Raw genomic sequence first — 72,089 nt, forward strand, 5'->3', positions numbered from 1 at the left:
CTAAAAGACTTTATTTCAGTTCTATATTACATGTCCGACCCTATTCCTTGTTTTAATTCGTCTGATAGATACTTGAATAAATTTGATCTTATGGACATTTCAGATTTCAAGACAAGAAAAATGCAAACAGAATTATTCCATGTTCTATTAATTAAAAATAAACATCCTCCATAAAGTAAAGAAGGTAGTTACAGAACCTGTGATATACTTTTGCCAATAGTATCAGTGACTAGGTGGTAACTTCCCATGCCAATCACAAGCGATCTCAAGGAAAGATCTGAGACTTGTGATGCACATGATGTTCTTTCCAATAAAGTACAATCTGCATCATATTGATCACCCAGAATTCTTCTTAATTCTTGAGTTAGTTGAACCTCTGAGCGGAATTGCACCCAAACACCTCGAGGTTTTGAAGGGCTGTTGACCACTGGTGCCAGATCACTAAAGTTATTAGATGATGACATGCTCCATAATGGATGAATATGAGATAGGGGATTCATTGTTGGTGACATCCATGACCAAATGATAGAAGGAAATACATCACGTGCCAATCCTTCATATCCACATAGGGATATATATACAATGCTTTTTAATCTTACTATTGAACGAGGCATCTCTTTTACAGCTGTATCTTTTGCAATAAGTGTAGTTAAGGATTCCATCTGCACTATATCTTCTTCCAACTTGTCAATCATTGAACAACCAGAAAAGATGAGTGTTTTCAAGGATTTCAACTGATAGATCTGCCTTGGGAGATTGCTAAGGCTAGTGCAGTCCATCAAATTTACCACAATAATATTACTTAAATCTCCAATGGAGTTGTGTACCTCGGACAAGCGTGGACAATCTTTGAGAATGAGCTTTTCAAGATTTGGTAGTTTTGAAAAATCAGGGGTTTGTGTCAAGTACCTTGAATGACTAAGATTGAGAATTTTTAGCTTTTCCAACAACTGCAAGAGAAATTTTTTTCAAAAGAAAAATTAAAGAAGTAAATGGTGGAAACAACTACTATCATATTACTAAAGAAAATTTCATGTGATATTTACCTGAGGCTCCTTCCATACTAGATTAATATTGCTGTATTTTAAGTCAATAGCAACTACATTTTGCAGATTAAATTTGTCAGGCATGGATTCTAAGGGAAATCCTTGCCAACAGACCCATCTCAAGTGTTCGGGAAGATGCTTATAATCCCCATGAAGTTGTACATAATTAAGTTTCAACAGTCTCAGTCTCTCCATTTTCTCAAATGCTTTGGCATCAAAGAAAACAGCTCTTTCCAACACCAAACCCAAGCCCTCAATAGCATTTGTTCCCTATGAGAAAAGCAAGATTGTAGAAAAAGTTAAGAGACTAAAAAAGAGCCTTTATCTTTTTCTCACTTGAAAGCATTTAAGCAATGCAGGAAGCTGTAGAGACAAATATTTTCTAAACAATGAATCCTCTGATTTTTAGAAAAAGTTACAGAGAACAAAATTATTCAACATAAAATTAGTTTTGTGATCATAATAACATCATGAGGTATGATCAAATGTTCTGAAATAGTATGTAAAGAAAGTTCTTACACTATGTTTTGACAAGACATCAAGTACTTCCTTGTGAACCCACAACCGACTACGCTTCTGAGGTTCCTCTGGTGAACTTTGACGAATAATTTCTCTTCCCATGTCACGTAGCAAATCATGCATTCCGAGCTTATTATTCCTTTCAATTTTTATGAGGCTCCTTTCTTCGAGGACTGTTATTCCAATTTTAGGATAAAATTCACAGTCATTTAATATCTCCGTAACATAGGCTCTATCCTTGCCGATGAAGAAACAACATATGTCAAGAAATATATTTTTTTCATCATCATTTAAACCATCATAGCTTATTCTGAGTTTCTCATGCACTTGTTCATTGGGAATTCTCTCTAGTTTTAGCAATACACTTTCCCATTGATCTGTTGTCCTCTCATATAAGTAAGATCCAAGAACTTCAACAGCCAATGGTAGTCCTCCACAGTAATCAACAACTTTTCTTGAGAGTTCTCTGAAATGTTCCTTTGGACTTGCTTCTCTAAAAGCATGCCAACTGAAAAGCTCAAGGGACTCATTTGGGTCCATTTCCTTCATTTTGTAGATATGCTGAACTCCAAGTAAATTAAGTAGGCGAATATCTCTGGTTGTCACAATTAATACACTTCCTGAACCCATCCATTTACGGTTTCCACAAAGCGCTTTTATTTGTTCAAACTTGCTGACATCATCAAGTACAATGAGTACCTTTTTACCAGAAAGATTTTTCTCGATCTTATATGTCCCCATTGCAATGCTATGTATCTTCTCCTTTGTTTTGATGACATCTGAAAGAAGTTGTTTTTGCAAATCTTGACACCCTCTACAATCCTTTTCACAAACTTCTCTAATATCTTCAATGAAACTTCTATTCTCAAAATTGCGATGAATATGATTGTAGATGGCTTTGGCTGCAGTTGTTTTACCCAACCCTCCCATTCCCCAGATACCGACTATACAAACTTTGCTTGATTGATTATTAATAAACCCAATCACGTCTTGCACGCGTGATTCTAATCCCACTGGAAATTCGGTAATGGACAATAACGTGTCGTCCAGTTTTCTCAAAATGTCCTCAACAATTTTCATCACTAGTTCAGCTTCATTCCTTCAATCATAATTGCAAAAGCGAGCATAAATTACCAGAGTTATAGTAACCTTAAGTCAAGTGAACTTGATTTAATTATTAAACAAAAGAAACAAGAATAGTACTCCCTCTGCTTTTTTTTCTTTGGCAGTGGCACTTTACCATTTTTATCTGACAAATGTTAATTAGTGTCTTGAGAACACCGGTTAAGAATCAAAAATGGAAAATTTTCGTCAGAAAATATTATTAATGCATCTCGCATAATTTCCAGTGCAATATACAGTATTTTTCAATAAAAGCTTTCCACTTTTGAATACTTAACCAACGCGAGCACTGGTGAGCAAGACCGTCGTTATTTTTATTCACTTTTCATTATCATTTTATAAATTAATGAACGATTACTTTTCTACAATTTTACCTTTAATAATTAATGCGTGTTTGGTAGAAGATAATAAATAAATAAATAAATAAAATATTAATTAATATAATAGTTCAAGGGTGTAAGAAATTAAAGAGTAAATATCAATGTTTTTTAGTTTCTGTACAAAAATTTAAATAATAAATATCTATTTTAATCCTTAAATTCAAATATCCACCACTTTAGTTCTTGATTTTAAAAAAATCTTCTTTAATTTCAAACTTTACAAATTCACATTCATTTTAATCTTTTTCATACAAAATGACAATTAAAAATAAGTGAGAAAAGAGTAAAATAATTATTTTTGAAAAAAATTAAGGTCTGAAAAATATTTTTATAAATTCGAAAACTAAAATAATCTCCCCTAAAAAAGATTACTTTACTCAATTTATTTTGGTATATTATTTACTCAAACTTCAAAGCCACATGGAGTGAAAAAACGGAGCGATTATTAGACTTACTTGTAATTCTTGACATCCCAACCAGACAAATTTGCTGCCTCGGAGAGTGCAGTTTTCCACTTTGACAACACAGATCTCTTCAACCCTTTCCCAGAGTGTATTTTTGATACGAGTCCAATCAAAGTTTTTCCTAATTCACCACTCTGATGACGTATGTCCGATGGATCAACATCATAAAATATGGGCACAGCAACTTGTCCATAAGCTTTGCGACATTCCATGATTTCTACAAGCTCATTAAGACACCACTTAGATGAAGTGTAGGATTTGGAGAATACGATGATGCATATCTGAGAGCCTTCTATGGCTCGCAACAGTGATGCTCCCAACTCTTCTCCCTTTTGGAGACCCTCATCGTCGAGGAAAGTTTTGACGCCAGCATTGGAGAGTGCAACGTTGAGATGGGAAACGAAACCCTCGCGTGTGTCTGATCCTCTGAAATTGATGAACGCATCGTACATCCATTTTGATGAAGAAGACATCGATTCGAGCCAAAGACTTGGAGTCAACGGTGAGTACAAGTGATGGGATCCAACCTTAAGCAACTACGGATACGTCAGGAGGAGTGACGGCAATTAGCAACAAGTTTTACGACACCGTTTCTAATTCTGTTAGTACCTTATTATCGTGCAGCCAGCCTCCCCCCAAAATTTTGTTTTTTTAACGCTTCACCTACACTATCTTATGCTTTTTTATTTAAATATTACAAAATTAAAAACAAATTTTTAATTTATTATTTTTCTGAAACTATTTTTCATGTATGCATGTTAGTTCACATAATTTTGTCAAAATAAATAGTAAAAATATTTATTTTTATTTTTAAATAAATTTTGTTATTAAAAAAGCAAAATAATTATGTTGTGACATGTGTCAACATCAACGTAATTTTAAAATATAATTACTAAAATTAAATGTCAGTTTTGCCACACAGTATAAAACTCTCAGATGATATGTTATAATATGAGTGAGTTTTATTATAAAAATTCTATAACTTGCAGGAATTTGACACGTGACACAATTTTAGCCTATTACGTAAATTTACTTTTATTAATTTTTATAACATAATCAAACAAAATTTAATTTAGATTTACATACAAATTATTACCACATTTAAAATAAAAATTAAATTACTAACATAATACTAGAAAATATTTTTTTATTTACATACAAATTCAAATTACATCTTAATTAAATAAATTTAAATTACTAACATAATTAAAATTTTTATAATTAGATATCAATTATGATTACATTAAAATTAAAAAAATTAATCCTAATTTCAATCCAACGAAGAACTGATTAGATTGTTAATTAGTGGAAGGATCATTCATTTACATTTAAATTTAATTCATTTTGATTTCTAATTCTACCAACTCAATCTGAAAACTCTTCCCAGTTTTTGAACACAATACCGACCATGTGTTTGATATTTAATCAATTACCCAATGATTTCTAAGGAACACAATCTAAGTTGGCTTTGACCTAGTATTATATTTTAATTTCTTATATTTTGATCAATTACAACAGCCAATCAAATTGGTATTACTGCTGGGGAAATTATTGGTGCTTAATTAGATATTGAACTTGTTCTATGTACTGAATTCTCTGTTCTATATATTTGTAGATTTGTTTTGTTTGTCAATTTTGTATTAGGATGAATAATATAGTTTGAATTCTGTAAGTGTTACTTCTCATTCAATTTTTCATAATTCATTTTATTAGTTTCAATTCTGTATAGTGCATTATGGTAGCTGAATTCAAATTGGAAACCTAAAACTCTATTACCATTTGAAAGTTAGTTAATTCGGTTGTTCTTAATTCTGCTATTTTGTATAATTTTAACTTCTGCATAATTTTTAGCATGGTATCCGTACATTCCAGGGTAAGATGAAATTAAAAAAATAAAAATATTAAGTTACACATTTTTAAATGTAATAGAAAAATGTATTTTTATAAAAAATTCACAAAATAAATAATAACAATATGAGTTTTTATAATCATATTAGTGTAATAAATAATAACAATGAGTTTTTCCATCATGTCCATAAATAGGATAGTCCCTCCTACTTTTAAAAACATTGCAAGAAACAAAATAAATAAGGGAATCCTATATTATGTCTGGCTGAAGCCATTATTGTGGTTCAATCTTACACATTATCATTTTCCCTACAAATCTAATAGACGCATTTTCTTTAGCTTAGGGGAAGGCCGACTTATCATGTCAATTGATTCATCATATATTAGATAGGCACTTGTCTTCTTGACAGTGAATCCATTCCCAAAAGCTACAAAAATTCCAACTTTGTCACCAGGTCCAAGGTTAGATATTATCCCCTGCCAATCCTCATTATTAAAGGAAATTGATGTGTCTCGCTTGTATATATGGTAGATGCACTTTGTGTAATTAACGATCAAGACACTAACAATACATTGAGCTGTCACACTTTCATGGGTAGATGAATAAACAACTCTCAAAACCATTCCCTTCATACCGCAATAACTAACTTCAGGTACCTTGAAATATACTGAATGTCCTTCACCTGTACAGGTTAACCAATAAGGATAATTGTCCCCCGGGAGTGAAAAATCAGCAGACTCGCCAATAGTTAATCCCTGTATCACAACAGAAGCTTAGTGATTTATGTAATTGTACTATTGAAATTAACAATTTTGTCCCGTTACTTTATCATTTCAAATTTGAAAGAGGAATAGTTTACTGTATAAAGGAAAAGGAAAATATAGACATGACAGCTAATTGAAACATTCAGTCAATTAGAAGTACCAGCAATAAATTTCAACCAATGAAGTATGTTTGAAAAAATGTTTTCATAGCATTTCTTTTTAGTCAATAGTTGTAATGTACCCATCAACAAGATGAAGTTAAAGCACATTTATATTTTGATAATAGTTGTTTTTTAATAATTGGATTTGCCTTCTCTGTCTTTCAACTTTTATTTTGGTAATCGTCCTCACTAATACACTTCATGAGAACTTCTTGGTATGTAATAGGGTGCCAAAATGTGAACGTATTTTGTTAATATAATTAGTACTAATCAATTCTTTTAAACTAGTCTCAAATGTACAATCTCATACCTATACAAGTTTTGGATTTTTTTATTCTGGTATATATTCAATTTATTTACGTAACCCTCCCGATAGAAGCTTGCGAGGAGCTACTTCTTGTCCATGCCTCGTCTCTTTTTTCACTAGCAATCACTCCCCAACCTCGTCAGTGCCCGAAACATCACACATTAATTCCAAATCTGCCTCATTATTTATTTTGTTATCATATAATATTTCTCCCATAAAAAAAAAGGAGACAACTATCGTTTATATTTAGCTAATAGTTTTAATTAAGAACAAACACAATATGTAGGGAAAATCTCAAGTTTACATTCATGTAGATGCAACAAGTGTGAAAATAACTTGTTGGTAGTTTCCTTCATGGTGGTAGAGGAGGAGACCCTCCTCATTATTTCCATATGTGGATGACCATCTCCCATGGGTATGCACCATTGTCTTGTGCTCTTTTTCTATTCTTTTACAGATTTTCCTGTTTCAAATGCTGAGATTGTAGGTGTCTCACCAGCAATGCAATATCTCCTTTTAGCTTTATTATGAGCCAGGAACAACATCAAACAATGTCCTTTAGGTGACCCTATTGCTAGTAGCATTTCATCTATGGATTGCCCATTCTTCCCATTTTCTGCTCTCCCTTACTGACTCTTTTGATCCTCCTCAATAATTACATACCAGTGCATCATCACATGCACCCTCCAGGTCCCAGCTAAGGTAATCCATATTTCTTATACGTCCCTTTTACTGAATTTTGGTTGTAAGTGGCCAATTTTCTTTGTCCCAATATCTTGCGTCGGTTCACATACTATAATCACTCATTGTGCTTTTCATTTTTCATATAGTTTCTTTCCTACACAAGCCGTAGTTTCCCCAATAACAACTGAGGCTACATATTTGTCTACAAGTCCTCCCGCAATTCTATGATCTTATTGCTCTATGTGAATGCGACGGTTTAAAAACCTACCTCTACTGACATTAGTTGTGAATTTGTTTTTTATAGATAGAGTTTGATACTATTAAAGGCCGAACATCAGCATCTTAAAAAATCCAATCACTTTCTACCTTTTATTTTCTCTTCAAAACTTTAAGGGCCCATTTGGTGGTCAGGATAAGAAGACATAATATGATAGCTTATTCTATTCTAGTTTATTTCAAGTGTTTGTTGAACAATATGATAAGAAGACATAATATGATAGCTTATCCTATCCTCAGTACAAATTCCTATCCTGAAAAAGGTGAGTATAACCTTTTTCTACAACCATTTTATTCATACTTTGTCCATTTTAATATTTTACCAAAAAATATCTTACTTATTTTAATAAATATAATTATAAATTTTTACATTTTTTTGTTTTATTTATAATGTTTTGCCAAAACACAATTTTTTTTGTAAAAAGTTGAAAAAAATTTATATTTAATGTCAAAATTTTAATATTTTATGTACACAAAATATTTTAATTTTAATATATATTTTTATTAAAAAATCAAAAATTTAAAAAACAAATATGTTTTAAAAATTACATTAATTTTAATAAATGAATAACTTTATCATTTAAGTATAATTTATATATTGTTTTATTATTTTTTATTTATCTCAAAAATTTAAAAGGATGACATATATTATTCGTTATTCTATCCTAAATTACATTAAACATAAGATAGGATAAAAGTTTGTCCTTCCTTTATCATATATATCTTTATCCAACTCTTTATTCTATCATGTTCATCAAGCGAACCATAAGAGTGGAATCATCATGAATTATATACAATATTTTGTTTATATTATGCACATAGTCATTTCTTTCAATTAAATCCCTTCTTTCTGAATATACAAGAGCCGCAACCAAAGCATAATTCAACAACTTCTTGAAGTTATATTTTCCTATGAAGGGTAATGCTACAGTAACATTTAGCTTATGATTCTAGATTCCTACTAATATAGAGAGGAAAGGAACAACATAAATTGACAGTTTAAAATTTCAAATAGTTATAAAGAATCTCTCTAGCTACCTAGTTTGGTGTGATTTAAGTTATAAAGTACCAATTATTCCAAAAGAAAAACGTGTAAACCCGTAAGAAAGAAGAGAAAAACAAAGATAATAAATATAGAAATTACACAAAAGAAAATTTTATTTATAATTAAAACTTTATTTCACTTCATTATTACACTCTAGCTCTTTATATTAGTTTATCCAATAGATACCTGAATAAATTCAATTTTCTAGAAATTATAACTATCAAGACTAAAAATGCGAATGGAAAGTTATTCCATAATGAGAAGCAAACAAAGATGGAACCTGTGATATACTCTTGACAAAAGTGTTGGTAACTATGTGGTAACTTCCCAATCCAATCAAAAGTGATCTCAAGGAAAGATCAGAAACTTGTTGTCCCCATGATGTTTCCAATTTAGTAAAATTGACACCATATAGGTCATATAGAATTCTTAATTCATGACTCAGTTGAGCCTCAGAGCTGCATTGCACCCGAACACTTCGAAGTTTTGAAAGGCTGTTAAGCAATGGTGCTATATGAGCCACATTAATATACTGCAAATCCATGGAAACTAGAGATAATGACAAGCCCTGTGATAGATAAAATAAGGGATTCGTTGTGGATCTCATTCGAGACCAAATGATCCAAGGAAATACATCGCGTGCTAAACCTTCATATCCACACAAGGATAAATATCCAATGCTTTTTGATCTTACTATTGAACCAGGCATTTCTGTCACAGCTGTTCTATCTGCAATCAGTGCAGTCAAAGATTCCATCTGTGCTGTATCCTCCAACTTGTCAATGTTTGAACAACCAGAAAGGATTAGTGTTTTCAATGATGTCAACTGATAGATCCTCCTTGGGAGATTCCTAAGCCTTGTACAGTCCTTGAAATTTATCACGAGAATATTACTTAGAGCTCCAATGGATTCATGTACCAAGGACAATCTTGGACAATCTTTAAGAATGAGCTTTTCAAGATTTGGCATGATTGAAAAATCAGGGGTGCGTGTCAAGTACAACGAATGACTAAGATTGAGAATTTTTAGCCTCTCCAACAACTGCAAGAGAAATTTTTCCAAATGAAAAATTAAAGCAAAATGGTGGAAACAACTACTATTTCTATAAAGAATGTTTTATGTAATATTTACCTTAGGCCTTTTCCATACTAGCTTGATACTGCTATATTTTAAGTCAAGAGCAACTACATTTCGCTGATCAAAACTGTTAGGTATGTATTCTAAGGGAAATCCATGCCAATGGACCCATCTCAGGTGTTGGGGAAGATACTTATAATCTCCATCAACTTGCACCTGATTTAGTTTCAAAAGTCTTAGTCTCACCATTTTCTCAAATGCTTTGGTATTGAAGCAAACTTGACTACTTTCCAATTGCAAAGCCAAGCCCTCAATAGAATCGGTTCCCTGTGAAGAAAAAAATAAAAAAATTGTAGAAAAAATTATAAAATGAATTGGATCCTTTGTCATTTTCTCACTAAAAGTAAGCAATGCTTGAATCTCACTAGAAAGCAAACGAGCAATAAATGAAGTTTCACTCTAAGCATTAATATACTGCACATCACAAGACAAATAGTCGGAGTCATTTATCATATGACTTTTAGGAAAAAGTTAAAAAGAACAAGATGATACTGCATAAAAATAGTTTTGTGATTATGATAAGATCTAGGACGATCAAAAGTTTCGAAAGTGTGTACAAAAAGTTCTTACACTATGTTTTGTCATGACATCAAGTGCATCCTCATGAAACCACAATCGACTACACTTCTCAGCTTCCTCATGTGAACATTCAGAAATAATTTCTCTTCCCAAGTCACGTAGTAAATCATGCATGCCCAGCTTGTTATTCTTCTTAACTTTAATGAGGTTCCGTTCTACCAGAACTGCTATTCGAATTTTAGGATAAAATTCACTGTCATTTAGTATCTCAGTGACATAGGCTCTGTCATAGCCGATAAAGAAACAACATATGTCAAGATATATACTTTTTTCCTCATCATCTAAACCATCATAGCTTATTCTCAATTTCTCTTGCACTTGATCATTGGGAATTCTCTCTAGTTTTAGCAATACACTTTCCCATTCTTCTTTTGTCCTCCGATATAAGTAAGATCCAAGGACTTCAAGAACCAGTGGTATTCCTCCACAGTAAGCAGCAACTTTTCTCGAGAATTCACTGAAGTCTTCTATTGGATTTGCTTTTCTAAAAGAATGCCAACTGAAAAGCTCAAGGGACTCATTTTCATCCATTTCCTTTATTTTGAAGACATGGTCAACTTTAAGTAAATCAAGTAGGTGTTGATCTCTGCTTGTAACAATTAATACACTTCCTAAACCTAACCTTTCAGGGCTTCCACATAGGACTTCTAATTGCTTATACTCGGTCACATTATCAAGTACAATGAGTACCCTTTTCTCAGGAATTTCATACCTAAAAAAATTTGCCCACATTTCAATGATGTTAGTCTTTTTTTTTCTTTTAAAGTCATCTGAAAGAAGTTGGCTTGCTAAACGAACAAGCCCCACTCCATTATTATTGCTTCCACAAACTTCTTTAATATTTTCCACGAAACTCTTATTCTCAAATTCGTGGGAAATCTTATTGTAAATGGCTTTGGCTAAGGTAGTTTTACCCAACCCATCCATTCCCAAGATCCCTACCTTACAAACTTTGCTTGACTGATTGTTTATAAACCCAATCACTTCTTGCACACGGGATTCCAATCCAACTGGAAATTTGGCAGGAGACAAGAATGTGTTGTCTAATTTTTGCAACACGTCATCAACGATTTTCTTTACTTGATCAGCTTCATCCCTTTAACAACAACAATCATTATTACTTTAAAAAATGAACAAAATGATCACGAATTACCAAAGCTTATAAAATAAAATAGGACAAATTATATTCATTTCTGACATTAGAAATCAGGGATAATATATGTAATTGAAAATGGTTTGTAGTGTTATATTATGACATAAATTAAAAAAGTTTGTTTAAGGTAAAAAATAAGAGGAATATTAGATGAAATTTCCTTAAATCTGAGTTGTAACGTAGAAAATATTGATGAAAAATACTAATACCACACTCTTAAATTTATTCAGAAATCCAAAAATTACGTGATTTTCATTCTAAATACAGTGACATAGTTATATAGTTTTTAATAAATTTAAACACAATTCATAATGCATTAAAAAAAATGTGTTATTAGGTTCCCCTAGTATTGATTTACCTGCAATCCCTCATATCCCAACCAATCAAACGCGCAGCATGGGTGAGTGCGCTTCCCCACTTCAACAAAAGGTCAACCATCCCTCTCCCAGGGAATCTGTTTCCAGCAAGTTTTTCAAAGGCTACTCCAAAAGCACCACTTTGTTCAAATACATCCAATGGATCAACATCATAAAAAATGGGCACAACCTTTTGCCCATAATCATGGTGGCAATCCATGATCTTCACCAACTCATCAAGACACCGAGCAGATTCAATGTAGGTTTTGGAGAAAACAACCAAAGCTATTTGAGACCCTTCTATTGCTTGCGTTAGTTCTTTTCCCACCTCCCTTCGCTTGCGAAGCCCTTCATCTTCATCCATGAAAGTGTTGACTCGCGCATTTGAGAGGGTACTGTAGAGTTGAGAAACGAACCTGCCCAAGCCATCGCCATGGCCCTCTCTGAAGTTGATGAACACATCGTAGACCCATTGAGGATTCGAAATTGAAGAAGAATTCATTGATTGATGAATGTATTTAATCCATGGAGGATCCGAAGATGAAGATGAAGAAAACGTTGTTTGAGTATTGATTTGATGAAAGAAATTAAGGTCAACGCTATGGAGAACACACAGAAATGTGAATATCGCTCTCACTCTTCCTTTAATCGCTGGTGCTGCTTGCAAGCAAAGTGCGTGACAAGTAGGAACCCACTCAGCATATTTGCTCGCTGTCATCATTTTTTTTAGAGTTTTCACAAAAATTAAAAACAAATTATCATATCACGATAGTTGCTAAACAATTTATTATAGTATCAAAATAAACGGTGTAAGTAAAAACAGTAAAATTCACATTTAACACGTGTCACTCGAGGAAGATTTGATATGATAAAGAGGGTGACTCTGGTATGACAGGGATGGCCTATTTTTTCTCCTGAAAAGGTTTCACTCATTCAAGTATTAACACGTGTCACTTTAAAATACGTTGCTCCTTGGTGAGCGTCGCTATTTTGAGAGATTTTGTCACACGTCTTTATTTTAGTCATGCCTCTTCACTATGGATAAGTGTCACAAGACTTGGATAAGTGTCACAAGACTTGGATAAGTCTTGCTCAGTTTAGAGCGGTTGTTAAAGTTTATATATATACCCCTTTCTTTTACCTTTTTTTTTCTGCAATTTTAAGTTGTTTTTTTTTTTTGTTACTAAAATTTATTTGAGCTATTTTTGTAACTGATTTTTGGTTAAATTTATTTTGGTTGTAATTGTTATTATAATTATTTTAATCATAGGTTTTTTTTTTTTTTTTAGTTTTAGTTAACGTGATAAAATATTATTGTGCTAGTTTGTTATTTGTTTTCATTTAGTTAAATTATTTTATTTGAATAACCGAATTGTTAATGTATTTCAATTGTTTGATGTTACAAAATTTTGTTAATTATATTTTCAGGTTTCTCTATTAAAGATGTTAATTTATTAAATGATAATAATCTTGATTATAATTTATTAGATATATTAGAAAGAAAGGATGATAATTTGATCAGGGTGAAATTTATGACAATAATGAAAATGATATTGATATTGAAGGTGACTTTGACTCAATATTTTAATCAAGGAGAATTAGTACTCTAATTTTCTCTATGGTTTGCAACAACAAGATTAATTAATATGTACATAAGTGATATATATTTAACTTTAATGAATTAAATATATTATTTAATAGACTAAGCCCTTATTTTAGTTTTTGAGAAAGTTTGCATTTGTCATTTTAGTCTTATTAAAATTTGAAAATGTCACTTTAGTTCTGACTTTTATTTCCGTTGTTCATTATAGTCTCTAAACTCATAATTTGTTAACAAATAGTAACAAAGAGCTGACATGTCACGTTAAATGTCATATTAGAAGTAGTTGTCAGCAACGGCGTTTCCATTGTTAGGGCTTCTTCCTTTCTTCTACTATTGGGATTTTTTCCTTCCATTGTTAGGATTTTTTCCTTTCTTCTATTGAGTAATACACCAACTAAAATAAAAGCACAAACACGCATTAGCCACTCACAACTACTCTCATTTGGTTCAATCCTTTGTTCCAAGAGACCATAAAGTACCCATTGTTCTTATAAGCTCTTGACAAACATTGAAGGAGTAAAATAACTAAAAATTGGTAACCAATAAAGTCGTTTGAAAACAAAAATAGAAAGAACAAAGTACTAACTCTTAGAAGATAAAAGAGGTAGACGAAGAGAAAGTAACTCAATATCCATTACTCTAAGAGCAAATTCATGAGAAAAACAAGAAGGTCAACATTTTAATACTCTAGAACCCCATATGTTACCCAAAGTTGTTAATTGAATGATGCAAGTCCACAGTAATACCGATGTGGTTGCCATGATCATCCCCAACTTTATTCTAGACCTTGATAACCCAAACCCTGACACAGATCCTAATCCACTCATGCCCACCTTTTGAACCTTACTCTTCCACATATTCGAACCCATATACTCAAAATCTTGTAACTCTGACTTGCAAATTTATCCTCACGCCAATGCCTACTTCATACCCACCAAACCCTAAACGTAGATTCCACCCAAGAAACTCCCCTTTCTCCAAAGGGTATCTCTAAGATTTGAGCTTGTCCAAATAAGTGCTAGATCAAACCTATCAGTGACCGAGGAAACCACCATATGTCAATATTGACAACGTAAAACACCCAATGCAATTTGCCAATACTGATTCAGAAACGGAATTGGATGATTAAATCGGAAAGGGTCTGCTGCTGGTGGTGAGTGATGCAAAATTATATGTTGGGCACTTTCAAATTTTCTTAGAACGATGCCATTTTTTATAATTGGGACTAATTTGCCACGTTCACTTTCCCAATCCTTCAAAATAACATCGTTTCTACTAACTGGACTTTTAACATGACATTTAACATGATATATTAATTTTTTGTTACTGTTTGTTAACGGAACATGAATTATTAGTAAATATAGTGGTTGACATATCTTAATTGAACTTTATTATTTTTAATATCTTTAATATATAATTTAATTGAACTTTGATTATTTTAATTGTACTTAAATAATTTAATATATTTGCAAATTAGGGTACAATAAATCAAGAACTATTGGGCACACAGAAAAGGCATGAAAGACAAAAACAAAATATAATTATTCTTGTGTTTAGTAATTGAGATTAGTCTTATAATGTTATCTTGATAGCTGCATCATATGTAGTAGTTTGCACTTAAATCAATATATAAAATTGAGACTACTGATTATGTCATTCACAGTGTATTAATGCCTTTAATTTCTGCAAACTAATTAAATATATCGATAGAACTTTTCTACGTGAAATCATTAAGGAACACTTCTAATTGCAATCCCTAAACCTAGTAATCCTCAAACCTCAAACGCTCTGCGGTAGAGGATTACCCCCAAGACCAGAGGATTCCGTTGATGAAATCTCAACGGCGTCGGCGAGGCGACACGTGTGTGGTGACGGTGATCGTAATAATTCACATTGGTGTTTTCATAGCAACGATGCTCGTCAACGATTGTTGGAGTAATTCTCACGGCAATTGCGTTCTCCAATTCCTCGGAAGCTTTGAGAAATAATCACTTCTTTGCCACGACAGGGATGAATGAGGGATAGAGGAGACGAATTTATTTAAATAATATTATTTTAAAAACAAATTCTCAAAATAAGTATTTTTTAAAACAAATTCTCAATCTAGTGCAAATTTTAGTTTAGGTCGCTAGTTGTGTCGTACCTACATATTCAATAGTGTATTTTTTTATTTTTTTTAATACACTATTGTTTGCTACCAATTGAAACTGGTTTGAAAATTGACACATGTCGAAAGCAGTTAATCTTAAAGGTCAAATAGTGTCAACTTTATCAGTTGGTAGACAACAATACACGTGAATGATTGACACGTGTCAATTGCAGAGGTGTATCAGCTGATCTTGAACAATAACTGATGATTATTAATTGAATGCATTCAAAAATTCATGAAACTTCACTACTATATATACATATAAGTACTTTGCGCTATCGAAGAAAAAATAATTTTGGGAAACTGATGTTAAGGTTAGTTAGATTTTTTATTTTATGTTATTTATTTATTATGAGTTTTAATTATTTTTGGTTTAGATAAAATTTTATATTTGTTATTTTATGGGATTAATTTTTTTTAACCTAGAAGTTAATTATTAATTATTTTATGTCCCTACGCTAAGTAATTGTAACTGCACTGCACAATGTAGTTAGAATGTTGTTATGTGGTAGCTTCAGACAAATTCTCTTGGAAATGGACAAAATTTATTTGTTAGATAAAAAGGAGATGTTATTGGGACAAGTCTCGTCCATTTCTAGGGGAACTTGTCTCAAGTTACCACATAACAACATTCTAACCACACTGTGCAGTGCAGTTACAGTTACTTAGCGTAGGGACAATGTGTATTTTTCTACGGTACATAAATTTAGAATATGTTTGCTTTTTATTTTAAAAATAATTTTCTGTTTTTAAAAATAAAATGTAATATAATTTTGTATTATATTTTATTTTTAAAAATTAAAAACTGTTTTTAAAACATACTTTAATATATCTATTTTTTTTTAAATAAGTATCACCCTTAAGAAAATCGACACTATTTGTTGAAGCGGTAAAAATTATTCTAAACATATAAATATGGTCTTAAGAATAAGTAAAAGATCGTTTATAGAGACTATACGATAAGAATAATGGTTAAACAGTCATAATATAGCTGTTAGTTGTATTGTATCAGTTGGTTTGATGGCTATGTGCACTGATGCATAAGAGTATATAAATAGTGCAACTGTTTTTGGATTGAATATAGAAAATAACAGAGTTCATATTCTCGTCTTATCAGTGTATTTATCAACTTTGTTTGAAAGAACTTATTTTAAGAAATAAAATAAAAATATACAATCATTTATTTTTTAAAATAAAAAAGATAAATATCAAAATAAAGAAAAACAAATGCACACAACATTTTAAAAATAAGTGATTATTTAAAATATAATTTTTTTTAAGCAAGTACTTATAATCAAATTCGAGAAAAGAAACCTTTGCATGCAAAATTCAAAATAATTATATATTATTCATACAATATTACTTACAACAATATTTTCTTTTCATTTATATCTTTAATTATTTTATCTCTCTTTTATTGTATAACTTTTTGACAAAATTTAAATGCAAAAAATACAATTTCTGAATTCAAAAATACAGGAGGGAAGAAAGAAGCCCGTAAATATAAAAAGCCATTCAATAGCCTCTTTCCCCATTTTGAAAGATCCTCTGTTCTTCTCCCTTCCTTTTAAACATTTCACACTCTTTACTCTCTTCTTCACACCTTTTCTTTCTCGATCTGCGCTCAGTTTTCAAGATGAACCAAACCAACGCGGGTTTTGATAAACCAATTGGTTGTTACGCTCCCGCAGTTCAAGTCTCTCTCTCCCTCTCTATGCGCTGTTTAATTGCTCTAATTCTCTTATTTGTTTTGATATTCGTTACTAAGCGACTCCAATTGACTGTTTAAGAAGGAAGCATTGTTCGATCCACTAATAAAACCTTTTAATTTGTTCTCATTTTCTGTGCTTCGTTGCTTTGAATTATGGCATTAGGTTTTGTTCCTCGGAATGTGCTAGTTGCGTGAGTTCGTTTGGTTGGGTGTTTCTGGTTGTTGAGTAGGGTAATTGCCTTTTGCTGGGAACAATTTTGACCTAAGATTTATGGGAGGGAAATAATTATAAGAAGAAAACTAACTTCTACTGGAAATGTATGCGTACTTATTTGTTTTTAAAGAAATGTATCTGTAGTGCTGGGAATTCAGAAAATGTGTTATTTGTTGTGCTAAGGGATGGAATTTATTCAATTGTTCTTTTTTTTTTCGTGTTGGTATCTAAGACTGCTAGATAAGCTATTGAGAATGAATTGTCAAAGGACTTCATGTGCACTTGTTCGTTATGTAATGCGTGTTTTGGATTCGTTTATTTTGTGTTTGTAAAAGCTTCTAATCAAAATGTACCGTTGAGTGAAGTTTCGACTGAAAAACTGAAAAGCTGTTTGTCTGTACAAGTTAAGTAAGCCAAACTTGACATGCCATGCGTCTTGCTTTTTTTTTTTTTTGTGTGTGTGTGTGTATTATATGTGAATTATTGTATACATATTCCCCTTTGTGGAAGTTTTTGCTTTTAAGTACTGTTGATATCTACTACATAAGCTTTAAAGGTTCATCTATTAATTTGTTCTCCTGAAATGTAGGAGCTTATTGTTATTGACGATGTGATCTCAGCCATGGTTGGCATTGAAGGACGTTACATCATCAAAAAAGTTCGTGGAAAGAATGATGATATTACTTTCCTGGTTGACCCATCTATGGATTTGGCCCTGCAGGTGTGATTTATAATGTTTGTTACTTTGTTACAGTATTCTGAGCTGCAATTATTACATTAGAGGTGTTAAACCTCCACATTTTGCTTTATGGTGATATTTATGATAGAATATTAAGTTGGCAATCTGCAAACCAACCGAAGTCAGAAATAGAAATGCTTTTAACACAAATTTTCTTGGGTGTGATATGACAATATATGCAGTATCATAATCTAACTCTCCACATCAAGGTGAAAGATTTATTTCTCCTCTCTAGGTTTTTCTGTCAATATTCATAAAAGTTATTATGGAGCATGAAGCGTCTATCTTAGATTCAAATAATGCAATGCATTCTCACTGAAATCTGTCATCTATCTTGTAATTCAAATAATCCAATGCATTTTCACTGAAATCTGTCATCTATCTTGTGTTTCAAATAATGCAATGCTTTTTCACTGAAATTTGTCATTTATCTTACAATTCAAATAATGCAATGCTTTTTTTACTGAAAATTGAACCTTAGCAAGTTCAATTTTTTTTATGCAATAATGTTTTATATAGGCCATTGTTTAATGGCAACAAAGACACAAAGCAGTAAGTTGATGGAGAATGTATGATTGACTTATTCTATAACAGCATACTTTCAGATTGTGGACAATATAATGGCATATAATGCAATGCTAGTCTATGTAATTGGCCGAGTCAATTAATATGTTGCAGGAGTTGTCAAAACGGATATTCCCTCTTTGTAAGAGCTTTCTGTTGATCAACCAGTTTGTGGAGTCAAGGTCTCAGTTCCAGAATGGTCTGGTTAATCATGCCTTTTCTGCTGCACTGAGAGCACTTCTTCTCGTAGGTTTTCCTCAACAGTGAGTCAGTTGGTCTATTACATTCTGCATGAAATGTTTGTTTATTCCTATGTATGTATGTACATATGTTTTACACACTTCTTGTGTTGTTCAGTCTATTTCAGTGATTTTAATATGTTATTAGATCTGAATATTTTTCATATGGGGACTATGGAAGGTAGATGCATACAGATTCTTATCCTGGCAAGCAGAGAGGCTGCTTCCTGGATTTGAATCTGTGACTTCCAAGGTACAAGGCACCTTAAGTTTGAGTCATCACACTCTGTACATTTTTGTTCTTCTTTAGTTGGAATTTTATGCAATAGCTTTGCAATGATCTGACTTGCAGATGACTAGAGTGAGCAAACTAAATTGATTGTACTAGACAATAATTAGTGAAATGAAGTAACAATTCATGTTCCCTGCAGTTTCTGTTCTGCATAGATCCATGTCATATCACTTTGATTAAAATATAAAGTTTGAATTAGAACCTACTCTTATCATCATGGGATTATCTTTACTAGGATTACCAAGCCATGGTGGCACAGCTTGAACACCAATTTCGGCTTGGGAGACTTTCTCTTCAAGGATTGTGGTTCTACTGTCAGGTGTGGATTTGTCTTAACTCTTTTGTTAAATGTAAATATTTGATAAATTCTTTCTGATGCTTCTTTCAATGATGTGTTTCAGCCCATGATGAGGTCAATGCAAGCATTATCCACTGTCATACAGAAGGCTTCAGTCAACAATTTTTCTGGTTCTGCTGTTCTTAACTTACTGCAGAGCCAGGTAATGAAATTACCATTGCTACCATTTTCTGTATATGTTAAAATAATTCTTCAAAGTTTCATAAATCAGTTTCTTGAGCATTTAATTATCTCCTATATATCTCCTGTTGTATCTAGGCAAAGGCTATGGCTGGAGATAATGCTGTCAGGTTGTTGCTGGAGAAAATGACACAATGTGCAAGTAGTGCTTACATGAGCATATTAGAAAGGTTCTTTTCTCCTTCCAAAATGCTCTTCATCCTTGACAAGCAAATGCATAGGATGTTCTCTTTAATTACAAAATTTTCAATTCTAATTATGAATTTATAATTATACTTTTATCCATTTTCTCAAATGAATTGTGAACTTGTTTATATTTTTTCCTTTTCTTGATCAAATTAGTCAGGCACCCAGCTTCCATGGAAGCACTTGATTCCAGTTCCATATCCTTTGAGTTTTTGGTATATTTGGATTTTAGGAAAAAAGAACAAAAGAAATTAAAGGAGAAAATGATGAGAGAATGAGGGGTTTAAGTAATTATTCTCCTTCCTTTTGTTTAGATGTTGAAAATATCTCATAATTAGAAAGAACATCAAAATGGCAAGGGCATTAGAGGATCGCTTGAAAGGCCTTCATTTTCTTTCCCTCATTTCTCAAAACCCTCAAATGAAATGAAGCTTCCTTTCTCCTCCCATTCCCTCCATCTAGACATTCTCCTAATCCTCATCAAAGCCTTAACCATGTTCACTTATCCAATCTTTTCCCCATCCTCTCACAACTTCTTTATGGTCCCTTGTGGGGAAAAAAATGAATAGTTAATCCAAGTACCGTGATCTGATCATTAGTTTGTAGAAAAGCCACATAGGTAGTTAAATTAATGTTTATTTATTGTGCTGTTTGGTTGTTGCATGAAGCTCACTGTTAATATTTAAAACCCTTTTCATTGCCTGTTGGGTTCAGATCATCAATAAATGACTATGGGGACATAATATCCAAGTTTCCTTTTTCAAGCGCTTTATGATCTATTGTTTGTTTTGACTAATCATAGAGATAGCTTGGTTAATTCTGATATCTGACGCACCCAAAAAACACCAGAAAATCACACAGAATTTAGTTGGAAATAATTATTGAAACACAGACTGCATGCTACAGCAATGAATCTACTGTCCCAGAGACTCACATCTTCTATTGTGAATATTTATCTGTTCTGAAACTTACAGATTCAACACCATAACTGCCCACTTACACCCTAATCCTAAATTAAATACTACAAAGCATAACTGCTATTCATTATGCATGTTTTCTTCTGAAATAAACATTCCAAATAGGAGGTCTTTGAACATTGTTTCCATCACTCTAATCCCATTCTCCCACTATAAAATCTCCACTTTTGCATTTTTGCAATGGCATTTTCTTCTATCATTCAATTATACTAATTATGTTATGAATATGATGTAGACTTTTCTAGATAAATGAACATCAGTTGGCAAGTGTGTTTTAAACATGGCCTTTGAAGCAATTTAAAAAATATTAGCTCTTTTACCAAGAATTTATCATTGTCTTGTGTTGGCTCATTATTAAGCTTTAGTTGACCTGTTTAGCATTTCACTTTCTTGTCCATTTGGGAATTGAATACTGAAGATGGGTTTATGAAGGCGTAATAGATGATCCTTATGGTGAATTTTTCATTGCAGAGGACAAAACTCTTCAAAAGGTAGATCAAAATATTTTATCACTTATAACAGTCCAAAATTAATATCAAAATGTGTTTTCATACGATCTTAGTTTTGAATTCTCTATAGGAGAGTCTTACTCAAGATTATGATGCTAAGTATTGGCGACAACGTTATAGTCTCAAAGATGGAATTCCTAGTTTCCTTGCAAATATTGCAGGGACAATTTTGACAACAGGAAAATATCTAAATGTTATGAGAGAATGTGGGCACAATGTTCAGGTTTGTCACTGCCTCTAGAATAAATCTTATCCTTAACCCTTCACATTGGAGGTTGCTTATAAAATATTCTATTGTTTTAAATGTGGTTGCTTCACTGAATGTAATTACTTGTTACTTTAGGTCCCTCCATTAGAAAATTCAAAACTAATGAGCTTTGGCTCAAATCATCAGTATCTTGAATGTATTAAGGCTGCTTATAACTTTGCAAGTGGTGAACTTTTGAACCTCATTAAGGAAAAGGTGGGTTGTAAATCAGGTGATAAGAATCTTGGCTTACATTCTAATGCTTCTGCAATGGTTATCGTCAACAATCCAACTTCTAATGGTGAATTATGTTTGTTTAGTATGATCTAACAGGAAGGCTGCGTTCTATAAAACACTACCTTCTTCTTGATCAGGTACGATCATGATCATCTTACACTGTTCAATTTTGGAGTCACTGACTAGCAATGATGGCAAAACTAAAACTGGACAGAGACCAAAATTTAATTGTGTTTTTAGTTTTATTTTCAATTGATATGTTTCCACTATTAGTTACAAAAATGACACATTTTACTTTTTCTTTGCAAATTCTTGAAAACATGCAATGCAACAAAGTGAAAACAAGGAACTAGGTGGCATTTTTTTTGTAATTATTAATTAAAAAATTTATTCAAAATGAAAAAAAAAAAAGGAAAAGCAAATGCCACTGAAGTGCTACTGGAGTATTCACTCTTTCTTCCTCCGTAATCCGTATGGCAAGTTTAGAGATGTTAGATGAGATTATCCTATTTGTAATTTGAATGCATACGATGGTTTGAAGGAAATAAAATGACTAACACAGTTCGAAATGCAAATGTAATGTCTGTTGCCTGTGCTTGAGTATTCTGAACAAATTAAGTCTGCTATTCTGATCATGAAATTATGTAATAAGATGGATTTAAACTTTTGATGGGGACGCTGCTATGATATAAGAATTTTTGTTGACTAGAAAAAAAAAAAAGGAGAGAATTAAGATGGAAAAGGAAGAACAAACTAAGCTGGGATAATCAAGAATCAAGTATTCTGTTTTATTGCCATGGACAGATCCTAAGATTATCCAATTGACTCTCATATTCGTAGATAAAGTAAAGATGGCCTTATGATAATGATAGTGATGATATGATGATTACTGTAAGCACTCGTGAGTCTTGACCATAGACACTGTTCCGGCAAGAATTGCTCTTGATCATAAATTCATAACGTAATAATCATTTGCTTCTGTTATGTTTGTGATTTTTGCTCATGTTAGAAGCTTAATTAATTCATTAAAGAAAAAACTTATTGAACTGACCAAAGAAAACTCATGATACAAATTGATGGAATACTGACTTTCGTAGCCATTGATCACATGAAAGGGAGCCCACAAGAAAATGTTCAGCTGGTTTGACTATTTGACATGTATAGGTCATTTGATTGTATAGACTATAGATGCATATCAAAGAGTGATTTTCTTCTTCCTCACAGAAATCAATTTGCAATGATAATGTGTACTTCCGATATACCCTTTTTCTTTGCTTATAGTGTTATAATATTCACGATCACACAGGGTGATTTCTTGGTGCATTTTATGGATATTGCTCGAGATGAGCTGACCAAAAAGCCTGATGAAGTCTCTGTTGAGAAGCTGCAGGTATAGTAGTGAAATATCCTTGAGTTTCCCATTTAATTTTTCCCCCTAGCATCTGCCTATTTTTAATTTTGAGAGGGACCTAGATTCTTATCATGTACTTATCCTTTCTATTCCTGCCCCCTCTTTCGTCTGTCTAGTCTCTTCTAGACCTTGCATTGCGTACTACAGCAGCTGCAGCAGATCCTTTTCATGAAGGCTTAACCTGTGTTGTGGCAAGTATCTAATTCAGTTTGTAAGAAACTCTATTGGGGCCATAAATTTCAGTATTCTCACATGATACAGACGTTTTTGCTTTCAGGAAAGATCTTCTCTGCTTAAAAGGTTGGGCACATTTAATAATCTTGACGTTAGTCAGAGAAATTCTGCTAACAACAATCTGGAGGAGCCTGTTAGCATCACCAGCCTTGAAACATTTTCACTAAGTTATAAGGTCTTTTCTCCTTTATAAAGTTTCTTAGAGAGTCTGCCTTGTGTTAATTGTTGCATCATTTAAATGGTTCTCTTTTTGTTTCAGGTGCACTGGCCACTGTCTATAGTACTATCACGGAAAGCCCTTACAAAGTACCAGTTAATTTTTCAATTTCTTTTCCACTGTAAACATGTTGACCGTCAGCTATGTGGAGCATGGCAAATACATCAAGTATGGCTGAGTTCCTCTACTTTTCTTTCTGTTGTGTTCTACTCCTTTCACTCCATTTTGGTTCCATATTGCAGGGAGTTCGTGCTCTTAATACACGAGGAACTGCTATCTCCAGATCATCTCTTCTTTGCCGTAGTATGCTAAAATATATCAATAGCCTTCTGCACTATCTGACATTTGAGGCAAGTTTTATTTTCCTTTTGACTTTTATGGTACCCTTTTGAGGACCTTTCAATTTGACAGGAACTAGCTTTCTTCTATTCTATTTTATATAAGTCTGCCTACTTTTAAATTGAAATTATTGAATCCATATTTTGTATGTTTTGAAATTTTTTATTTGACAATTTTAAATTGCAAAAGGACAATTTTAATCATGGTTTTTGAAGTTTATAGTGTTTGATTACAAGTGTTTCACATTTGTTTCTTTTCATAAATTTGATTCCTGAACTGAGCAGTTAGGTGTGTCCTTGGTTTATGACTATTTACCTTCTTTTTAGGTTATTGAACACAATTGGCATCTGATGTATAACAGACTTCAGTCAGCAAATAGCATAGATGAGGTAAGTTATTGTGGTCTTGCATTTTCAAAACTGATGCATACCCTATGTTGCCTACATAAGTGTATGTCTTTGTCTGTTTTGTATCAGGGTAATATTTTTTCTTTTCCAGGAGGGTGGGGTGGTGGATGCTTGATACTAAAGTTTGACATTTTCTGTCTGAAACAGGTTATACAACATCATGATTTTTTTCTTGATAAATGTTTGAGAGAATGTTTACTTCAGTTACCTGAGATACTGAAGGTTAGCTTCTCATTGCTTTGTTTCACCGTTTTCATAAAATTTTCTGTTTTCACTCTGATGGTTATGCAATTATTTTGGGCACTGATAGAACACCAATTGATAAACCAATAAAATTTAATGCTGTACACAGAAATCACATACAATACAGCAATACATTTAAAAGTCTCCTACAGAGAGTATTCTCTGTCCACAAACTGCAATCAACAAATGTTAAATTCTACGGTGCTCTGTAAAATAAGAGAGTATTCTATGCTTTCTTACACGTGGAACAAGTATGCCATTAATTTTATATCAATAGAGAGTAAGGTTAGTGGTTTATTTGAAAAGAAAAAAAAAACGTAAATATCCTTTAATATCTTGGTATAATTTAGAGAGAATATTCAATGTCTCCTCAAGTTTAGGAGTACTGTAGCAAGCATCTCAACAAATTCTGCCTAATTACACACCCTACTATCAAATATACCATAATAAATAACTGCCATCAGTTATTTCTATGAATAACTGTCATCAAGGCAGTTTCTAATTCTTATACAGAACTGCTAATGCAGGATAAGTTATTTTCTATCATGTATTCTAATAATACATTACTGCTTCTAACTTCTATCCATAACTGTCGGCAAGACACTTGTGTCTTATATTACATGTGTTCATGACTGTTATTATTGATTCCCATAAGGTACTAAAGTATCACTTTCTACAATAAGATTTAGGAGTGAAAGAAATATCTTCTTAACATAAGGTATCTTGATAGAAACTGGATCTGGTCACATAGTAAACACTGAAAATGACATGCATAAAGGAAAAACATATATGTTAGAACATATGAAAATATCATATCTAGAGTATCTCAGATTACCCTTTAGAATTAGTTTCCCTATTTCGCTTAATGTCTTAGGATTGGTTATCATATTTCCTTATCTCATGACTTTTTCCCCAAATTATTTAGGATTATGATTATTATAAATAAGGGCTAGTGCTCTAGGTTTCATTCACGCATCAATGCATTTCATTACACTTCAACATAAGAGATGAAACCCACTTATGCATATGCCAAACTCCCCTATATCGTAAGACATTCGTTTCTCGAGCTTGAAATTGTTAATACAATAAAAATGTATTTATAAAAATTAATAGTATCCTTGGTTAGAACATAGGTTGGAGAGACATATAAAATTTTTGTCTGGGTTGGAAAAAAATATCACCTAGTGGTTCAACGTAACTGACCTCACCTAGTGGGATAAGGCTTTTGTTGTTTGCTGGAGAAAGATATCAATATGATGTCATCTAGTTCAATGAATGAACTAACTGGTTTGATTAAAAAATTGGTGACTGAACACAAGTTATTGAATGGATCGAACTATGAAACCTTATTCTAATGATTCTTGAATTAAACATGTCATACAAGAACCAGGAATTTGAGATACAATTTCAGTTCTAATTTAAAAAAAAAAAATAGAAATGAAAGAGGTTTGTCTTAATAGCTTAGTAATCTAACTAAGCTACAACTTTGAAATTCTAGGAAAGTGTTTACCAAAATGCTTAGGCTTCAAGTCGATCCATATTGATTGTGTACACAAGCTATATCTAGAGCTCCATGTACTTCCAAGTATATCTGGGAACTAGATAGTGAATCAGTGGATGTGTATTCAAGATGAACCTTTTGGTTTGCTATTTACTTGGTGATACATGTATAATACACACCAATATATAATAAATTTACTATTTTTACATATGTAACTGGACTTAAGTTTGATAAATTCAATCAGTGACATGTTTTCTTGATTATTTTATTTGAGGCGACTCTTCATTTTATGGTCAAAGGAAATCCAGGTTGAAATATTATATGATAATCGGAAAGGTTTATGATTTCTCATGAGTGATGTTTATTGAGTTCTCAATTGCAGAAGGTGGAGAGGCTTAAATCCATGTGCCTTCAATATGCAGCAGCAACTCAGTGGCTTATATCATCTTCTATCGTATTACATAGTCCAGCGGAACCTATTGATGGTTCAATTGGCTTGAATAAAGCCAAACAACGGAAATCAGGACAGGTACTGAAGGCAACTACCAGAAATGTGGCAGTCACCGATTCTGTTCTGTAAGTCCAAATACAATACATTTGCCAAACTTACTATTTATTGTATTTTATACTGATGTTAGCAATCTGACCAAAATAATCAATTTCAGCAAATTTGAGAAAGAATTTAATGCTGAGCTTCAGAGTCTTGGATCAATGTTGAGTAGTAGCTCCCAGACAGAGCCATATCTGGCTCATCTTGCACAATGGATTCTTGGTGTTAAAAATGAACAGAATGGTTTGTGATGGGACTGTTTTGTGTAAGATGCTTAAGCAACATAAGGTAATGTAATTTTTGTGTATAGGTATTAACATTCTCACTAAGGCTTGTGTCTTTGTACCGATATTTCAGAATCATGTTATTCTTTTTTTTTTTTTCAGTGCTTTCTTATACTTTTTTTTCTCTAAGATTTACGTTGGCAATTCATGCTTTGGCCTTCAAGGTCAATTATTTGATGTAGCTGTCTCTTGTGGTTATCAGCTCAAATGACTTACTGTTACTGGGAAACATTAGTTCTCATTGAATATTCTATATTCGTTGCAAATAATATACTTATACGGGAAACAATAATTGGGTCTTTTAGGCATGCAAACTAATATGTTTTTTAACCATGTTTATGACAAAAAAGAAAAAGGTTTTATTGGGAGAGGTGAAGTTTACTTTTGTGATTTATATCCTTAAAAAGATACTAGTCTTTAAATATTGAGAAACAATTTCGGTACACACAAAATAAACATATTGACTAATTGTTTAGAAATAATTAAAAACTTACAAAATGAAATAGAAATGGTCATTTCTCTTATTAAGTTTTAAGGACTTAATTTGACTTATTAATTTCTTCAATTAAATTAATAAGTCGTATTAAATAAACATTAACACATTTTAAACTAAATAGATATAAATAGACATTAAAGTTATAGAAGATTTAAAAATCTTCATTTTTAGTAGAAAGTTGTGTCCAAATTATAATTTTATATTATTATAATGGTTATTTTTATAGTGTCTTGTAAATTAAGAGAGCATTTTATTTTCTTTCACATGTAGAATAATTATTATTGTTAATTTTAAAGTAAAACTTTAGTTCTTGAAATATGTAGTATTAGTCAACTTAATTTTTTATATTTTAAATTTTAATTTTAATTCTTAAAATTAATAATCGTCAATTATTTTAGTCCTTATTGTTACGAGATGTAAAAATTGAATAATAAAGTTATAATTTGTTATGTTAAATGACAGGGAAATAAAATAATGTCATTTTAGAATCTTTTAGAAATATATTATTTTTATCTTTAAATTTTAACATTTTTGAACAATTAAGTTTTTCTTCATTTATATTTATCTTTTTTCTATGACATCTTCCTTCGTTCACACTACTTGTACAATGATGTTCATTGTAACTATCTATATTTTTACTTTTCAAAATAACAATAGATTTCGCAAAATAGGGAGAATAAACTTTTTCATTTAAATAAAATTCTCATCACAAAATATTTCAAAATAGTAGAAAGGGTTACAAGTTTATATCAATTAACTGCTAAAAGACCATGTCAATACAACATTTTCAAAATAATATCCTAAGTCCTATAGCAATTCCATCTAACCCTTCACTGAGTCTGATGCTGATCGTCTAGATTACCTGAAAAATGAATGTAAGGGTGAGTACTCTACACTACCAAATATACAAACAAGCATAGAGTCTCACCTTGCACATAATTTACATTATTTCTAATACACTTCACACAATATAATCACAGACAACATTACCACTCAATTCACTTTTAATTCAACTCTGATGTACTCACGGCACCAAACAGTTTACACACACGTAATTATTGAACAATAATCCCATGCACTCACTGCATGCCAGCCACGCTCACTGTGGCACTGTGATCATAGATTTTCACTATGAATGGTCGTCGATTACTCCACCTCACGGATACCACGTGGGCAGTCACGGGTGGCTTAGTAAAAGTAGTGGTTAAAGGTCTAGTCAGGAAGAGAGTGTGTGGCCCATGGTGTACTCGCTCCTACTATCGGTATCACCACTACTCTCTCTTCCCCAAGGTATTTCTAACGTCCTTATCTTCCACATCCCCAGTGTATCACTGAACTATTCATAGCACGTTACATCAGCGTTAATCACGCCCCATTCACATACATTACAATATTCGTTCTCAGTATACGGCACAAAGCCCATAGTCATGCATAATACACAGGACTAGGCCTACATTCGTTTTACAATACATGGCACAAAGTCTATATTCATTCATATTACACAGTCCTGGGCTTACACTTTTTCACAATATTCATTCAAATATATGGCACAAGTGTCGATACCCATTCATAATACTCGACATGTATGCCCTCATTCTATTACACAACATTTATTATATAATTCACATTCATCAGTTTCGGGTAAACCACACATTCTTTCATCCATGTACATAATATTCACATCTCACGGCACATGGCCCACATCATATTTTCCAACCATTCCCATTAACACATATTTCCTACCTTCTAACTCAGCCACATTACAATATTCAACGAAATAAACGGCTAATCACACATATTGAGATAGGATAGAGTCCTCCCTTACCTTGGATTGAAGACCCACATTCGAATTCGACCACGGAAGTGCTCTCCACATGGATTTCGGCCTAAACACATGGAAGAACTCCATGAGAATTCAAGGAAACCGAGAAACAGAGAAAGGGGATGAAAAACAAAAACCCTAACCATTAAAACTCACCTCCAAGCGTTCCCAACACGAATCCAACCTTAAATCAAGCTCCCGAACGGCTTTAGAGGCAATTTAATTGGTGGGATAGGGTTTTGGGTCGAGAGAATCGAAGAAATTTCGAAGGGAAGGTGAGAAATAACCTTTCTCGAACCTTAACCCCATTTAAATCCTCTCTGGTCATGACACTCTTGCTACAACAAGATATTCTCGGTGCAGCGAGGTCCCCTTGCTGCAGCAACTGCCTTCCTCGCTACAGTAAAAAAACTCAGACAAAACTGCACTCTGTTTTCTGCAGAATCTCGCTACAGCAAGACTGCACCCAGAAATGCAGTCCACACTGTGACTTTGTCGCTACAGCGACAAGGCGACAATTTCACGCCTTTCTCCCAGGGTCCTCTCACTACAGCGATAACACTCTACATCAGAACACTTAGCCAAAATTTCATCCAATCCCAACATCCAATCATCTACAAATATAAATACACTACACAAAAAAGTTAACGCAAACACTTATATTAATAATCAATTATATTACAAAATTCGGGGCGTTACATTCATAGTGCAAAGCTCCTTTATTTTGAGTTTTCTCACTTGAACAACTAAATTCAAGCCTCAAATATGTGGGTGGACAACCACTTGTTATCAATTTAGTGAAGAGGTCTCATATGTGGGACATTGACGACAATGAGTGCATTTACATTGTGTTCTTATGAAAGTTGTCACATGTAAAACCCTCGTAACCCCTTACAATTATTTTTTACAATTCAAGACCTTTTTGAGACTAACAAAGGATAGTTTTTCTTGAATATGTTGATGAAAATGTTAGTTTTGTTATTTTTACATTTGACAATCTATTGCACCAGTCATTGGAAAAAAGAAAAAGATATCATGGAAGAAGGAAAAGTAAAAGACAAAGAGAGACTTTATTGCCCATAAATATTAAAATTTAAGGATGAAATTAATTTATTTTTGAAAGATTTCAAAACAATATTGTTGTGTCACTGACACATGTCACTTAAGGTGATAAATTATATTTCTTTTACTCAATTTTAATATCTTTTAACTGCAGAAACTAATATGATTGACAATTGTTAGTTATACTGACTAAAATTTAAAGAATTAACTATAGTCAAGTTACATATTTCATATATTAAAGTAGGAATTTACTCATTAATTTCATATTATATATATATATATATAATTAGATTAAAATTTAAGGATGAAATTAATTTATTTTTGAAAGATTTCAAAACAATATTGTTGTGTCACTGACACATGTCACTTAAGGTGATAAATTATATTTCTTTTACTCAATTTTAATATCTTTTAACTGCAGAAACTAATATGATTGACAATTGTTAGTTATACTGACTAAAATTTAAAGAATTAACTATAGTCAAGTTACATATTTCATATATTAAAGTAGGAATTTACTCATTAATTTCATATTATATATATATATATATAATTAGATTAAAATTTAAGGATGAAATTAATTTATTTTTGAAAGATTTCAAAACAATATTGTTGTGTCACTGACACATGTCACTTAAGGTGATAAATTATATTTCTTTTACTCAATTTTAATATCTTTTAACTGCAGAAACTAATATGATTGACAATTGTTAGTTATACTGACTAAAATTTAAAGAATTAACTATAGTCAAGTTACATATTTCATATATTAAAGTAGGAATTTACTCATTAATTTCATATTATATATATATATAATAGATTAAAATTTAGTAGTTTATTTAAAAAATAAATTTTTTATTATTATTTATTTTATGTTCGAATTAATATTATTAATTATATTCAAATTAAAAGAAAAGAGATAATAATTAGAAAATTGGTTAGTTATTAACCAAATTTTTTTTTTTACTTGTTCTTAGAATAAAAGAGTTTTATTTATTCTTAAATAATTTTTTTCAAAAGGACTTATGCTACTTCATTGAATGTCTTAATAGAAGATATTATCTTTTTAAATTGGGGTTTATTTATTTTTAAATAAAATATCTTTTAATTTTTAAAATATTAGATGAATCATAATCATTAATTAAGGAGGATATATAATATATTTATTATCGGGTTGGGAGTCCAGTGGAAATCTACTTGCCTTAAAACTTGTTCTTGCCCCTGATATCGGTATACTGGAACAACTTGATTTTGACCTCCAACTTGGTCAAATTGTGTTTATTGGGTTTTGTTTCTACATTTATACAGAGGCTGCATTCCAATTGCGAACTTAAAAGCAAATGTACCAACAAAACCCAAAATTTGTTATTTTTACATTTTATGTTTTTCAAATTACATATCTTTTTAAAGATAAAGTGTACGAGAGATTTACTCTTTCAATAAACACGTCGTCGATCTGTTCTAAACTAATATTGCACTGGGAATTTTTTTTATTGTGTATATTCACTAGAAATATGTTTAATACATAGAAAAAAATAAGACAGAAATATGCTAAATACTGAATTGGAAATTGAATGGCCAGTAGTAGTTATTATTTTGTTTCTTTCATAAGTGGAACTGGAAAGGCACTCCACATAACTCGATTCCCAAACAGGGGAAAAAACACTATTTACATAGTAGTTGCTTGAACAAAATTTGCTTTGAAATCATTAAATTACCTAGTGCCATAGATTGATCTTTTGATCAACTACAATGAGGGGTTCAAATATTTATATTATATAAAAAAAGGGTTCACTCCAAGCATATTTACATGTTCCCATTCTCATCTACCGATGAATCAGAGGCAGAGTCATCAAGTGTTGAATTTGATGTAGTCTCCAATTGACTCCCACTCTCATTATCTGAAGCTCCCACTGTCCTTTCTTCGTGAGGATGTTTTAGGCACCAAGACATTATACTGGCTGTCAGTGTAAGGATCATTTTTTGATTCACCTGAAATTGTGCCACAGCAATGAGAAGCACAAATTTAAAGATAAAAAAACCCAGTTGGAAATTACATTAATAAATTAATGTTAATTGACCATTTAGAAATGGATCAAATGCATAATGCATCATATTAGAAATGGATCAGACATTACTAAAACTAAGATTGGTCTGTACCAAAGAAAAGCACAACATTATATGGTTAAAAAGCGAGAGGATGGGAGCAAAGAGATAGTATTGATTCCAAACTACCTCAGTGATGTCTTCAGGAAGCAGGAATATGGAACATCCTAGCTTTCTTGCAATGCTGATAATGTAAGTGGCATTCATAGTTTTCTCTTGGTCTGCATGAAGCAAGTTATTTTTACACAAATGTGTTAGGAATGTAAACAGAAGAATCCAGCGCAAACAAAAGAACTCATGCCTGTAAAAGAATCCAAAATTCTACAGCAACATAATCGTTTCAGTCATGGTATGTTTGAAAATAAGAGCAATATTGAAAGAGTAAAAAAACAATAAGAAAGCATACCAGTTACTCCTTTTGTTATAAGACCCCAATTTACAGCTCTTGGCTGCACTGAACTTAGAAGCTCAAGGAAAAATATTCCATCGGATAAACTTTTATCCTGAAATTTGAAATTGTAATAATTTATTGACTTATTATGTAATCGGTTAATCCAATAACACATGCTACTGGTCAAATATATTAAAAAAGACTACATAGATACATAGAAGACTTGCAAGGTTATGATGTGATTTGCAATATACTACTAATTAAACAAAATTATTATAAACTCATTGCAAGGTTATGATGTGATTTCAATAGTAAGCAAGACAAAATTAATCCAAGAGATTAAATTAGTATTGATGAATATTGTCCTGCACTCACCAATCAAAGTCCATAACATGAATGAAGAAAATAAGGCCAAAAATCTAAATTAACAAACAAGATTAAGAGCATGTTTGTTTGCATTTTAAAAAAGAGTTCTCTTTTTAAAATAAAAAAAATAAGTGTATTTTTCAATTTTAAAAAGAGAGAACTCTTTAAAAATACAAACAAACATGCTCTAATGTCCTTTGCAGCATATGCTTAAGTGAATACCTTAAAACTATCCATACGACTTTGACTTCCTGAGCAGCTAACTTTGCTGTTGGCCCATTCCAAAATATCAGCATCAGTTATTTCCTTCCCACGTGAGTGAAATCTCAAATTCTTTAGAAGTTGTAGGATGTTGAATCGCATCAATTGCCACAAATAAGCTAAAAATAAAATCAATAGTTTTTTCAGACACTATATGAGACCATCGAATTGAATGGAAGTATGCTCAATAGATCACTTGATTTACTTCAAGGTAACATCATATAGTTTTGAAGTCAACTTACCTAGTATTAATTTTTTATTTCCCTGCACAATGTCATTTCCAGCAACATTTACCAGGGAAAATTTAAGCTGTTTCCCTATTTTCACAACTTGGTTGCAGTTCTCAACTTTTTTAAATGGCATCTTAATTGGAGGCTTGCTAGCAATCTTCCAATTGACAATCCCTGGTGACACCTTCTCAAGAGTCTCTAAAAGAACCCACCTGTAAAGAAGCAACATCATCTCAACTCAATGAGTAATAAAGATCAAAAGACAAAAAACTTACTATCTTGAAAACAACAAGTGTGTCACTATCTCTTCTAAATGCCAGAATAATTTCAACATAGCAAATGCAATTAAAAGAAAATTGTCAAGCAGTTTTAATATCATACAAAAGGTGTTCTAAAAGCGAGTCAAGCATGATATAAATAAGAGAAACAGTAACAATGCAAGAGATATTCGACCCATTTCTGAGATCCTCAAAGACATTGTTGATATATGTTGAATTTCCAAGGCTATTAATCCAAAGCCGAAATGCCCTTTCCTCTCTAGAGTCTTGGGTGTCATCTGGCAGAGCTTCTAGGAGAGAAATCTGTTTTGTCTGGGCTGAAAGTCCATTCCTACAAGAGGAGAATTGAGTTAGCTAGCACACATTTCAAACAATAAGGTGGACAAAGGATAACATACATACATTGATTGTTCATATTCAAAAGTGGATCTAAAAATAAAAGAACCAAATGAACGGTGATGACAAACAGTTAGTACACCTTGTTGCCGAGCTTATGAGCTGTGGAGTCTTTACTAAAGAGTAAAGACATTTTTGTTTGGGCGAGAGGAAAGAAAATAGAGAAGAAAGAAAATACATATAACAATGCACTTTCTTTTGTTTGGTTGAGGAGAAAATGAAAAGAAAAGGAGAGAAAAGTTGACTTTTAGAAACAAAATTTCAAATTTCTCTCTAATCTTATGTTCTCTACTTCTCTTCAATTCAAAATTTTCTCTCTCCCCTCAGTGGCTTTCCTTTAACGCCAAAAAGTGAATACCATGCATGCTAGCATAGGAGTTGGAGAGGAAAAAAGCTTTCTAAAAAACTTCTGAAAACAAAAAACAATTCTTTCTCCAAAATAATCTATTCATAAACATGCAACCATTTTAACATGATATGACTTATATTTATTCTCTTTGCATTCCTAAATCTTTACTTCCACAATTTAGCTAGGGTGCCTAGGAGATGTCAATAACAAATAAATACTAAAAAAAAATAAACCAATAGTTAAGTTCCATTTTTCACAGCTTTATCCATCAACAACCCCAAAACATTTTAAATGTTTGATAATATAATATTTGTGAAGAGGATGATTATTCCCACCTATGCTGGAAAATATGTGCAACAAAGGCAAGATTAAGATTTGGAGATCCTTCCACTATGTCTCTCGCAGTTAAGTATCGCTTGCAACCCATCTTATCAGCATGTTCAAGAACTAACTTTGCTCTTTCAAAGGGATTTTTAACTGCCAATGTGGAGGGATTAGTGTACTCAGGAGCAAGAACATTTAAAAGGTGTGCATAAGCCTCCGCATCCTGCAGGGTCAGAACCATATAAATGCAATCAGCAGCTATTTACAAGAAATGCATTGAGAAGCTTCAGTTATAATTAATACCTATACTAACTTAACTTATAGTATAGAATTTTCTGTACTCCCTATGACTTAAAGAGTTACCTATCTTTCAACTTGAAAATGTAAAAAGAAAAATCAGATAACTAAATAACGGTTCCCACACCGAATAATAGTTAGTTGGTCACAATGAAACTGGACCCAGGCAAACTTTACTTGAATGTCATGGATTATCTCAGGGTTACCACTTTGGAGGGAGGGCTTTACCAAACCACTATATGATGTTCATGTGGACACAAGTAAAAGACCATAAAATAAAGATCCTCAAAATAAGTGTTTATTTTTTAAAAGCTCTAGTGACATAATCACATTCATTGATGTACAATAAATCAACTTTTTGTCACCACTCACCAATAGTAACCCATAACGTAAATTACATGTCTTATCCTATGAACATATGAATAGGGTATCAAACCACTTCACTACTCTAACATTAAAAGTTCCATGACAATCAAATAATCAAATTATTATTCCAGATGGAGTGGCAAGACACAACTTTCACATTGAAAATAGTACTGAATGAACAATGGTTCTAATTGTCCAAAGTAAAAGAGAGAATATCAGTACATTTAATTTTCAATAAAATAAGACAAGCTCAGTTACCTTCACATCAGAGGAGAAGTTAGTGACAATCTTCTTGTACCCTGCTTTCTTCAAATGGAAATTCATCCACCTTAACAAGATTTTTTCTGGTGGTAGATTCATCAACTCTTCCATATCCTATTTGTTTCATAAAAATGAAGGAAACATATATAAAATAATGAAAATTAAATATGGAAAGATGAGGAAAGAGAGTATTTACCTTACTATCATCAAGCAACTCAAGCAGCTGAGGAGTTTTCTTTAGATTGAGGTCCGCCAATAATTGTATCTAATTTATCACCACCATTAGCAAGGTCAAAAGCATGCCCCACAAAATTTAAAATGCAGTATGAAGTCTTCATTAATTCCACTAACCAGAAATTAAATAACATCATTCCATATATATTTGTAGGATATGACAAATGTTTTACTAATCTAAACCATATGATAATAATGATTGTTTACCTTAATAATCTGTGAAATCAACCCAAGCACCAGATGACGCTGAAATGAGAACAAAAAATATTAGATATCAATTCACTGTACAATCCACTACATGATCAACATCATACTAATGCTCAAGAGATCTTGATCGACTCACTTATCAAACTGAAAAATCTTGACCACTTTTTTTTCACACATGTCATGATTTTTAGTTGGCAAACATCTCAAACACAATTGGTCATTATCTACCAGTTCAACATATGTTAGGCACATAGATCTCTTAACAGAATTTTTAAGCTCTTTGATTCGGGAAAACCTTTTGTATGAGAACATGAATCTACAGCTGGTTTGAATCTAACAGTAACTCATTGACTTTGATTATGCTAGTAAAGCAGATGTATATCAAATAAGCTTAAATCTAATAATGCAGAAACTTATTGAATCTAATATGACAAAATATTTTTGAAAATCACCATCATAATATCCCAGTTTGCATGTAACATTTTCAAAAGAATAGAAAGACTTTGACATTTGACTCTAAAAAAGTGTAGCTATCACTAAAATACATTAGCTGTGTTTGGAATCATTAGAATAAAGGAGAAACTTGATTAAGAATTACTTCAATCTAGAAATCAAATCCATTGGATTTGAATTTATTTACAACAAAAAAAAAGTCATGCAAGTAATGAAAAAAGGAACTTTCTGAGCAGAGGATTTGATTTCAAAGTAAAAAATTTCTTATTTCATAATTTTCTAAAGAGTCATGATAAATAGTACAAAAGTGTAAACTACAAAACTGAAAATACCAAATGAAGTTTCACATAACTAATATGGAGGAAAGAAAATAAATTTCATTTGCCAATAGAATTAAGCCACAACAGTTATGTGCAATTTTTATATTATAATTTTTGTACTCATTATCATTTGTGTTTTCCAAAACAAGTATTTTATTTATAAATGAAATCAAATTTTAAATTTTACAGTTCCAAACAGTTTGTACAGCCACAATAATGCCGTTTTTATGTGTGAAAACAAAAAGACATACAAACATACCCTTCCTTCAATGAAGTCCTGTGTGCCAATGTTGACCACTGTACATCCAATTGCTTTAGCAGAGTTGAGGCAAAGTGTATGATTTTCATTCCTTTCCCATGGATTGAGCAATCTTTTTGTATTGATTGCCCGTTCATCAATGGTCCCTGGAACTGCCACATTGATAAGCTTGCTGCAACAACATGTAAATTGTTTTTAAAACAAAATTGTCATGAACACTGAAAATAGTAAACTAAGTGAAAATTGTACGTTACCAAAGAAGAACACCGTCTTTTGCAATTTCAAAGAGCTCATTGGTTGAAGGATCAATAGGAAGGTATTTCTTGAGGAACTCATCTTGTGCAAGATAGTGATTTATATGTGCCACATATGATGCTTTCTCAGATTCACTTATTGTGTGAAGCAATGTGGTTGTAGCTGCCTTGAGGAATGCTGAGGAGTTCTTTGGACTACTTCCGTTTCTGGAACTAGCAAATGTTTGTAGTTTCAAGTAAACCTGTCATCATCGTATCACCATTACAATTAATCTCTCAGATCAAAATTTGACCTGACTACGATGTTGTTTGGTTACTAAGGCAATGAAATTCCTCAAAATATCGATACAGTTACACATCAACATAATATTCAACCAGTAAAATTTAAAACTTCAACGCAAAGTTCTGAAAAATTAAAGGTGAAAATGTGTTTTTGAGCTGAGGAAAACAAAATAAGGAAATCAGAAAAATATATCTAGAAAATTAGAAATCTCTTTTAAGTCAAGGATTCAAACTAGAAAAATCAAAACCATGTATACTTTTCTATGTATTCATCTCTTATTTATTTTTTATTTGTTCCTTTTTTCTTGGACTTGAAAAATAAAGAAAGCCTACTAAATCAATCAGCTGATCTTGGATTATCATCTGGACTCCAAAGCAAAGGAAAACAACACCAACTTCAAAATTCGAATTTCCTCTTTCTTACATATACATTAATATTGAATAGATTTATGATTATCGTAAAAGAAAACAATAAGATGATCAGAAAAGAGAGGGATAAAGAAAAGGAGAAACAAACAAGGAAAAAAAGTGATGCATAGTGTAGATATAGAATTTCCGAAAAAGCAAAAAGATCCACTACCATCAAAAAGTTGATACTTGATCAGATGTTAGCAAATCAAGATGACAAGACTAACCTTAAGAAACAATTCAAAATCAACCTCCTCATCAGTGTTCTGATACAAATCCTGCACATAAGAAGCTCTCTCTTCCTCACTCAGATTGTCTCCCACAACCTTCAACCTTGACATCTTGGAAGCCAAATCCGCAATCACAAGCCTCCCACTCTCCCTCCTCATGCCCATGAACTACACCCACCAACCATAAACAACGATCACGGCATCACCCAGAAGCCCAATTCCAAAAACAACATCAAAAAGCCAATCTTTCCAAGAAAAAAATTGAGATTCAAACATTTTCCTGCACAGCCCACAATGAGATTATCACCAAAATGAACTTACATGGGATTTTAAGCTGCGAAGCTCCACTTGTGTGAACTGATTCTGAAGCCATGGATCTGAAACAAGAATCCCCCAGTGACCAGACATGTCTTCAGCTACAAAATGGAACAGATGTTGGAAATGCCGAACGAGAAGAGAGAAAGAAAAGTGAATGCAACTATGCAATGTAACGTAATAATCTATCTATGTATCTAACAGTTGCTTTTTCTATGTCTATGTTTTCTCTCACTTTAGTTTTAAAAAGGCTCCTTCAAGTGTGGTAGGAATGAAGAAAGGTGTGTGAAGTGAGAGAGTTGCCAATGCCAACACTATGGGACAGTTCAGAGCTGTCAGAGTTCAAAGTTGTTCTGTGAGAGTGAGAGAGAAAAATGAAAAATTCAAATTATTAGTTCAATAAAATAATGTCCTAAGTTTGAAGTTCCTAACATTTTGGGTGGGACCCTCTTTTGCCCGTTAAAAAGACTTTTTCAAATTTTTACTTCAAAGTTTAAATGAGCATTGTCTTGCCCTTCTCTTTGTTCAGTTACATCTGTGTAAGTTGTTGTATTAATAATCTCAACTATCCCAAAGTCTCTTTTTTAAGTGAAGTTATCTCACTCTGGACCTTGCAAGTGTTCCTTTTTTATATTTAATGATATGGACCATATGGTTGATACTTCTCCCTGAATTTTGGATATAAATTTGAATTGGTTTATTTTAAAAATATAACTTCAAAAGTTTTAAAATAAAAAACAGTAAGTTTTATTTTTAAAAAAAGGACAAAATTATATTTAAAAACTAGTTAGTTTTTTGGGTGTGTTTTAAATAATTGATCTATGATATGATAACCTTTAAATAAGTATATTATGTTATATAATGCAATTATTTGAGAGAAGTTTTATTATGAATAAGATGGTAAAAAGGAAATGCCAATCTTACGGGACAGGAGTCACGATCATGCTGGGAAAGATCAACAAATTTAAAAGATAAACTCATTAAGAACTATCATATCCTTATTAAGCTCCAAATTTTATTATATGAACACTAATTAAAGATAATTATGTCACCACATAAAGTATGATTCAGTACTATCCCCATCAATTTAAAATATTATTCATTCTTTTTAATATTCTTTTGGACAAAATGCAATGAATCTTTTCCCACAATGCATCATGTAATCAAGGCTTATTTTTTAATTTCTTTTTTTTTTTTTTTTTGCCTTCTGGAATTTATGAATACGACACTCCAAAACTCACCAACACTACTTTTCGAAATCGTTTCAAATCTTCTTTCTTTAAATCACTGGCGTCAATGTATTCAGAGTATGTTTGCAGCCCTCTGAAAAACCATGTTAGTGGTTTTATTTTTCATTATATTTTCAGAAATTGTTTTTCGTGGAAACCATTTAGCGATTTAGAATGTTGAACATCAAAATTATCAAAATGTTTGGGCCAAAAATGAGAACTTTATGTAACAAAATAATTATCATCCTAAGTAGTCGTATGTATTATATATAATATACTAATATTAAAATTGTCTTAAGACTTGTTATGTGTCTATTTTAAGTATTTTTATATTCGCCTAATAAATATATATGTATAAAGTAAATGAAAAGATAATTTTTTTGAGCTAATTAATACAAAAAGTGTATTTTTAAAATACAAAGGATTGCTTTTTAAAAGAACAAGTCATAATAAACTAAAGTTCAATATTATTAAACAATTTACTTTTTTACTAATATTTATTAAAATTTATATTATTTTTATGAAGAGAATATTAAATAATAATAATAATATTTTGGATTTAATATGTATGTATATATCATTTAAATTAAAAATTGAGTCGCTGTAGAAGGAAGAGGCCTAAAGCATGTGTTTTAGTGGGGCTTCTTCCTTGGACCGATTGTGATTTCCATTCCCAGCTCATTGACAATTGTTGTTGTTTTTTTTTTTAAATTATTTTTTATAAATGTAGAAAACTTTACATTTGATTGTGACGCATTTTTTATAGTTTTTCTTTTATATAGTTAGAATCTAACGAAAATTAAAAAGAATAGCATAACATTTATTATTATTATTCTACTCATTTTTATAACAACGCTACATGAGTTTTTATTTTATTAAATCATGAAGGAATGACAACCACACACACGTGTGTGTGTATATATATATATAGATTACAATATATAAATTTAGCTTCAACTAAAAATGTATTTCTTGAGGTTAGAAGGCCTTAAAATTTTATTTGAAGATAGTTCAATTATCTCTTTCGCATGAGAGTGGAGTGGACACTAACGCTGTAGTTCTTGTTCGAGGTAGATTGAGATTCAATGACAAATAGAGGGTACTTGAGGATTTACTTGTCGAGTTTCACTAAAAGCTAAGTATTAAAAAGCATCTTCGTATATCTCAGAGCTTCATTTCATGCATTTTTTATTATTTTTTTTCATTTTGGCGTCCATGGACAAAGAAGGTGGTGCAAAGTAGTGAAAAGTGAGGATAAAATATCATGAATTTTTCAAAAAATTGTATATCTTAAACTAGAGAGTACAAAATAATATTAATGTAAACATGATCATTCATTAACAAAACAATTTCTTCAAATATTTCAGAGATTTTATCATTTCTCAATTTTGGATGAGTAATTAGAGATATCACGTGCCTATAATTTAAGGTATCCTATGGCACCATTTGTTTTCACTACCACAATCTACCCCCAACATGAGGTAGTTAGTGTGTATCTCAATCTTTTTTGTTCATCAATATCTTAGGAAGATTGCTTCTTCTAAGAATGTAATTTTATTATTGCTATTCATGAATACATCATGTCATCGTAAGCATCATTGTTATTTCATTTTCATCTCATTACTCTTGTTCATTGAATCTCATTATAAATCATCATTAAACAAAGCTAACAAAAATCAAATTCATGACTTTTCAATAATATCACATCATATAATTTATCTCTTTGTTAAGTAAAATTTACAAATATTTTACTTTCTTTATAAATTAGTCTAAAAATTACCATTTTTTATATATATCATAACGTAAATGAATTGCATTGCCAAGACATTAAGGCATTTTAAAATACAAAACTTGTGGTATTAAGCCAAAGTATTATACTAAACATTATCACTCTAAAAAAGTACTATAGTTAATTCCTAGTTCACATGAATATGGAATTTTACCACAAGAAACTAGACATCTCATAATTTACAATGAGATAAAATTAGTCTATTTTATACTTTTATTGTTGAATATATGATGCATCAAAGTAGGCTAACTTAAAACAAATGACAAAAGTTGACTCCTCTAATTTATCATGCAATATGATAAGCTTATATGTTTAAAAATTCTAAAATTTAATAATATTAAAATACCATGTATAGCCTTTTAAACCTCACTAGTTTTATTTAAAACTAAATTTCTTAACTCAGCTTATGCTTCAAAGATTGAATTAAACTGATTTAATGAACATATCCATTGTGTCTCTCTAGAATGAATAATTATCTCCAAAGAATGCTGAAAGGTCTTGAAATTGACCCAGAAAAGTGAGAACATTTTAATATTTATACTAGTTCACCCAAAACACTAGAGCTATCCAATCTTTGATCCATGGTCAAGATTTTCACTATTTCTCACAATTTCAACTTTTTAAAAACTCGTGTTTTCATGTATAAGTCTGTCTAAACTCAAATAACTCCAAATATTCTAGTATGTTTCTTCAAGTGATAATTGAAAAAATTTATATATCTCTAAATTTTATTAAAGAAACTTATAGTATATGATAAAAGATAAGAAAGAATTTGAAAACTTTCGTATGCTAAAGAATTATGTATTATTCTTTTTCCTCTATTTATCTTTTGCATAAGTGTGTCATAATTATGTAGTCCTTTGATAATTTGTTTATATTAGATACATTCATTAGTCTTTTGTAACAACATAGTTTTTTCATTAAAATTTAAATCAAACTAGTTGGGAGCATGTGCTATGCATAAATACTTTTTTTAAAAATAAATATATATTTTTAATAATTAAAGAATAATTTTTTAAAATAGTTATATATTAATAAAATTAGTTTCAACAATAATTTAAAAAAAATATTTTAACTTAATTCTATAACCACAAAATATAAGGTAATAAGAAATTTTTATAAATATAATCATAAATATTCACAAAAAAATCTAAAATTTCTATAAAGTAATTAGAAGAAAAAAAATTAACAACTTTTTATTAGAAAAAATTAAACCAATTGCATTAAAAGAGAATATAGTTTATACATCATTCTCAACAATTTTAATCTTACAAAATATAGGCAGTTAACTATGAAAAGAGTAACTATTGAATGTCTTACTTTTCAACTAAAATACTCACATTATAATATAAAAATTGATTGATTATGTCAATGAGATTTTTTAATTAAATAATAATATTTGAATATTTATTTAAAAATTTACAATAAATATTCGATGAAAGTTATTTATTCTTAAACAGAACATTGTATGTTATTATTTAAATAAAACTTGATTAGAGTTATGTACAATTTTAAATGACTTATTACGTGGTAGTGAATGCTTTTGCGATTAATATATAACGGCTAGAGCCTAAGGTAATATCTCCTCTAAGAGAATGATTTTAAAATTTCAAACATTCTTCATACTATTTCTTATAAGCAACCATGAGATGGGGTTTGCATATTAGGTAAACAATCAAATTAGCTTTTCAAGATTTTGACCAAAATTAAACTAGTCCATACATTAAAATGGACTACTCCAATGGTTTTTTAGTGACTAAAATTTAAGTACTTTAAGAATCCAATTTGCACTGGTATTATATTTTAGAGTGACATCTTTAAGTAAGTTTAAAATATTAAAAAAATAAATATTCCTCAGTATGTAGAAAAGTCACTATTTTTTTCACAAATAAATATTCCTCAATACGTAGGAGCCATTATTTGTTATATAATTATATTAATACAAGTTTTTAAAGTTGAATTTAATTATTTAGGAATAATAAGTTTTTTTATTGAAAAATATAATATTACTTTGACAGATTCTTTGCATATTACTGCAGCATCAAACTTGTTGCAGAGGGCTTAAGCTTATTTTTATTTTAGTTTTCAGAAAGTTAAATATTAATATAGTCATTGTTCCAGTTATAAGCGGTTTACATTCAATTATTGTTATCTTTTAGCTGTCAGTGACTCGATAATATCCATATGGTGTCAACAATTGACCAGTCACTTCTAAAGCGCAGATTTAATTGAAGCTCTAATTGATGTTAACAATGTCTTTTATGTGTAATGTTATTGATGTTAACAATTTTTATGCATAGACATATCTGCTTTATAGTTTAAATAAGTGATGAACAAATCCATGTGTTTAATCTAACTTATATTCCAGCTTTGGTAAAATCATGAAAACTAAAAGCTGTTTTTCAGATAAATTAATAGGTAAAAAACTAAGATTGTGAATATTGGTAATCAAGCTGCGTTCTTAAGAAGAAAAAAAAAGGTACTGTAAACTTTAAAAAGTAAATGTCTATGGGTAATCAAAAGGAAAAGGCAAAAACAAAATTGTGTAGAAAATCTTTAGTCACAAGAGTATCTGAGAAGTTAATTCAAAACAATGTCTTATGTGCTTGAGTACGTTCTTGAGGAGAAGCATCACTTATCCTTCACTTTGCAAGAAGGAAAAATAAAAACTGTATCTTTTACTGTTCTTCCTTCGTAAAAGTAATAATTTTTGTCCTCTAAGACTTTAAGTTTAATTGAAGTGTTTTAATTAATTTATTTATTTTTATTTAATTTAGGTTTATGTTTTTGTTAATTCAATTTAGTATTTTGAGTTTTTTTTTTCCAAGTTTTACTTTAATTTTGTTCCATCTTTCAATTTTTACCTTCTTCAATGCTCTATTCATTTAAAAGATGTTTCTAGCCTACATAGATTGATAGAAATAATCATGCTTTTGCTGTTGATGGTAGTAACCGAATATATCCTGAGTTCATTGCAAAAATTATTGAATGGTCTTTAATTAAAATCATTAAAATATCATATAAAATATTAGACACGTGATAAAATGTGAGTGGTCGAGATTACATTATCTTAGACTACTTATAAAATTATTATATAGTCTGAGCATTATAATTTCAATCAATCAAAATATAATATATATACACTTTTATAAAATTAATCCAATGATATTAGACTTTTTTTAATATTTAGAACATTTGGAGATTATTTCTATCATTAATGGGTTAGAGATATAACTTATAAGCCTCTTTTGTGAAAAAAAGATTGAAATGTGAAGTTGTAGGATAATCATAGAATGAAGAACAAGTCTGTGATGTTTCAGCTAAGTCTGAAATCATTCACCCGTGTCTCTTTTTTCAAATGGTAATATTTTTTTTCTTGATTTTGTCCTTATTTTTCTTATGTATCCAAAATATATATAAAATTTGTAATAATGATTAATTATGACATCAATAGATATATGAGATATGATAATAGTAATGACTTCAATATGTTGTTAAGTATTTTTAAAAAAATTGAAAGAATGAGTGATTGGACAATAATAATTTATAAATAACACTTTACTTAAATAATAACGAGTTATTTATCACTCAGATCAACTTCTATTAGTAATTAAATAGGCTTTTAATAATAATTTAAGAGTTTGAGATGATACTTTGATAATAAAATATATAAGAAGTGTAAAGTAATAAAAAAAAGTTTTAAAATGTTGTTATTTAAAAACAATATTAAGTTGAGAGATGAAATAAAGATAAAGAAAAAAAATTGATATTAAAAAAATAAACTAAAATCTAAATTAAATTTAGAAAATAGAAATTATAATTTAGCCTTCTTTCTTTATTATTCTAAACTAGAAGTTAATTTTCGATTTCAAGTTGACAACTTTTCCAAATTGTAGATGCATGTTTAGGATAACATTTTAAAATAAAATAATTACTTTGTAAAATTTTAATCAAATATATTTTTCAAAAATGAATATTAAACCAACATAAACCATTAACATATTTTTCAAAAAATATTAAAGGATTTATCTTTAAATTTTTTCAATTTTAATATTATTCTCAAACCAGTGTAAACCGAATCGCAAACGCTTTCAATCAAAATTTCTCATTAATATTTATATAACTATTGGTATGAAATTTTAATACTTAATTATCTTTTAATGATATAACTCTCAAAATATTATCTTATTATTAATGTTTTAAGGATAATTTCATTGTTTTAATATGTTTTTAGACTATTGTATGAGTTTTTACAAATTTTATTCTTATATTTCATACTTCTAATTTTTTTAATACAATTTATAAAAAAAATATAGACAAATGATAAAATAATTTATTATCATGTTTTAATTAAAATAAAATATAAAAATTGAATCTTCTAATATGATCAAAATTGATTTTAATTAGATTGAATTAGATAAGATTTTATATAAAATTTGATTCAAATTAAACTATAAACACCAATATCTTTGATTTCAGCTTATGTCTTTTTTTTATCATAAAAAAATAAAATAAAAAAAATAATGTAGCAAACAAAATCTTTTGTACCTCCACAGAAGAGTAAATACCAACTCTTTTTAAAATTATAAATATTAACTACTCAAAGTTTAGCTTTACAAAAAACTTACTTCAGTTCTTAAATAATTTAATATTTTTTTAAGGAGTATTTTATTATATTTTAATTTATATCAACATAACACCATTAATAAAAATTATTATTATTTTAATTATTTTTAAATACTATTATAAAAATAAAAAAACATTTATAAAAAATAATTTATAAATGAGTGTTAATTATAAAAAAAATATATATATATATATATATATTGATTTTTTTAAAAATAAAACTAAAGTAAAATTTTTATAAATTTAAAAACTAAATAGAACGATACTTATAATTTAAAGGAATAAATATATTTATTATCCAAAAAATTGGTGTTTTGATTTGGCGATGTTCAGCTGAACTTGTGTACATAGCAATGTTTTAAGAGATGGGCCGAATAAACATATAATCAAACACACACAGAAACAGTTGTGATGCACTAATTTGAAAAGATGGCTCAGATGAGCTAACTTAACCTTTTCTAATTGGGATTTTGCCATTCTACCAAAAGCAAAAAACAAAGAAGCTACAATCTCACTAACAACACCCACAAAGTAATTAGTCAAATTGCGTCATGCATAAATCTTCAGTTTTTAGTATAACTGATTCTTTTTAAAAACTATTTATAAACTAATTACAATATCACACCCTCATTTTAAACAACTACATAATCTCTATTTTATAAGCTAAAATTAATTTATATTTTTCTACTTTTTAAAAGTTATTCTTATTTTATTTCTTTAAAAATTAAAAATATTAACATTTTTATATATTTAAAATTAACTCCAAAGATTAATATTAATTAAAAAAACTATATGATGTTTAATAATTCTATTCGATTTAAATTTAACTTAAATGTGGGTTAGTCAAACCCAAAAATTTAGAGAGCATGAGCATGGGGTGGGCCAAAGCAAACGTGAAAATGTGGGCCTTGCGAAGGATAAAGGCGTGGTTTAAAATCGAAGTCGGTGGTGTGCATGTTTTGTTTGTTCACATAAAATTTTCAATCCATTTTATTTGCTTTACCCAAAAGACAATAACAAAGAGGGGCATTTGAGAGTTAGAAAAGGGAACAATTTGGTTATAAATAATTGGGGGTATAGCTCAAGTCTTTGCTGTTCTTGCTTCTACTACTCACAACACTAAGAATCATTGTTTAGGTCCACTACTGAATCACCATTCCTTAAAACTGCAAATTTCAAAAATTTTATTGCACACTCTATCAAAATGGGGCCTTTCCAACACATTGTTTTCCAGTATTGCTAGCTGGACATTGAAGCTTCATCATTGTTTGCTGATTTGGGGTGTCACCAAAGGTTGATTCGGAGCATCCTTGGCTTTGATCACATTTATCATTCAACATGTGATTAGCCTTTATTCTTTGCTAGGCGTGAAGGGTTATGTAGTTGCTTAATAAAATTTCTTGGTCAAGAATTTTTTGTGGAATTGAAAGGGGTTATTTGATTTTAATTTTTTTACAAATGATTAAATAACAAAAACATCACTATTTTCTTACTATTTTTATAAAATAAGGAATAAAGTTAAAACAATGTAATATTACATTAGGTACGAGTAAAAATACCCAACTGGCCAAGCAAATCAGTATTGGTCCACAAAACATGGCTTATTACAGAGCATGTAGGATCACAAGGGTGTACCCTCTATGTTGAGGAAACCCACAAACTAAAGGTACAAGACTCCAATAATCTCTGGCTTGATCATAGAGGTATCATACTTTATTTGGCTTTCAATCAAATGCATTGTTAGTTTAAAAGGCTAACATTAAGAAGAGGATATTGGTGGACTGTACGGATATCAATAAAGCTTGCCTAAAGGATTATTTTTCATTACCAAATATTGGTGAGTGATTGTATTACTCTTGATTTTCTTTTCTTGTCCTTCACATATGTATAGCCAAATACCCAATGTACAAGGAAGATGGAAAGAAAGTGACCTTCATTGTTGATAGGAACATGTATTGTTACAAAGTTAATTATGCCCCAACTAGAAAGGCATGGAAGAAACTTATGAACGCATGGATAAAGGTTTTCATTGGGGGGGTTGGGATCCTCTCAAGTGTCATATTCACTTGGTATGTATCTAAAAACACATTAAATTAAACACATGCATTCTAATATGAAATTAAACACACTATAAGTTAGTTATTGGAATTGAGTGTGGTAAACACGTGTGCTTACATTAAGTATGTGTTTGAAAACATATTAGGAAATTTGTAAATATAAATCTAGCAAAAATTACAACTAACAGTGTAGAAGTAAATGTAAATTCATATACATTTTAACATAAGACTAAACATGGTCATTTATAGTGTGTGCACGTGTGTCATACTTAAGACTAAATGTGTTTGAAAATATGTTAGGAAGTTTGTAAATGTAAATCCAATATAAAAGTTACATTTAATGGTATAAAAGTAGATGTGAATTCATATATATTCTAACATGAAACTAAATATAATCATTTATAATGTGTTTGCGCACGCTACACTTAGACTAACTACATGTTTGAAAACATATTAGAAAATTTGAAAATGTAAATTTAATACAAAAGTTATAATTAATAATGTTGAAATAAATGTGAATTCATATGCATTCCAACATGAAACTAAACACATTATAAATCAGTTGTTGGAATTAGTTCATAAGCAAATCAAGTTGAATCTCTTTTGTGAGGCAATTGTGCTAAGGATGAGACTTTGTTCTTTCCTGAGTTCCTAAACAACTCTAAATATTGTCTAGAATGACTAGTAGTGGCAAAAGAGTTACTTTATGATATGAAAAAGTAAGTGTTAACTTAAAAATCACATGAGATCATAGTTACACTAAAACAATAAGCAACAAGTAAATACAATATCGTAAAATAATAATAAAGATAAAGGTTAAAGATGTGTTTGATTAGGTGTTGAAGAAAAGATTTTGCAATTGCAAATTGATTATATTCATTACCTAATTAGTAACCATTTCCATGCTAGACCATTTTTTTTTATGTTGAATGATATGTTTACAATTCTTTAAGACTGTGGTAAATAGCCACGAGGTCAACAAATACCTAATTAACTAAAATCTTGACCAAAATGTTCTTATTGACCAACTCTAAAGTGTCACGTGAATTGATGAGTCAACAATTTTGTACAATTACACTTCCATGACTTGATAACTCATTTGAATGTTAATGTTGGTAATTAATGCTTAAATATCTTTAATTTAAATCCATTTTACCATATTTTTAATTTTATTTTTAAGAAAGTAGTTACTCAACTTGGTAAGAGATAAATCTATTAAATTTAAGGTTACATGAGTACTCTCTTAAAAGCTACTTGAGTATAATTATTAATGACTAACAAGTCCTACTATCTTTTCATCATTCACTACTGCTTGCATCCAATTAATTAACTAATTACAATTAATTACCTATTAGTCAATTGATGATCAAATGATCTATTGGGTTTCCTTTAGTCATCAACTAAGGATTATTGCCCTCAATCAACTAATTTGCAAATTTTGTGTCAACAATATGTTATGATAGTCAAAGACTCCAAAGAAGAGAGAGAATCTTTTTGAAAGAAGCCTCTTTGGAAACTCCGCCTAAACAACATTTGCCTCAATTTCACCAAATAAATTTTTTAAGCCTAGGCAAGCAAGTTCCTAGAATTTAGGCTTACAAAGTAGTTGATGTGTTCATTTTCCTTACAAAACTCTTGGAGAAGGTAAAAAATTCATGTGCACAGAGGATGCAAAAAAAGCTTTTAGAGTTGAAAGCATGTTTAGCATATTTTGTTATCCTATCCACACACTTATCCCAAATGAGACTCTCTACGTGGATCCTGCCATACATGACAAATACCATTAGTGCATCCATGCTATCAGAGTCAAAGAGCGCAAAACCAATATACTGAGTAAAGTTTCACAGTTGTTTGAATTAAGATATCAAAATATTGAAAAATTTTAAAAAGTAGCTCTAATGCTTATCTTCATTGTGAGTATTTCCAAGCTAATTTGATTATTTTGACACCTAGCTTGCTTTTTTCATGATAAATAAATTATTCCAGTTGTAAGAATCCCATATAATAATTTATAAAACATAGTTTTTAAAGCTCAAGTTATTCCTTTTATACATACTTTTTATATATATTTAAACAAAATAAGCATGATATGTTATCTTGCATGACATCAAAACTCTATTTTATAGCAAAACTATCATAGCTTAAAGATATTTAATTAACAAAATTTAATGAGTTATCTAGTTTTTTAAAAAAGTTATTTTTAATTATAAAAATGTCACATTATTTATATTTTATTTTTTAAGTTCAGATATTTAAATAAAAATTCAAACCAAACAACCCTGACCAATTGTCACAAGCATGGTTAGCACTTTATATTTCATTCAAAATAAATAAATAAATAATCAGTTGTATCGCTGTAACATCACCAAGATTAGCTTTCACCTTAACATAAAAATCTAAATGCAAATATGTAAGTTTAGTTGGAACTTTCTTTCTAATGAAAATTTCTAATTAATAGAGATACTTTGTATGATACTCTTCGTTCGTCTATTAATTAAGGAAAGGAAGATTTAAAGGTAAAAAAAAGTATATAGGTTGGGTTGAGTTATGAGTATATGAATGAGTCTTGAATTTTAATAATTGAACTAAATTAAATTTGGTCTTCCTTTAATCAAACTGAACTAGATTGAATCGATTCTCTTATAACGAAATTAAATCTTTGAACTGATTAGATCTATAATTTTTGTTTGGTTTAAGCAGGGGAACCCAGTGCTCATGCAAGTGAATCCCTACTTTAGGCCTCCAAACAAATAATTTTACTTATTAATAATATATTTTTAAAAATAAAATAATAATAATGATTTGATAAATAATAACAATTTGTTAAAAGTAATTAATTAATTTTATTAAAATAAGGTCTCTTATTTTATACTTTGACTCATCCAAGAGGTAATTAATAATTGGAAACTTAACTATTAACATTATAATTAAAAGTGGTATTAGTAACATACGGTTTGTAATTTACTCTTTATTAATAGTTAAAATTTATTAAAAATTACAAAATTTACGTAAGTTTCACTCTGTCATGTTTCACTCCTAAATTAATATTTTTTTCATATTTTTTTAATTTTTAATAAATTTTAACAAACAATAAAAAAAATGTATTAGGAAATATATTACTAGCATTCTTATAATTAAACGCCTACACGTGTAATAAATTGTATTACTTTTAACTATTAATTTTTTTATCAACGACTACTTAACTTTACATTTTGTTTCCTAAAAGTAACACTTTAAGAGAACATATGATCTCTATTTTTATATTTTTATTCCTTTGAAGGACTTTAACGTTTGAACTCTGTAAAACATAGTGACCTGAATTTAAGTTGATTTATTTAGATCGACAGGTTGATCCAATTCTGCTTACACTCCTAATAACTCTTTAATTTTTCAAAGCAAAAGAGGAAGAAAAATCTGCCATGTGAAACTGTCTTTGATAATGACTTCCAAACAGACATTTAAGCAAAGAAAATATTGTGGTATTAACACTTATTATGAGTGATAGTGATATATGATAGAAAATATAAAGAGTATTAAATAAATATTAATATCATTAAAATATTTATAAATTAAAACTAAACAGTAAAGTTAAAGAATAAAAACCAAGACCTTCCCCCAATAATCATATGATTATAATCATTACCAAAATCGAAGGTAATCTATTATTTTGATTTGGCCCTGCTATCTGATTTTATCTAGTAAAGTCTTTTGTGATGAAGTCCTTTGTAATTCATCACAAAAGACTTGCATTCCCCTCTTCTTCTTTTTTGTCAACCTTGCATTTCCATTAACTATATGTTTAGGTTAAAGAAATGAAAAACGAGAGAAGATTTTAAAACTTAAAAAGCTAGATTCTGTTTTGTAAAAGTGAAAAATCTTCAACTAAATAAAAATGGCATACATTTTTATTATATCCATATTTTCTTTCTCTATCCAAATAAAGTCTGAATGAAGAGCAATACATTAAGTTCAGTGAGAATAATTTTCGTAGGAATTAGCTGACAGGAACAGAACTTTTTTAGACCCTTTTTTCTTTAAAATTCTGGTTACAAGCTTTTACAACCAAGTTCAAGTCCTAACAATGATTCACCCCAAAGTACATAAAAGACTAAAAATTTTAAGCACCCCAACAAAAACTAAACGATAAAGTGAAAGAATAAACAACCAAGACCTTCTTCCCACAACGAAAATCATCATGGTCCTAAAATATACTGCTTTTAAATAAATATCATCCAATTAAGTATCTATTCTCTATTGCAATTATATGTACATTGGCTCCTCAAATTTCCGTGTATCTCAGGCAATGCAAGTTGGTAGCAAGCAGCTTGAAAAGAAACACAACCCTCTCTTCTGCATTAAACAAAAACAAAGTAGAAAAGGGGATTTAGCAAAACTTTTGCTAAAGATGCAAAAAGCAAGGTTTGAATATGCAATGAATAATTGACATTTATGAAAGTAAAAGTAGAACCAAAATGTGAGTTTAGTGGAGGAAAAAAGTAAAAGGTGGGTGTGGGTGGGGCCAAGACCTTCCTAGTTTTGGCATAAAGAAGCTCTGGTGAGATTTTGTACAAGTCCTCATCCACAGGCTTTGGTGTTGGTCTTGGCATTGGAGTTGGGCTAGCTAGCTCCTTCACATTGCTGACCCAATTCTGCTTTTTTGCTTCTTTTTCCTGCTGGCTACGTACCTTTTCCTACATTGTCAGCAACAAATTAAGAATTCAATCAATGCTTTTCAAAAAGTTACCTTTGAAGTTCCTACTATGATTGGAGGAGGAAAAATTAAAAACAAGAGGTGAAAAATAATGGTCTCTAAACACCAATTCTTTCCTAGCTTTTCTCTATTCCTTCTTACCATACTGAGCCTACATGTTTGATATATTGCTCTCTTTGGAAAAAGAGAATGGAGAGAGGTAGAAGAGATGTTTGGGTGTATCAATGAAGGAGGATGGATTTTTAATTTTATTTTTGTGGAATCCACATTAAGAATTCCCAAAATTGAAAGGAAGTTGGGAGGACAGAAGTAAATTTATTTACATTAAGTAAAAAAGCATAAAAAATATTTAAATCATTTTATAAAAAAAATTATAATGAAAGTTTTTAAAAAAAATTTAATTCATTGTTATAATTAACAAATTTTTAATACAGTATAATCAACAGCTAAAGATTATTCTTGTTTAAAGACCAAACAATTTACTAATTATTTATGTGAGGCTTTGTTGTTATTGGAGTCAACTTTGATTACTTTACTACCTTGTTATGATACCGATAGATCCCATTGTCTGTGTTTTTAGTGACCAAATGAAAGGGACAACAAAGCCAAAAGTTACACTCATTGCACAAAGTCGTTAATGTAATCATAGTTTATTATAAAAATATTTAATATTCTAAATCATTATGAGCTAAACAACATCACAAGCTCTCTGTTGTTCTCGTGAAAAAGCTCTTGTTTTAACATCTCACGCTGTGGCGTGAATCATGAACGTTTTTCAATGTAAGAGACCCCACCATAAAGTGTGACCGACCATATAGAGAAAGCAATGACAAACAAAGGCAAAGTTTTTTTCTTTTTCAACACTCACGACCTAACACTATTAGGATATGATTATTTATGTATGCATGGAACATTGGAACTTCGTTTTCTCGTTTATTTATTTTCACCTTTTTAGGTACCATTCTTCGTTTTGCCAAATAAAAATTGAAAAACTCAAGTAAACTCCCAAGCTCATGCCCGAAAACCAAAAAGAAAATTAATTATTCACACGCAAAGATATAGAAACTCATGATTTAAAGTAAAAGAAGGGGGGGAAATAATAAATATAAACATGTGATGTACTAAATAACATAGAGAAAAGTAAGAGTAAAAAAATAGATTTTAATAATAAAATTTTATCATACAAAAACTTATACTATAAATTTGGTCATAATTTTTATAAAAAACAAAAACATCGTTCTAATGATAAATAATTTATTAAAATAAGTTATAAAATTTATATACTATTTTCATAAAATATTGTCTTGATGCTAGAAGAGTTAACATAGTAAATAAAAACAACATCTATTCATTTATTACTAAAAATATATATATCCTAAACAGAGAAAGGGAGAGGAAGAAAGATAGAAATATGTCATATCTATCCATATCAAACAAGAAGAAAAATCTCCATCATTTTAACTCTCAAGAAATTTTAGTGAATAATACAAAGATTATATACGATCATGTTATAGATATCACCAATATTTATCGTGAAAAATTGATCTTTAAGAGAGAGTTCAATCAACTTCACTAAAATTAATCAAGACTTTTGAAAATATCCTCAAGACCCAAAAGAAGAAAAAGAGGTAGAGATTTAGTGGCATAAATACATACCCTTCTGCGAGGAACAACGATCATGGCGGGTGTGACAACATCATTCTCATACAAGTCCCCAGTAACATAAAGGTCTCTATCTTCAGACTCAGAGTAACTACTATAGCGTAAAATACCAGCTTGTCTTGCAGATTCAAAGCACTGCGTGAATGGAAGATTATCATTCCAATCCCAGCTTCCAAATGCTGGCACATGATGCCTCTTGTAGTAATACTCCTATATCAATGCACATGATAATCATTCGACTTGAATTCAAAGAGATAATCACTTACTTAAGAAAAAAAGTCTCAAAAAGCTTAAATATATAGCATAAGATTGAAGTAGTAACAAAAGAAAACACTCACTTCCATTGAAGCTGAACAAAGAGTACGTTGAGTGTAGAATGTGGACGATGATAATTGACCAAGAGTTTTGAAAGGAATAGGCTTTTTCCTATGCTTCTTTCAGTGATGGGGTGCAACCAATTTAAAAAGAGAAGAATGTGAGCGTGTGTGAGGTAGAAAGAACGAAAGAAAAAGGGGTAGGAGAGAGTAAAGTAGAGTTGATAGGGGATGGAGATGAAAAGCAAAATAACCAGTATTGGTAAAAAGAAAGGAACCACGATAACGAAGTTTCAAAGTACTAAGCAGAGGGACAAATAGGTAAGGTATGAGAATCAATGAGTATGGTGAAAAGGAAATATGAGAGCCATATACGTTCATTGTTTTCTTCTGTGTACTATACCAATGGGGAAAAAAAATTTAAGACAAATTCTTTTATGTGTTTGTCATCAAGTTTTTAGTTGAGATAATGATAGGTAGATGCTATTTTTTAATAATAAAAAATGTTTTCTGTATTAAATGTGTGTAACGAAATGCTAAATGAATATCTGTGTCATTGTTTAATTAAATAATTTAACGATAAAGATCAAATAATTTAATTTAAGTTTTGTTTTATGTTAAATTAAGGATTTAATTGACATACAATGAATCTTGTGTTGTTATATTCATTTTTATAGTATTTATTTTTAAAAATTATATATTTTAATTGATCGTTACGTGAATTTTACATTAAAATGAATCAAAATACATCCTTTAATTAATTTTTGAAATTATAAATATTATTTGATTTATTTGTTGAAATGAATGTTTTAAGACCCTAGTTTTATAATTTTAAAAATTAAAATTACCTTTTTTTTTAATAACATTCTGAACTAAATTAACAAGCATTGAATAATTTTAAAGAGTAAATCAACACTTTCATAACTTCAACTAATCAATAGTTGTCATTTTTAATCATTAAATTTTCATTTATTATATTTTAATAAAAATAATTTTAAATTACTAAATACAATTACAACATATATTTGAAATAAATTTTATATTCATAGTACTATATATATATATATAATAAAGAATAATTCTCAACATAAATTAAACAAGACTTAAAAGTTAATAGTTAATTTCTTTATTCCAAAATCATGTCAATTAATTTGAATAAAAATTAGTTTTACAAACCTGTTTTAGATTGCATTTAAAAATGTGTGTTAAACTTTGATGAATGCAGAGGAAAAGGACGAAAGGTGGTTGCTTCTTTCTTGGGGAAGTGGAATGAATGACCCTATTGCCAATGCTCGTGAATGAATGGGTTTACCTTTTTTTACCCCACACGCGTTCCCATAGGGATCATTGTGCTTTGTGCATTCGCATGTGACTCTCTGTTTTCTCTGTTCCCGCATCTGAACCCGTGCCACTCACCAATACAATACAAATTTGTCCAACATTGTAAGATTAACGTTTCAGTTTCTGTCATCAGATTTTTTCAGGTAAGACACTGTCAAGTGTTGTCAATCTTCAATCACTTTAACAATTTTCTCTTGTCATAACTTTAAAAATGTAAATATTATTAATTTAAAAGGTAAAAATAAGTTGATAATTTATTGATTAAATTGTTTTCTATTTAATAAAATCAAATATTTATCATTCTCCAACACTTGTATGGATAACTCCCCAACAATGAATTTAAAATTGAAGGTCAACAACGCAGTGAAAAGTGGCAGAATTGCAGACACTTTCTATGGTTTTAGACTGCAAAACTTAAAAACGTATATTATAATCAGAAAGGAACAGAGTAGGCTTGCAGGCTTACGCTTAGAAAGCCCAAAAGTAGGGAATATTGTAATGTTATATCTTTTATAATTTTTATTATAGTTTTAATATTTCATAAAAGAATCTAGAAAGATATATGTATTGATATTTGAATATAAAAATATATTATAAACACGTTTACAGTTATTAAGGGTAAAAGATTAAGTAAAATGGTGTATAAGTTGACCTGCAGATAAGGTTAAGTCCAAAGATTTGTATTTTTGTGGAGAGGAGTTAACACCTGTCACATGCTGAAGAATTGCCTATACAACTCTTATCCTCTGCTGACAGTTAAAAAGAAAACACTTACTTTATTCACAGTTTTTAAAAAGAAATATATTAAATATAATAGTATGAGTATTTTTTGTGTTTTTTTAATAAAAATAAAGTTTTATCCTAATAAATTATATAATAATATAAATATTAAAGGTTAGCACAAATACTCTGAAACTTTAATTTTAATTAGAAAAGAATAACGACAATAATTATAATATTACATTTAAGTTTTATCTTTTTTTATAATTAAATTGGTTAAATATTAGTTTAAGGTTAATAATTTAATTATGATAAATCATGATTCCATGAATAATAATAATAATAATAATAATAATGAAATAAAAAAAAAATTACAATACCACACAATGTATTGTAATTAAATAAAAGAAAAAGCAAGACCATACATAATCCAAGTTAAAGTGTTTAAATGACTAACGTTATAAAAGAGACATGTTAAGGAAAAGTTTAAGTAAAGCATTATAAATATATTTTATATTATTTATTGATTAAAATTTTAATTTTAATTCAATAAAGTCTGTCAACTTTTAATATTAATATTTATTACATAAATTATTAAAAAGTTGAAATTCTTTTTTTATTTGAATAATTATATTATAAGTATTTATTATATTTTAATTAAGTTTTGTTAGTATACTATTTTTTTAATGTGTATTCAAAGATACATGTATCGTGAGAAAAATTAATTTTGGGACCTTTTAATTTGAAAAAATATCATAATTTTTAACTTTTAATTATAAAAACTAAAAAATAAAATGTTTTTTTGTTAAAAATAAAAACGTTTTTATCTCAATACTATAAAAAATATTTTAAATATATTTTTAATAATAATTTAAAATAATTAATAAAATATACTTAATATTTCTTAACCTATACCTCTAATTAACACACTTTAAATGTTTACAATAAATTTTTATAATAATAAATTTTTTCGCTATTTCTTATAATGATAGCACTTATCTAATCATTTTCGTTTTTTCTCTTTTCTTTTTATTTTTTATTTAGTAGTTGTAACTAAGAAAAACTTATTTTTGTTATAAAAATATAATTTTTCATTGTAAAATATAAAGTTAATGAGAATTTGAACGTCACAGTGCATGCCACCGTTGACAAGAATAAAAAATATAAATAAATAATAATTTATATATATATAAAATCAAATTTTAACTTAAATAAATAATTGAATTTATTAATATTAAAATTTAATATTTAATATTTATTAAACTTAAATATATAAAAATAAGACATATAAGAAAAATTTTAATGTTTATCATATTTTGTCTCGCTTTCACCAATATAAAATGTATATTATAAAAGGCTTATGGCTTAAAAAGTCAAAAGTAGGGAATATTGTAATGTTATATATTTTATCTTATACATTTTTAATATTTCATAAAAGAGTTTAGAAAGATAAATGCATTAATATTTACATATAAAATATATTAAATATTTTTATTTAATAATTAAAATATATTATAAAAACGTTTACAATTATTCGGGATAATAACGAAATAGTATTATTAAGTGAAGGGAAAAAGGTTAAATAAAATGGTGTATAGTTGACCTGCAGATAAGGTTAGTCAAAAGGATTTGTCTGTTTCTGGAGAAGATTTAATAAATCTCACATGCTAATGTATAAAGTAAGAAAACTCTTACTTTATTCACAGTTTTTAAAAAGAAAATAATCAAGGATAATATTATAAATATTTTTAATAGAAATAAATTTTTATCTTCATAATTTATATAATAAATATAAATATTAAAGGTTAACACAATGTTAAATTTGTATAAATTTTAATTTTAATTAAAAAATAATACTAACAATAACTATAACATTTCATTTAAGTTTTATTTTTAAAAATTGAACTATTTATTAAATTAGTCAAATATTAAAGTTAATAATTTAATTATAATTGAATCAGGGTTGCATTAAAAATACTACTTCTAGTCTTATTTATAAAAAACATTAACCAATTTTTTTTGTCCTAATTATAAAAAACAGACTTATTGTTAAATGTATTAATTACTAAATCTTTTTTACACTCTTAATTCACTATAAAATTATGTTATTAAACATTTATCTATTTATAAAAAATTATGTTACTAAATCTTTTTCTTCCCCATCTCTTTGTTGTTGACCGTCATGGAGAAAGATTCCTTCCCGTAATTGCAGGGTCCAGTTAATGTATTTTGTATTTTCGTTTAAGTAAAAAATATTTACTTAAATAAAAATATAAAAATTATACTTACTGGATAATGCAGTTGGTGCTAAAAATGGAGGGATTCCGGATCCGTTCGTCATCGTTATAGCTTCATTTGTGAAACAAATACTACCATTGTATTCTAATAATATATTGGTGAGCATTTTAATAGATTTAATTTTTTTATTTGTCTTAATTATTTTTACTTTTCGATAAATTTAAATTAATATTTAAAAGGATAATGTTTTATGTGACAATGTAATGATGTAAAAAATATGTAAATCGTTATCCTTAACTTTATTTTAAAATCAATTTAAAAGTTATAATAAACGTCCCAAGAATGACAATAAGTATGATTTTCAAATAATTAATATGCACTGATATGTAAAATAATAATGATGTAAGAAAAATTAACATAGAGAATCACATTATTTCAAAATATAGCAAAACTTTTTTTTATTTTAAAATTTTAAGATACTAATTATTCATATGATTTTAAAAAGAGGAGATAAGAAAAAATATTCTCTTTGAGTCCTATTTTAGATCACCTAAGGTTCTAAACTAAAATGTGGAAGTTTATGTAAAGGAATATTATATATAAAAACTTAGGAGGCTTGTTATTTGTTTATTTGAATGTTGTAGTTCAAATTTTTAAAAAAATTATACTCCTTTACATGTGTGTATATATATATATATATATAATGCTTTATAAATTAAATAAATGAATTAAGAAAGATAAGCGAAAATGTTATTAACTCTTTATAAAAAAGGTTCGTGATATCAATATTGTAATATCCTCATTTTTATATTTATTATTATAAATTGAATGTTGGTTGTATTTGTGAAGTTATTTGAATTTTAGAGAGTTTTAATAATATAAGTGCAGGATATCTCACTATAGCGACATATCTCTCATTGTGGCGAGAAAGAACGTCTAGAAATCAAGCATTCTGATGCTCTCTCGCTGTAGCGAGAAGCTCTCACTGTAGCTAGAATGACAAATAGTAAAGTGCAATTTTGTTTGATTTTTTCGCTGTAGCGACAGAAGGACTTGCTGTAGCGAGAATGTCGCGAGTCAAGGGATATTTAAGGGTTTTCAAGTTAGAAAACTTGGATTACAATCCAAGTTTCGAGCTCTTCCTCCGTTCTCCCGACCTCTAACCTTTCCTTCTCATAAAATCTCCCTAAAACCTCAACTTTCTTTCGAACCCAAGTGTGGGAACTACATCAATCAACTCCAAGTAAATTCTTGGAGCTTTGTTTTCTCTTTTTTGTTGTTTTTGAAGTTTCTCCCTTCTGAAAATGTTCTCTTTTGTGATATCTAAGAAGATCTTGGTCCTTTCACCAAAACTCTTCACAAATCTTCTTTCAAAACTTCATTTCAAGGTAAGGAGGACTCTATTTTGTGACTTTAAGCATAATAACTATTTTGTAATCATGAGAGTACTTTATGTATGAGTTCTTGTATGATTCTTATGATTGATTGACATTAAATTGTTAGGAAAATATATTTGGTTGATTTTGGGTGTAAATGATATGTTCGAGTAGTCTATTGTTTGGAACTTAGTCCGGAAGTGCTTTGCTAAGCACAATCTCTTACTTGAATAACAAGTTTAGTATGAAGGAAAGCATGAGATAAGTGTAAAAAGCTAAATGGATCTAGTGTGAATAGTTACAGAGATACACTGGGGTGGTGAGCGACATTCGTGCATGTGTACATATTCTTTCTGAGAGTGAATGCGCCACATGGCCTCACACTCGTTTCCTGACTAGACTCTTGACTATACCTTTGCTAAGGGGCCCGTCATTGTATACGTTGTATCCGTATGCATGGGTTAACCGGCGACTATTTACCTAATTGTGTAAGACCTCAAGAGCTGCTAGAGGCATCGTATGTCTATATTCACAGTGCACTGGGAGTGCGTATCCGAAAGAAAGGAATATAATGAGTTGTGATGGAATATATGGATATGAGATATATATTTCTTTGAGATTCATGATTTGATGATTCTTTGCCTCGTGTTCTATGATTGTGATTGTGCTATAATGTTGGTCTTTAAATTAATATTGTGTTTAAATGATAAAATAGAAGCTCATCTTTACTAATATTTTCAGGAGATCAGGATAACAGAGCCTCAAGAAAGAGTTAGACTAGTAGATAGTTCAGTACATTATCAGTTAAATTATGTATTTAATGAATATCAACAACTGTGTTACTTTAAATTTATTGTTTTGGTAGAAATTGACCTAGAACTCGTGTTACATTAGAAACGAATTTCTTTTGTAGTATTCCGTTTGATTTTCCTAGGAATAGAATACATCAGACCCTGTGTATTTGTATGTATGGTGGTACTGTTAGGACCCCGGTAGACATCACATATTTGTTTACTTATCAAGTCATGACCATCTCGGAAGACCATTCAGATGGACTTTTGAAAGAGTTATTTGTACTGAAGTCATAGATGATCCAGGGAATTTTTATCTTGAATCAGATGATGATCTCGATTCTGAAGACTTGACAGAGATAGAAAGCTGGCATTGAATTGAGTAGTACTGGGTTCTCAGTGTTGGAATATATTTTGGAGCTGCTCTAGGACTTAAATTGCCTTTGAGGTGTAATTATTTTGGTTATGTACATATTATTTTGAGTCCTAATTGTTTTACCAAACAGTTTGTAAATTATTATATGAAATATTTATACAGTATATTGAGTTGTATAAATGAAATTACCAGCTTTTAAAATTTAAAGATTTAGAATGTTACAAATATTCATCTCTCTTAGGGTTAAGAACAATATAAGAAAAAGTATGTATAACAAGGTTACAAAATACATGCACAAAATAAATACACAAATAAAAAAGAAACATAATATAATTGATTGAAATACTTAAGAAGAGGGAAAAAAGGGTTAAGCAAATAGAATATATACATATATATATATATATATATATATATATATATGTATATATGTATAATGCCTTATAAATTAAATAAATGAATTAAGAAAGATAAGCAGAAATGTTATTGACTCTTTATAAAAAGGGGTCATGATATCAATATTCATCTATCTTAGGGTTAAGAACAATATAAAAAAAAAAGTATGTATAACAAGGTTACAAAATACATGCACATAATAAATACACGAATAAAAAAGAAACATAATATAATTAATTCAAATACTTAAGAAGAGGGAAAAGGGTTAAGCAAATAGAAAGAAAACTACACAAATTTTCACAATTAATTATCACATACTTGACTCTCTAAAAACAATCCCTAGTAGAGTCATCATCTATCGTAATCAGACGGTCATAATGATACATCAGAAACGTATTAAGAAAAATATCTTTTAAGAATAAAAATATTTTCTAAAAAATCAGAAGAATCGTCATCAAAGCTTATCAATAAAAATTTTAGAAAAACTTAAAAAGTGATATTTGAAACAAAAAATGAGTTTGAGAGTTATTTTTGTGTAGGGAAAGTATTAGTACCGTACAACATCTATTTAAATAATAGTTACCTTAAATTAATTACGTAAATATATTTTAATTTTAAAAAATATTTATTTAACTCTTAAATAAAAGTGTTATTATTTTAAAAAAAAATTATTTATTGAAATATTAATTGACATCTTTAGAAAAGTAAAATTATTTTGAAAATAATTTTGATTTGACTTTCGTCCTACCTATCTCCAAGTCCAATAGAAAACTCAAAATCACGTAGATATATCATAAAAATATTGAAGTTGGTTGATTAAAATTAAATTTAGTAAAAAAAGATTTATTTGAGATTAAAATTACTTTCATAAGATTATAACTTTTAATATACAAGATAACATGGTTATACATGTATCATACAATGAAGAAACTAAAAGGAGATCACACAACTATATTGAAAATCGTTAAAAAATATTTTTATTTATAAATAAAATATTTAAATAATGATTGATGTTGAAAGAGAATTTAAAATAGCATAAGTTTTACATAAATCTCTTATAATTTATTAGACAATCGAAAACAATGTGAATTACACATTAATATTACAAAAATTTATATAATAAAATGAAGAAATATTTGGTTATTTAATTTACCAAAATTAAAAATATGGCTTAAGAAAGATTAAAATATGAAAAAATTAATTTTATTTAATGAAAGAAATAAATATATTTAAATTGATGAGAAAAGGTAATTATTTAATAAAAAGATCAAAACTTCATTTGATAAATTTATATTGCATAAGACCCAAAGTAATGTTGGTATACAAAAGTCTTAACAATTTAAAACGTATAAAGGTAAAGATACTACACAATAACACTATAAATTATTGCATTAATATGATGAAAATATTTTAGATAATAGATTTTAATTAAATAAAAAATATAATTGATTAATTTTAGAAATCAAATATTTTTTTAATATATTAATGGTGTATAAGATAATGTTGGTACGCTTGAGTTTTAACAATTTATAACACATAATAGTAGAGTCGTTACTCATTAGCATTATAAATTATTACATTAATAAAATAACTTCAATTTAGATTGATTGATTAAAAATTTAGTAATTAAAAGGGAATACGTCTTAATTTATTATTAAGATGATTAACTAATTAATTAAAAATAATATATGAAAGATTAATATTGCATAAAGTCTTGATAACATAGATATAGATATACTTTATCAATTTATATACATGACAATAGATAATTTATAAGTTAGTATTATCAATTGATGTAATTATATTATTATTTGTTAATTGATTATATCAAAAGAAAGTAATTTACTATTCATAATACAAGAGAAAGTAATCATAAATATAAAATTAAATTACACAAATTAATATTCTACAAATATACAATAAATAAAATAAAAGATAATATAACTAACATGATAATTAAGATATAAACAATGGAGTATCATAAAAAAATGGAAAGAATTTATTATTAATGTTAGAATGAGATAAAATAAAAAAAGCAACTCAAATCTAATATGATAAAATAAAATAAAAATAATTATGTTTAATTAATTTTAATAACCTCTAATTATAATTATTATAATTATTCTAATTATTATTACTTAAGAAAATCAATAAATTGTATGAAGAGAACTAAAATAAAATCAAATATTTTTTTTATTAAATCTCCTAACATAAATAAAAAATAATAAAAGTGAATAAAAGTACAAATAAAATAATAAAAATATTATCTTAAGACATAATAATAATAATAATAATAATAATAATAATAATAATAATAATCTAATAATAGTAAACTAAAAAAAAAAAATAATGATAAAAATAAAACTAAAATAAGGAAATATATTTAGAGGTAAATATAAAAAAATTGAAGAAAATAAAAAAAATTGGACCCAAAAAAGAAAAAGAGAAAAATGTCTAGGTTTTGAAAATTTTAAATTTAAAGAGTCTAAAATTTTAAGGTTATAGAGTGTGCTTTTCTGCAAGAAAACAAAGGAAGTCGTGAAAGGGTGTAAGTAAGTTAGAACTAATTTATAAGCTAAATATCTTTTAAAAAATTATAATTTATTAAAAATATTTATTTTATATAACATATTTTTCACAATATAAATTTATAAAAAAATAAAATTTCTTAAAAATAGATGAAAAGTAATTAAATTTATATAATATTAAATATTTAAAATAAATTATTGTTATTAAATAATATTAAATAAAATAAAATAATTTATTATCAAATTAAGTTATATATTTATTTAATTTTTGCCTATATTATTGATAATTATTAAATTATATTTATATAATTTTATAAATAAATTTATAGTATATTATTTAAATATTAATCATAAAACTTTTTATATTTTAGTATTTTAAAAATATTATTTTTATAAATTTATTTTAAAAAAATTATATGTCCAATAAATATTTTTAAAGTCACAGTAACAACACGAAGTTAATAACGAAAAATAGTGTTACTAAATATGTTAAGTTATTTACTTTTAAAATGCTTGAAATATTTTTTTTAAATGAAATTTAATATGTTAATTTTTTTTTAATACAATTAGTATCATAAAAATTGTAGATATATGATACTTAATATTGTAAAATTTATGGATGTAGAAAGATAACTTATAAATTTAGAAAAAATTAATAAATATTTATAAATTTTAATTTTAATTTATCTTAATTTAATAGAATTTTTTATTTTTTAAAATATATTTTATATTAAAATATAAATTTTAGTTAATTTTAAATAACATAATTTAATAAAAATAATAAATAAATACATGTGTCTTTGATTAAAAAAATATTAATTATTCTCTTAAAAAATATAGATTAATTTACTTTTAACCTTAATCTTTAACTTTTTTTTTTGTTGGTAATGTGACTGAGAGTCAAAATAAAATACTACATATAAAACTTGAAAAAACGAGATTACGTTGTAGACTATGTGAGGTGAATTGTGTATTATAGTCCATGAAAACAATTCTAATTATTCTAAATCTAAATCCATTACCACGCTAATACATGTATGCGTCATTTTTGTCATTCTAAATTAAAATAAAAATTGAAATTACACAATGTTAAAATATAAAAAATTTAAAATATAATTAAATCTTATAGATATTTTAAGCATTGATAAATTATAAATGATTATTATAGTAATCTTAGATAAATTAAATCAACCTTTAATTCAAATTTAAAACACGTGTTATAATATGCAGTATAATTACTAAATCTTAAACTGCTACCTAATTTTAGCATTGTTCTAGGTTTGGTTTTTCTTTGTTGTTTATTATTATTTATCTAATTAGAAAGAGATATGTTATATAATCCATTTAATTCTTTCTATCTCTCTGAGAAATAGTTGAGTAGTTGTTAATATTCTAAACTCTAAATTATAATAAGTAAAATCTTATTTTCAGATGTGTTAATTATTAAATTTTTTATATATTTATTTATTATAATATTTGTGTTAACAAAATATTTATTTATTATTTATATAAATGAATATATACATTATTTAATATACAAGTCATTAATTTAACCATTTATTATTATAAATATTTTTAAAATATATTATAAATTTATGAGAAATAATTACTATTTATTGATTTTGATGATTCACAAAACTAGTCCAATATCATAGGTCTTGTTGGTACTGCTTCCTAATAAAAATTAGAGTTTCAATTTAATAATTTACATAATATAAGTTATTGTTAAAAGTTATACCAACATTAAAAATCAACAAATATTAGTAAGGTGAAACTCCAATTTTAATTAAAATTAAACACGAACTCTATCACTAAATTAAAAAATCGCCGTCTGTGGGAATCGAACCCACGACCACATGGTTAAAAGCCATGCGCTCTACCGGCTGAGCTAAGACGGCTACGGCTTGGAACAATCATTAGTAACTTTTTATTGTTAATAAACATTAAACCCTTATTCCCTTATCCAGGGTCTGAATAAACGTCTTAGGTGTGGAGCTAAAACCCCAAACTGAAATAACTTAAAACAATGAATTGAAAAGTGAGAAAAGTGGAAATGCTTGGCGCCTCACTCGCTTGTACCCACACTTATCCCACTCTGTTCCGTTCTTTGTTTCCAACATTAACAGCTTCCTATCACCAATGCTCGTTTCAGCTGAAGCACCCCAACAGAAGGAATCGCGTTTTGGCGTCGAGCAACAACAACAACAACAACACCAGCTACGAAGTGGGTGGTGGATATCCTGAACTGGACCCCAGTGAAAGGACCTCAAAAGCAAACGCCGATTCGGATACAACTTCTCAGCGTCAAGCGCTCCTCCGAGGAGGGGACCAAGTCATCTCTGTTCTCGAAGAAATGATTCTCCTTGTAAGTACTTATTATTATTAAATGCCTCAATATGTAAAATATGAATCATTATTTTTAAAGAATGTATTCTTAAGAATTGTATTAAATTATAGCAATTTTCAGACAAATATTTTTTTCTGTTATCCTGTCATGTATAATTGTTATCTTAGATTGAGTTTTTATTGATTTTTAATTAAAGTTTTTCATTTTTATATTAATATAATAAAATATTAATTTTTAAACTTATAAAATATTTTAAATTTAAAAATAATCATAATTTACCTTTAATTTTTTATTTTAAAAGATTGTTTTTTAAATAATGTTCACCCGAAAAATTGCTAAAGAAGGAGTTATGATATTTGAATTTTACTTCTTCCGTTGACATGTAATTGTTTTCCCTTATGACACTATATATACTTTTGAATCTCACTTTTTGTTTTTCTCTATCATTTTAGATTTTTAGTGCATGGCTACTAAAAATTTACTTCTTTTAATGCATGTCTTTCTCCAACTGTGGAAAAAGAGATTTTAACATTTCTTCGTTACCGCAAAGGACTAATCTAAAAGATGTTTTTTTGTAGTTAAATACTATAGTAAAGTTTATTATATCAGGAACTAAAATGAATGGTGCATGTATAATATGAGGGAGTTAAAATGAGAGTTTACTTCCTAAAGTATTAATTAACTATTATAATGTTGCAATATTGTACGTGAAGACTAGTGATGGATCTCTTCTGTGGTTTGTTTCTAAATGACACGGTGTTTATACACTATTTTGAAATTATTGTGATCAGATTTCTTCTCATTTTGTGTAGTTTGTTTTCAAGTGGCTAATTAGTGACTGGAACGTGATATTAATGCACATCTAATATTAATGAACCAGAAATGCAAACAACATACTTTCTAATATACTCTCTAACATATTTTTAATTATTGGTTAAAGTTTTAAAAATTATAGAAATCATGTGGGTCTCACTCTGAATTTAATAGTTTTGACTCCTAATTTGAGTATTTTCTCTCATATTTGTGTAGTTTTTAACAAATTTTAATTAATAACTGAAGTGTTAATATCGTGTTAGAGAGTGTTCCTAGCACTCCGCCTAATAAACATGGAAGCTATGTGTTCCTGGCACTCCGCCTGATGAACATGGAAGCTATGCGTGCTAGCCATGCTCATTTTTCTGCTGAAGATATAGAAGTCATTAGTTTTAAAGTTGAGTATAATTGATTTTAGGAAACGTTGGAAGAATTTATGGGGAGCTCACGCAAATAGCTTATAATTTTTATTAACACTCTAATTTTTTCAATAAGCTTCTTGGTAATTAGAATAAACTTTTTTCAACTTATTCTAAGAAATTTGTTGTAAAGCGTCTGACATAAGCTTTTATGTAATAAGATCTTATTGAAACAACGTTTAATTAAGCTATGTTTTCAAATGTTCCCTAATAGAATCAATTTTGAACCATTGAAGGTAACTGGGATATGTACCCTTTAGAAGTGTAAGAATCGATTTTTCAGTGGTAAGCCAATTGGGCACATTATTGACAATATGCAATTTTTCTTCTTTTTGCAAAATATTCATTATTCTTGGTCTTGTCTTTGTGCTTTTGCTTTCATCCGTGGACACTTTTGAATCCTAATGTGTAATGTTTTCACTTGCCACAAGCCCCTATTACATGTATGAATTTGACTGCAGTTGGATGACATGAATATGGACGAAGAATCTGAAAAGGTGGCAGTGGAGTTGGCTGCACAAGGAGTTATTGGAAAGAGAGTTGATGAGATGGAATCTGATTTCATGATGGCCCTTGATTACATGATCCAGCTTGCTGAGAATGACCAGGATGATAAGGTATGATTTTCCAGCAGAAGCTATATGAATTTAGAGACCAACTGTTCTGTTCCATTGAGAAAGGTTTCCAGTTATATTTCATGACAAATCTACTTTTGAATCCTTTTAAAGGAAACAGATTAGTGATTTGATGTTTTTTACTTTTTGTCTTGTTTTGTTTTTTGTAATGTGAGTCATGCAGACTGCAGTTGCAGCTACTTATTTGAACTCATATATAAGCTCACAATTATTGTCCTTCCTGTTGGAACATATCAACAGTATACTCTTTGTCCTTCAATCCCCATGTGCCCTTGAATTTTTACTTTGATGGCTTGTTTATTAAATGGTATCCTTTAATTGATGCTTACAATTTCCATAGTTTCATATGCCAGTAAGCAAAGAAGCTGTCATGAAGTTGTGATTGGGAAATAACTGCTTCTGTTTTTCCATTTATTGCATTCAGCGCAAGTCACTGCTGGAAGTTATCAAAGAGACATTATTATCACATCTAACAAAAAAATGTCCACCCCATGTAAGGAATTTCTTTGAGCTACTTCTCTTGAGCATTTTTCTAGCTGAAGGACAGCTCCAAATTTTATGTTGTACATCAATGTGCAATTTTTGCCTCCATCTTTTAGGTTCAAGTAATTGGTCTTCTATGTAGAACTCCAAAAAAGGAAAGCAGACATGAATTATTACGCCGAGTTGCAGCTGGTGGTGGTGCATTTAAGGGTGAGAATGACTTGAAGATTCATATCCCAGGGGCAAATCTAAATGACATAGCTAACCAAGCAGATGATATATTGGAGGTATTTATTAAAACTTCAAGATTATATACATTAGCAGGTTTCTTTTTAAGTCTTTTAAACTGTAAAACTTCAAGTACTAATACTTGGTGACTATGGCTTTATATTGACTGAGAGCAAAGTGCTCATAAATCCCTTGAGGTTGGCCGTTGGCCTATATTACATTCTTCTTTTGCTACTTGTAATGATTCCCTAAAGGCCCTGTATCATCTACGTGTTGTGGGTTTCCACTTTGCACCTGTAAATTATATGTATCAAATTACAGGTTTGATAGTTATTTTATGATATTATATCATTGTGTTCCTGTACCTAAGAACTTGATTATAGGAAAAGTATGTAGATTCCTTCAGTTATAGAGTAGTTGATTCGGTTCAAATTCTAGAAGATTCTAAAATTTTGGGGCTAAAATGATATATATAGTTATATTTTCCATCCATTTTTAAAAAAATTATTTCCTTGTCCTTCAAGAGCAGCTTCTTGAATTCTTGTTGATACTGTATGGTTAATTGTTTGGTGCTGGGCTACATGTCTGCAGTCAATGGAAACTCGTCCTGTTGTCTCAGATCGAAAATTGCTTGCAAGGCTTGTTTTGATTAGAGAAGAAGCTCGTGATATGATGGGAGGGGGAATTTTGGATGAAAGAAACCACCGTGGATTCTATACTCTTCCTCAGCCTGAGGTATGTTGATGTGTAGTTTCTAATTTCCATATTTTGATCTTATCATGGCTCTCACTTCTAGTGAAACGTTACCTAATAGTATTTCAATTTCACCTGATATTATTTTTTGTTGCTAAAAGGGGTTGAAAATGGAAATCTCCATCACATTCGTAGAGATTTAAAAGTAAACATCGCTATTCATTGTCAGAAATATTATCTTGGCATCTTTAAAACTGTTGGCAGTGCAGGTGAACTTCTTAGCCAAATTGGTGGCTTTAAAACCTGGGGATATTGTGCTTGATATGATAAGAAATGTAATGCAAGGAAAAGATGAAGGTGAAGAAAGCTCTGGCAATGATGCTCAGGATGACACCACTGATAGGGAACCAACTGAATTTCTTGGAAGGGTGGGTTGAATTGGATGCATGTGTATTATTTCACTAGGGAATGTGTTATGCATGCAAGCAAATTATAATCACAGTAAAAACCTATGTAACTTGTCTGTCATGATGCGCAGCCAATTGTAAAACAGAAGTCACTTCCAGTACGCCCTGGCATGTTTCTTGAGACTGTCTCCAAGGTAAAGCTATTTTTTTTTGTCTCGAGTTAAATGGTTTGAAGCCAAGTGGACCAAGAATCCTGAAGTTTAGAGTATGAAAACAAGGGTAAGGAGAGGAGGGGGGAGTTGAATCTATTTTCTCAAAAATTTTAGTATGCTGAAATTTAGTTGATGTTCAAAACACAAAAAAGCAGTATATTTTGTTAAAAGAAAACAATGGACTTAATAAAATGATTGAGAGTTGAAAGAAGGAAGATCACATAGTACAATTAATTTTCATTATTCAACTTTACCTCAAAATTTTCATTATTCAACTTTGAATTTACAAATTATATACAGTACATCCTAGTATTATTGAACAAGCCTCTCTGGGCTCAATTTACTCCTAATATTCTCATTAAATGTCTCTTCAAGCAAAAATACTCTCTCAAGTATTGTGTGTCTTCAAGCTACTAAACATTAAAAAAAAAAAATACAGACTTGATGTTTTACGATATGAAGTTTACGTAGATTGGTCTCTTATATTCTACATGGATGTA

At 29.3% G+C, this 72,089-nt stretch overlaps 4 protein-coding genes, 1 non-coding gene and 1 pseudogene across 6 annotated transcripts in view; 2 read left to right on the plus strand and 4 right to left on the minus strand.

Moving 5' to 3' along the window:
* LOC113850679 overlaps window positions 1-12,345 on the minus strand; it is a 24,125-nt pseudogene extending 11,780 nt beyond the window's left edge.
* A 4,786-nt stretch (window positions 12,346-17,131) lies between these two features.
* LOC113849915 (gamma-tubulin complex component 2) lies at window positions 17,132-27,347 on the plus strand. Of its 2 annotated transcripts, XM_027480165.1 has the most exons (19): window positions 17,132-17,291; window positions 18,110-18,241; window positions 18,938-19,069; window positions 19,590-19,673; window positions 19,756-19,854; window positions 19,971-20,062; window positions 21,474-21,546; window positions 21,635-21,787; window positions 21,908-22,027; window positions 22,132-22,185; window positions 23,355-23,438; window positions 23,576-23,650; window positions 23,737-23,868; window positions 23,953-24,078; window positions 24,153-24,260; window positions 24,576-24,638; window positions 24,804-24,878; window positions 26,783-26,976; window positions 27,066-27,347. In XM_027480165.1, exons 1-19 carry the CDS (start codon window positions 17,232-17,234, stop codon window positions 27,199-27,201), a joined length of 1,992 nt encoding a protein of 663 aa, XP_027335966.1. In that variant the 5' UTR covers window positions 17,132-17,231; the 3' UTR covers window positions 27,202-27,347. The 2 variants fall into 2 exon arrangements, with proteins under 2 accessions (XP_027335966.1, XP_027335967.1); XM_027480166.1 differs by lacking the exons at window positions 26,783-26,976; window positions 27,066-27,347 and having other exon boundaries at window positions 24,748-24,864.
* A 4,952-nt stretch (window positions 27,348-32,299) lies between these two features.
* On the minus strand, window positions 32,300-39,294 carry LOC113850231 (fimbrin-2). The gene is made up of 14 exons (XM_027480676.1): window positions 39,208-39,294; window positions 38,884-39,054; window positions 37,967-38,208; window positions 37,713-37,884; window positions 36,681-36,719; window positions 36,436-36,504; window positions 36,237-36,353; window positions 35,327-35,538; window positions 34,422-34,577; window positions 33,981-34,180; window positions 33,700-33,857; window positions 33,127-33,223; window positions 32,850-32,941; window positions 32,300-32,606 (listed from the first exon to the last, which is right to left on the minus strand). The coding sequence occupies exons 1-14, from the start codon at window positions 39,292-39,294 to the stop codon at window positions 32,421-32,423; spliced, it is 1,998 nt and encodes a 665-aa protein (XP_027336477.1). The 3' UTR covers window positions 32,300-32,420.
* Window positions 39,295-52,997: 13,703 nt separating this feature from the next.
* Window positions 52,998-55,707, minus strand: LOC113851441. Its single transcript, XM_027481923.1, has 4 exons — window positions 55,614-55,707; window positions 55,270-55,485; window positions 53,429-53,593; window positions 52,998-53,252 (listed from the first exon to the last, which is right to left on the minus strand). The coding sequence occupies exons 1-4, from the start codon at window positions 55,617-55,619 to the stop codon at window positions 53,199-53,201; spliced, it is 441 nt and encodes a 146-aa protein (XP_027337724.1). The 5' UTR covers window positions 55,620-55,707; the 3' UTR covers window positions 52,998-53,198.
* Window positions 55,708-67,177: 11,470 nt separating this feature from the next.
* TRNAK-UUU lies at window positions 67,178-67,250 on the minus strand. Its single transcript has one exon. It is a non-coding gene; the product is annotated as a tRNA-Lys (tRNA).
* Window positions 67,251-67,357: 107 nt separating this feature from the next.
* The window catches only part of LOC113850184 (protein PEP-RELATED DEVELOPMENT ARRESTED 1, chloroplastic), a 6,959-nt gene continuing 2,227 nt past the window's right edge, over window positions 67,358-72,089 (plus strand). Inside the window, exons 1-7 of the mRNA XM_027480594.1 lie at window positions 67,358-67,717; window positions 69,393-69,548; window positions 69,991-70,059; window positions 70,166-70,336; window positions 70,869-71,012; window positions 71,240-71,398; window positions 71,509-71,571. Of these exons, the coding sequence (XP_027336395.1) occupies window positions 67,406-67,717; window positions 69,393-69,548; window positions 69,991-70,059; window positions 70,166-70,336; window positions 70,869-71,012; window positions 71,240-71,398; window positions 71,509-71,571 (1,074 nt within the window). The 5' untranslated portion in view covers window positions 67,358-67,405. The remainder of the gene's footprint in view (window positions 67,718-69,392; window positions 69,549-69,990; window positions 70,060-70,165; window positions 70,337-70,868; window positions 71,013-71,239; window positions 71,399-71,508; window positions 71,572-72,089) is intronic.

The sequence above is a fragment of the Abrus precatorius genome, unplaced genomic scaffold, assembly GCF_003935025.1.
Source record: "Abrus precatorius isolate BTA unplaced genomic scaffold, Abrus_2018 Scaffold9, whole genome shotgun sequence".
Lineage (NCBI taxonomy): Eukaryota > Viridiplantae > Streptophyta > Magnoliopsida > Fabales > Fabaceae > Abrus > Abrus precatorius.

Bases quoted from the DNA above. Each gene is read 5' to 3' on its own strand.
- LOC113850231 (XM_027480676.1), bottom strand. From the start codon at position 39,294: ATGTCTGGTCACTGGGGGATTCTTGTTTCAGATCCATGGCTTCAGAAT. The intron at 36,720-37,712 runs GTATGTTTGTAT...TTCTCATTTCAG, and splicing joins AGGACTTCATTGAAGGAAGG to CGTCATCTGGTGCTTGGGTT. The intron at 36,354-36,435 runs GTAAATACTCTC...TGAAACAAATAG, and splicing joins AGTTGCTTGATGATAGTAAG to GATATGGAAGAGTTGATGAA.
- LOC113851441 (XM_027481923.1), bottom strand. The intron at 53,594-55,269 runs GTATGTATTTAT...CTGACAATGTAG, and splicing joins TCGTTGTTCCTCGCAGAAGG to GAAAAGGTACGTAGCCAGCA. The intron at 53,253-53,428 runs GTCTTGGCCCCA...TGTTTAATGCAG, and splicing joins TTTATGCCAAAACTAGGAAG to AAGAGAGGGTTGTGTTTCTT.
- LOC113849915 (XM_027480165.1), top strand. From the start codon at position 17,232: ATGAACCAAACCAACGCGGGTTTTGATAAACCAATTGGTTGTTACGCT. The intron at 19,070-19,589 runs GTAGGTTTTCCT...TATCTTTACTAG, and splicing joins CACTGAGAGCACTTCTTCTC to GATTACCAAGCCATGGTGGC. The intron at 19,855-19,970 runs GTAATGAAATTA...TGTTGTATCTAG, and splicing joins TTAACTTACTGCAGAGCCAG to GCAAAGGCTATGGCTGGAGA.